Genomic DNA, 71,401 nt, shown 5'->3' with positions numbered 1-71,401 from the left:
GAGACTGACTCCCAGGCCTGGGGGTGACACACAGTCTTACTGACACAGCCTTGGGAGAAAGGGGAGCAGAGCCACTCGTACGGTGCCGTTCAATCGGGCGCAAGAACTGGCCCTTGCTTTGGGCCACCTGGGCTTTGAAAATTATCTGCGGCTGTGTAGAAGGAAAAAAAGAGCGGTGATTGTGCAGGCCCCTAATGCTCTCCCCTTTTCTCTCTCTCTGACGCTGGAACAAGTAATGAAGGAGGCGCTACAGGGAGCCCTGTGTTCATGCAGAGAGGTCTTTGGGGAGTGGGGCCTACAGGAGTTTCCCCTGCAGGAAACTCTCTGTGAGACAGCTGCTGGCCAGGTTTGGAGGAAGGGGGTGCATTCTTCTCAACTAGACTGTCAGCTCCCTTCCTAGGAGAAGGCAGTCCATCTTGCTGACATTTGTGTCCCCAAAACGCAGCACAGTAGCTGACACAGTACCCGATATTTAAAAAGGGCTCAGGACGTACAAGCTCAAAGAACTTATGTAATGATGTGTTGTTAGTAATAGCAATAACTAACATTTAGGACTCAACTTATTACACTTTGTACGCTGTGTTAAATTAAATGTTTTGTTTAACAGGTGGATTTTTGGTAGAGAACACGGACCCAGCAAAAGGAAGCATTCCTTGTAAAACCCCTCATTCAATAGGATAGTCTCTGAGTGGGAGCTCTGGAGCAGGGAGCTTAGAGAGAAGCATACTGCGGGGAGCTCCAGGATAAAGGGAAACAAGCACGGTTCCAAGGGGGTGGAAGTCAAGCAGTCTCAGTCACCATGAGCTTTAATGCCAGTCTTCCCTGTTCAAATTCCCCCTCAGAGGCCAGGAGCCTATAAAAATACATTTGAAGGTGGCCTAAGGCATTTGAGAGAGGCCTTATCGCACAGATTCTCAAAATCGACCTTTGCCCCCTCCCAGTATCATAAAGCAGGGCCAAGGATGTGGCTGCCTGTGCTAGACTGGCTCTTCAGAGAAGTCCCGTGAAAAAACGGAGCTCTTGCCCCATGCACTGTGTGACTCTCCAGTTCAGCTCAGTCATGTCCAATTCTTTGTGACACCATGGACTGCAGCACGCCAGGCTTCCCTCTCCTTCACCATCTCCCGGAGCTTGCTCAAACTCATGTCCATCAAGTCCGTGATGACATTCAACCATCTCATCCTCTACCATCCCCTTCTCCTCCTGCCTTCAATCTTTCCCAGCATCAGGGCCTTTTCCAATGAGTCAGTTCTTTACATCAGGGGCCAAAGTACTGGCACTTCAGCTTCAGCATCAGTCCTTCCAATGAATATTCAGGACTGATTCCCTTTAGGATTGACTAGTTTGATCTCCTTGCAGTCCAAGGGATTCTCAAGAATCTTCTCCAACACCACAGTTCAAAAGCATCAATCCTTCAGCACTCAGCTTTCCTTATGGTCCAACTCTCACATCCATAGTCTTTTGGGTTGGCATGGCCTCATGCCTGGAGGCTGTTTTCCTTTACTTTTACTTTCTAAATAAAACTGAGCTGTAACACGGACCTGTAACACTGGTCCATCTTATCACTTCAAATTTTTGTTGCGAGAGAGAACCAAGGAAATTACACATTCCCCCGAAACTGCTGCTGCTGCTGCTAAGTCACTTCAGTCGTGTCCGACTCTGTGCAACCCCATAGACGGCAGCCCACTGGGCTCCCCCATCCCTGGGATTCCCCAGGCAAGAACACTGGAGTGGGTTGCCATTTTCTTCTCCAATGCATGAAAGTGAAAAATCAAAGTGAAGTCGCTCAGTCCTGTCCGACTCTTAGCGACCCCATGGGCTACAGCCTACCAAGCTCCTCCGTCCATGGGACTTTCCAGGCAAGAGTACTGGAGTGGGGCACCATTGCCTTCTCCAACACTGTCTTGGAATTCTCCAGTGGTGTTTCAAATTCTCTTCTCCCACAGACGTCGCTTGAAATATTTGCTCCTTGCCTCAGAACTCTAATTTCAGAACACTTAGTCTTGGCTCAGGGAACTTCTCGACACAAAACCCTAAGCACCCCGGGATTAATCAACTCATTTCTTCCCAACGCTTTGTTTCCTTCCACAACGCCGTGCAAGAACCCTGGCTCGGAGGATGGCTTCACCAAGCTGCCATCCCATGCCTGGCTAATCTGAGTGGCCATCTGGCGCTCTTGGTCGTTGTTCTACGACCGCGAACAAGTCGGCGCTCGGACTCGGTCCAAACAGGAGTGACCCGAGCGCCCAGCGCTCGCCTAGACCCGCCGATCCCGAGGGGGCGGGTCGCATCGCCGAACTACGTTTCCCACAGTGCTCGGGGAAGCCGGGGCCGCCACGGCACGGGGCTAGGGCGCGCGCGGAGCCTCCTGGGAGTTGTAGTCCGGTCCGCTCGCGCCGGCGTTCCTAAGGGCTCGGTGCCGGCCTTTGTCTGTCTGCGGGCGCGCGCGGCTGCGGTGAGTGAGGCCGCTGGCTGGGTCAGTACACCCAGACGAGGCGGGGCCCCGCCTTCAGGCCGCCGCCTCCGACCCCCACCCCCTCGCGTCCTGAGCAGGCCTGACCAGCCTGGAGCCTCCCCGGCGAGGCCGGCTGCGAGGCGACCGGTCTGCGGCCCGCCAGGAAAGGTCTAGCTGGACCGGAGAGCGCGGCGCTGAGGTCCGGCGCGGGTCCGGGTGGGGACGTCGCCGAGGCAGGAATGGCAGAGAGTCTGTCGGGAGGAGCAGGGGCCCCTCTTCCGCAAGGCGGGGCGGGGAGTGCGGGAAGGCCCGGCACCTGGAGGCGCGGGAGGGACCACGGGCAGGTGTGCCTCTGGGCCCGCGGGGAGGGCGTCAGAAGATGGAGGCGGGAAATGCAGTCTCTCGGCTGCGTGAAAGAAAGGACCGATTCCTCTGAGTAGGGACATGGGAAAGGACACGGTGAATCCCGGTGTGCGGGGAAAACAAGCACCCCTCCCCAGAGTCTCCTCGTCCTGAAACTGTGCCCCGGATACAGCAGGGTTCCCCATGGCCTGGTCCTGCGCTGAGGGCTCTCAACTTCAGGCCTTAGGTCTGTTAGGTCGTGTCAGAGGCCCTTCACGTTTGACTCTCGGAGTCTCCCAGAAGCTACTTGATATTACAGCATTTATTAAGTAAGTGAATAGGTCTGGGCTGTTTGGTTACTTCCCCAGTGCCATTTAAGGGGAGACAGAGGGTAGGATTCGTCTCTCGTGGCCTCATTGTGAGCAGGATATAATGGCTTTCTTGATAGGAAAAAGCACTATTTTCTATTATAAAGTGTCTTTCCACAGAATCTTCAGGAATTTGATTCCGCACACCTGTGGAATCTATGGAGAAAAATATGGCAATTTCCCTTCGTTAATCATGAGGTTCCTGAAACACAGCTAAGCTGTGACTTGAGTATCTCACAGCGTGTGGAGAGGCACAGCTGAAAACTCTCCAAGGTGCTCTGAGCAGACTGTTTGCTGACTCACCAAGGACGAGGTCCAGCCTCAAGCAGCAGGAACCCATGTACTTTTCAGTGATTCTTGGTGGGTGTGTGGTTGATCAGTAACACCTAGGACTTCCAAGTGAATGGTACTGTGATGTCCTGACACCAATAGGGCACTGCTTTGTGGCTTGTAATGCAAACTGGAGCTGAGTCTTTCAAATAAGAGTTTTTAATGCCTCTACAGTCATCACAACATGTAACAGAAAGTGCAGCTATCAAGAAGACCAGATCCTTGGGTTAACAAAGAACTGTAGCATCACACTGCTAATTTCATTAAATCAGGAGGCCAGCACTTTCATGGGATATGTTAGAGGGAAACGAAGATTATACACACTGGACCACTGCATTAAGTGTGAGAATTCAGTAATTAGGGTCCTGAAATAAGAATATTCCCCCCAAAAGAGAAAATGATAATATAGAACAGGAGGATTCTTAGGATCTGGAAGAACAGTAAAGTCTGGTCAAGCTCTGTTCCATTCACTTTTTAGTAATGAGACAGTAAAAAATTGCCTAGACATAGGCTTTGGATCCAAGAAGTCTTGGATTTGAACCTTTGCCCCACCTTGCTTCCATACTGGCTCTGGGACTTGGGCAGGTTACTTGGATTTGGAATCTGAAGTACTTTTTTTTCCCAAGAATTGACAAGTAGTATGCTTCCTCAGAACTAGTATTCTCATATCTTAAAGAGCCTCCAAAGAAGTGCTAAAAGGAAATATGAAAGCTCTTGTTCTGTCCTAATAATCTAGAGGGGACTGGAGAGGACAGTCAGAGACATTCCCATCACAGAACCAATTATTAAGGCTGAAATGTTGTTTTTTATATTCTGAATTCCTCTGGACACTTGGAGGATAAAATAGCAGGCAGACAGGTGGGGGAAAGAAGTGGAAGATTCCAATCCCATGCGAAAGCTAAGGTACAAATAGTAAGGACCATTTTCTTGGCATTGGCAGGAAGAGAAACATGTTTGCTTTCTGTCTTCTCTGCTTTTGCACCTCTTGCTTCCTCCTGGACTCATTTATAAGTAGCTATGGTGCCTCTTGGCCCATTTTGCAGTTATGTTATAGATGACTGGTATTATATCAGGCAAACAAGGTTTCCTCCATTCACTCATACCCCAAACCAGAGCTCCTGTTGGCTGCTCTCACTTATCAGTTCTCTTACCCGTTCCTGTTTTTGTTGTTCCGTTTTTGTTTTTCCCTCCCTAGGTACTCAAGTACAGCCCATGGAAGAGTCATACGAAGAGGTGGTGATCAAGCTCATACAGCAGGAGGGGACATGTTTGGATTTCCAACAGCTACCCTGCTGGACTGTCATGGAAGATATGCCCAGAATGTAGCCTTTTTCAGTGAGTCTGTTGATTGCTGGGATGCCAAGTCACAATAATCAGTGTCCCTGTTCTCAGCACTGGACAACAGGCTGGGGATGCAGAGAAGATGTTCCTTTGGTGAAGCTCACTATTTTTAGGGGTTACAGGGAAAGCCTACAAGCTTGACTTAGAAACAGCAAGGGAACAGTCTTGGTATGGAGGTAGTATCTGAGAAAATGAATGAGCAGTTTTAAATCTCAGCACAGTCACTGAATGAGAAATGGTAAGACAGAGGAACAAGTTGAAATCTACCTAGGCCGACTCCAAGAAAACTATTATTAGTGATGAATGGACTCATATTTAAAGTGCAGTAGGAGGCTCATACACAGGGCAGTATTGGGAAGTACTGTCAATATCTGCATAGGAAGGGTTGAGAAAAACTTCCAAACCAAAACTGACTTCAGTTTCACCATAGCTTAGCAGATTGAAACAGCATGGGTTTTAAAGGGAAAAATTCCTTGGATCAAATTCTGATTGCCGTGACTGGATCTGTGGTATCAGACAAGTTATTTAACCTTCTTGAGCTCCAGGCTCTTCATCTGCAAAATGGGACAATAAGCTCTATCTTGCAGGTTTGCAGTGATTAAGATTAATAGATGTAAAGTACCTAGGATTCTGCTACATGTACCCTGGCAGCGTAGACTTAGGCTACTCCACTGTTAGGGGAGCAGACTAGGGCAGAGGTAGATTTCTCATGAAGCCTGCAAAACTTAAGCTTCAGGAGCTTTCCCTTACACTGGTCTCTTCAAGGTCCTATCCCTACTTTTATACTGCTTTTTAATGGAAATCTCTCCAAAATTTAAAACTTTAGGCCCCATACAACCTGGATCCACACCTGTCTTGGTGTCAGATAAAACTTCGGTATGGGACTAAATGCGATCTTATATAGTTTCATTTTTCTGGATTGTTCTCTTATCTGTGAAATGGCTATAATCATGTCTATCCACAAGACTGTTTGGGAAGCTAAATCAAGTTCAGAGGCAGCACACTGCCGCAGAGCATGCCTGTGTCTGAACCCTAACTCTGCGCTCACCTGGCCAGCTGATCTCTGACAACCTTGCTATACGTTCATTTCCTTAACTGTAACAGAAGATTGTTTTCAGGATTAAATTATCTATGCAAAGTTTATAGTATAATATTTGGCACATAATAGGCACTCAAAGCATTGTTTCTTTTTTCCCTGTTCTTCTCACTCAGCATATTGGTGCATCTTACATGACTTCCCTCTCATTTTACCAGATGTGATGACAGAAGCCCACCACAAATATGATCAGTCTGAGGCCACAGGATCCTCAAGCTGGGATTTCCAGAGTTCTTTCAGAAGAGAGAAGCTGGAACAAAAATCCCCAGATTCTAAGACACTACAGGAAGATTCACCTGGAGTGAGACAGAGGGTCTATGAGTGCCAGGAATGTGGAAAATCCTTCAGGCAGAAGGGTAGTCTAACATTACATGAGAGAATCCACACTGGTCAGAAGCCCTTTGAGTGTACCCATTGTGGAAAAAGCTTTAGGGCCAAAGGCAATCTTGTTACACACCAACGAATACACACAGGAGAGAAGCCCTATCAGTGCAAGGAATGTGGGAAAAGCTTTAGTCAACGCGGTAGTCTGGCCGTTCATGAAAGACTCCACACGGGACAGAAACCCTATGAGTGTGCTATTTGTCAGAGAAGCTTCAGGAATCAAAGTAACCTTGCTGTTCACAGAAGAGTTCATAGTGGTGAGAAGCCCTATAGATGTGATCAGTGTGGAAAAGCCTTCAGTCAGAAAGGAAGCCTAATTGTTCATATCAGAGTCCACACAGGCCTGAAGCCCTATGCCTGTGCACAGTGCAGGAAGAGTTTCCACACCAGGGGGAATTGTGTTCTGCATGGCAAAATCCACACAGGAGAGACACCCTATCTGTGTGGCCAATGTGGGAAAAGCTTCACTCAGAGAGGGAGTCTGGCTGTGCACCAGCGAAGCTGCTCACAAAGGCTCACCCTGTAACCGCTCTCTTCCGAGGAAGTTCTCTTTATGAATTAACAACATAAAATCACCTGAGATTAAACAGCCTATCCAGTTTTATGGAATGAATGGAGACTCCTTCAGAAAGACCATCACTGGGTAGAGCAAACTGAGTTTTCTTTTTTTCCCCCAAATGAGTATGAAAAATAAATGTCTTGTTTATTATCATTATCACGTATGGTTCATAATTTCTGTCCATTTATTTTGACTTGATTTCCTAAGGTGCCTCCATTAATTTTGTACACAATTGGAAATTTATGTAGCAGATACAGGTTTTATATTTGCAATTGACACCACTGGCCTATTCAAAAAATCCAGCCCCTTACCAATCCCAAGATTCTTTTCTTCTCTACATATTCAAATTAATTTTGTTTTACATTCAAGACCAGTGGGCAGAATTTATGAGGCAAATTTAATAATCCCTCATATTGAACACTGTATTATCTGGATGATAGCCTCAAGAGCATAGTCTAACAAATCACCCATGTTCATAGCAGAGGCTCTAACCTTTCCTTACAAAACAGGATCCTTTCCAAGTCTGCACTGTGGTTCACTTCAGTCTTCCACTCCTAACTAGGGTAGAGATTACTTGCCTATAGCCAAAGAGCAGAAAAGTACCTAAAGTTTGGGAAGAGATACGATGACTTTCACTCCCTTTTGGCAGCAGGAGCAATATCTCAGGATCACCCAGTAAGGGCATGTGTGTGTGCACTTAGTCACTCGGTTGTGTCCGACTCTGCGACCCCTGGGACTGTAGCCCGCCAGGCTCCTCTGTCCATGGAATTTCCCAAGCAAGAATACCATTGTCATTTCCTCTAGGGGATCTTCCTGATCCAGGGATCAAACCCACATCTGCCCTGGCAGGCAGATTCTTTACCACTGAATCACCAGGGACACCACTTGGGTTTCAACAGTAATACAATATTGCTCCTAAAGTACCCTGATAATATTTAAAGGTGCATATAAAAATGCTCATATCATCATTTATTTATAACTGAAAACAGCCCAAAGGACCAATAACAGGCAAGGTAATAAACTATGGTACAGTCATATAATAAAATACCACTCAGCAATTTTAAAACTGATAAATGCAATAACATAGAAAAAAATCTCAAAAATGTGTCTTGAGTGAAAGAACCCAAACATACACACAAAAATACATAATTCCATTTATATGATTTCATAGAACAGAAAAAAACTAATCTGTGTTAAAACACATCAAACAGTGGTTGCCTCTATGGACATGGAGGGAAGGGACTTACTTGAAAGAAGCACAAGGCAAGCTCACAAAGAAAAAATATTCTATCCTTCAGGTGATAGATGCATGGGTCTATACAGCTGTCAAAACTGATTGAACTTAACACTTAGAACCTATGGATGCATGTAGATATGTAAAGTACACTTTATATATAAAGTATAGTGTATGTAAAGTTTAACAGTGAAGTAATTTTAAAACACCGCCCAGAAGTTCTTCGATACCCATCTCATGTCCATATCATCTCCCCCTAAATCCAGGTAGGCCTGTGACAGCTTCAAACAATGAAACATGGTAGAAGTGATGCTACATGACTTCCCAGAACAGGTCTAAAAAGGTCTAAAAAGCCCTTTAAAAGTCTGAAAAGTTCTGCATGATTCTCAGGACACCTACGCTGGAGACAACCAGGTGCTCAGTGAAAAACTCCCCACTATCTCAAGGCCACTCTGCTGGACAAACAGTATGTACGTGCTCCAGTGGACAGGTTCACCGTTCTTCCCAACAGTCAGTGTCAACTCTCAGCCATGTGGGTGAGCCATAGCAGATGCCTGGCCCAGGAGAATCTACAGATGGACTGTCGCCCCAGATGACATCTCATGAAAACTAGATGAGAAACCTGCCAGTTAGAACTTTCCTGCCAACTTCCAAACACACAAAATCATGCAAAAAATTAATTATGTTTTACACCACTAAATTTTCAGGTTATTTGCTATACAGTAATATTAAGATATTTCTTAAGGATAAACTATTTTGAAAAAATGAAAAATCTGGGGAGCAACTTAATACTGATTAAATAAAAACAGGAAACTATGTTTTATGGTTCACAGGAAAGCTTAAGGTTTAAAAATAAACATTCCCTTTGACAAAACAGGAGGTAAGGTTTAGATCAGCTAACACATGCAATCCAAGTTACAAAATAATGAAGTTTTAAGTTGGCCAAAAAGTGTGTTTGGTTTTTCCCATAAGATGGATCTAGTAGTGCTTTAGTTGTAACTTTACTCAAAACAATTTTATTAGACTATATTGTGATAGCTGTCATAGCAGTATGCATCTTTAAAAAACTTGTCAACATCAGTGAATTTTTGTGTAGCCATTTTAATATTGAAGACAGAAGAAAAAAGGCAACATTTTTCAGCATCTTATGCTTTATTATTTCAAGAATGGTAAAAATGAAACTGAAATGCAAAAAAAAAAAAAGTACAGTGTATGGAGATGTTGCGACCAACTGCGTCAAGAGTGGTTTGTGGTTTCATGCTAGAGATTTCCTGCTTTGTACAACAAAAGTGATTCACTTATCATGTATATCTGTATATACGGTATTTTTGATTTGCATTTCTCTAATAAATGGCAATGCTGAGCATCTTTTCGTGCCTGTTAACCATCCAGATGTCTTCTCTGGAGAAAATATCTATTTAGGTTCCTGCCCATTTCTTTGATTGGGCTTTTACTTTTTCTTAAGCTGTATGAACTGTTCATATATTTTGGAAATTAAGCCCCTGCTGGTCATATCGTTTGCGAATATTTTCTCCCGGTCCATAGACTCTTTCGTCCTTTTGTTTAGTTTCCTTTACTGTGCAAAGTTTGATTAGATCCCATTTGCTTGTTTTCCCTTTTCTTTCTTTTTCCTTGGGAGACTGACCTAAGAAAATATTATTATGATTTATATCAGAGAATGTTTTGCCTATGTTCTTTTCTGGGATTTTTAAGATGTCATGTCTTACATCGAAGTCTCTAAGCCATTTTGAGTTTATACTGTGTACAGTATGAGGGAGTGCTCCAACTCCACTGACTTGCATGCGACTGCGCAGCTTGCTCAGCACCACTCGCTAAAGGGACTGTCTTTTCTGCACTGTACATTCTTGTCCCCTTTGTTAAAGGTTAATTGACAATAGTGGTGCTGGTCTTTTTCCAGGCTCGCTTGTCTGTTCCACTGATCCCTGTCTGGTTTCGTGCCAACACCGTTCTGTCCTGATTACTGTAGCTTTGTAGTACTGTACGAAGTCTGGGAGGGTTATGCCTCCAACTTTGTTCTTTTTCCTTAATATTGCTTTCACAATTCTGAGTCTATTGTGGTTGTATGTAAATTTTAGGATTACTTGTTCTAGTTCTGTGAAAAATGTCATGGGTAATTTGGTAGCTGCTGCTGCTGCTGCTGCGTCGCTTCAGTCCCGACTCTGTGCGACCCCATAGACGGCAGCCCACCAGGCTCCCCCGTCCCTGGGATTCTCAAGGCAAGAACACTGGAGTGGGTTGCCATTTCCTTCTCCACTGCATGAAAGTGAAAAGTCAAAGTGAAGTTGCTCAGTCCTGTCCAACTCTTAATGACCCAATGGACTGCAGCCTACCAGGCCCCTCTGTCCATGGGATTTTCCAGGCAAGAGTACTGGAGTGGGGTGCCATTGCCTTCTCCGTGCTACATAGCATTCTGTAGTAAATGTTTCCATATAGACATTTAGGTTCTTCAAATACTTCACTAGTATAAACCAGATAGTAGTATACACTACAATGAATATCATCACTAGTGAGACGTTTTCCAGGACAGAGTGTCACAGAATATATTTCTTAAGTATGGGATTTATTGAATGTCTCTTTTATGGTCAAAAAGGAATAAACTATCTCTGCATGATTTAGCAAACTACATTTGATGGCTCAAATTCTGAATTTTATTATGAATTTTCTTATATCACTTGAGGCCTGAATTCTGAGGGAAAGCCTTCCCACATTCATTACATTCATATGGTTTTTCTCCAGGATGGATTTTCAGGTATTCAACAAGGCCAGAGTTATGCCTGAAGGATTTCTTATATTTCTTACAGTGATAGGGTTTTTCTTCAGTATGAATTCTCCAATGTTCAATAACGGCTGAGCTCTTCATAAAGGCTTTCCCATGATCATTATGTTGATGGGATTTATTCCCACTATGAGTTTTCTGATGTCTAGCAAAGGATAAACTGTACCTCAAAGATTTTCCACATTTATTACAGTGATAGTTTCTCTCCTCTTTGCATTCTTTGATGATTAATAAGTCTCGGAATTTTCCTAAAGGATTTTCCATATTCATTACATGGATATGGTTTCTCACCAGTATGTGTTCTCTGATGTTCCAAGACAGCTGAGTTATCCCTGAAAGCTTTCACACATCCATTACATTTAAGCTTCTCTCCACCATGTATTTTCACATGACAAGCAAGGCCCTGAATTCTGAGCAAAGGCTTTCCCACAGTCTGTATTTGTAGAGTTTCTGACTAATGTAATAAAGTCTTTGCTAACTTAAAAGGACAGAATTATTTCTGAAAGCTATTCCACATTCATTGCATTTATGTGGTTTCTCTTTAGAATGAATTTTCTGATGATTAACAAATGTTGTGTGGTTCTTCAAATAATTTCACAATTTGTATGGAAATACAAAAAAAAACTCAAATAGCCAAAGCAATCTTGAGAAAGAAGAATGGAAATGGAGGAATCAACCTGCCTGACTTCAGGCTCTGCTACAAAGCCACAGTCATCAAGACAGTATGGTACTGGCACAAAGACAGAAATATAGACAAATGGAACAAAATAGAAAGCCCAGAGATAAATCTACACACATACGGACACCTTATCTTTGACAAAGGAGGCAAGAATATACAATGGAGTAAAGACAATCTCTTTAACAAGTGGTGCTGGGAAAACTGGTCAACCACTTGTAAAAGAATGAAACTAGAACACTTTCTAACACCATACACAAAAATTAACTCAAAATGGATTAAAGATCTAAACATAAGACCAGAAAAATAAAACTAGAGGAGAACATAGGCAAAACACTCTCCAACATAAATCACAGCAGGATCCTCTATGACTCACCTCCCAGAATATTGGAAATAAAAGCAAAAATAAACAAATGGGACCTAATTAAAATTAAAAGCTTCTGCACAACAAAGGAAACTATAGGCAAGGTGAAAAGACAGCCTTCAGAATGGGAGAAAATAATAGCAAATGAAGCAACTGACAAACAACTAATCTCAAAAATATACAAGCAACTCCTGCAGCTCAATTCCAGGAAAATAAACGACCCAATCAAAAAATGGGCCAAAGAACTAAATAGACATTTCTCCAAAGAAGACATACAGATGGCTAACAAACACATGAAAAGATGCTCAATATCACTCATTATCAGAGAAATGCAAATCAAAACCACAATGAGGTACCATTTCATGCCAGTAAGAATGGCTGCGATCCAAAAGTCTACAAGCATTAAATGCTGGAGAGGGTGTGGAGAAAAGGGAACCCTCTTACACTGTTGGTGGAAATGCAAACTAGTACAGCCACTATGGAGAACAGTGTGGAGATTCCTTAAAAAACTGGAATTAGAACTGCCTTATGACCCAGCAATCCCACTGCTGGACATACACACCGAGGAAACCAGAATTGAAAGAGACACGTGTACCCCAATGTTCATCGCAGCACTGTTTATAATAGCCAGGACATGGAAGCAACCTAGATGTCCATCAGCAGACGAATGGATAAGAAAGCTGGGGTACATATACACAATGGAGTATTACTCAGCCATTAAAAAGAATACATTTGAATCAGTTCTAATGAAGTGGATGAAACTGGAGCCGATTATACAGAGTGAGGTAAGCCAGAAAGAAAAACACCAATACAGTATGCTAACACATATATATGGAATTTAGAAAGATGGTAACGATAAGCCTGTATGCGAGACAGCAAAAGAGACACAGATGTATAGAACAGTGTTTTGGACTCTGTGGGAGAGGGAGAGGGTGGGATGATTTGGGAGAATGGCATTGAAACATGTATAATATCATACAAGAAACGAATCACCAGTCCAGGTTCGATGCATGATACTGGATGCTTGGAGCTGGTGCACTGGGATGACCCAGAGGGATGGTACGGGGACGGAGGAGGAAGGGGGGTTCAGGATGGGGAACACGTGTATACCTGTGGTGGATTCATGTTGATATATGGCAAAACCAATACAATATTAGAAAGTAATTAACCTCCAATTAAAATAAATTTATATTTTAAAAAATGTTGTATGATTCTTGAGGAACTGACCACAATTAACCCATCTGTAAGATTTCTTACCTATGAATTTTATTATTTAAAAGGGATGAGCTGCTCATAAAGGCTATCCCACATCCTTTACATTTACAAGGTTTCTCATCAGTGTGATTTCTCTGATGGATAATATTTGAAGTCTTTCTCAGTTTCCTCTCATTTATAGTGTGTCTTCTCTGCGCAGCTTCTGCCTTCCCAGTACGGGATGCTTACCATCATGACACTCTGTTTGTTCTCCCAAATCACATCTCTCAGTATTTTGCTTTAGGGCTGACATCTTTGCTTCAAATACACACTCCTGAACTGAAAAAAAAAATTTTTAATTTCAGTGTTATATTGAAATACTGAAAATGAGAGCTGCACACGGATAAGAACAGTGCTCTGGTCTATACGGCTAAAGGCCACGTAAAATTAATTCAGCCCGCTTAGGGTTCTTGCTTAGAAAAGATGGCAAGATTAAAGAGTGGAGAAGTAAGTAGGATCCAAGCAAATAGAAAGTGTTGCTCCACTGTGTCTGACGCTTTGCAATCCCATGGACTCTGGTCTGCCAGGCTCCTCCGTCCATAGAATTCTCCAGGCAAGAATACTGGAATGGGTTGCCATTCCCTTCTCCAGGGGATCTTCCTGACCCAGGGATGAAACCCAGGTGTCCTGCATTGCAGGCGGATTCTTTACCAGCTGAGCCCCAGGGAAGCCCAAGGAAACAGAAGGAAGTCATATCATAGATACTGCATTTAGGACTTCCCCGGTGGCCCAGTGATTACGAATCCGCATGCCGAAGCAGGGGACACAGGTTTGAGCCCTGGTCCGGGAAGATCCCGCGTGCTACGGGGTAACTAAGCCCACACGCCACAGCTACAGAAGCCAAAGGGCCCAGAGCACGTTCCGCAACAAGACACTGCATGAGAAGCCCAGCGCAGCAGCTAGACAGCAGCCTCTGCTCCCCGCAACTAGGGAAAGCCCTCGGGTAGCAATGAAGACCCAGCACAGCCGGAAATAACATTAATTAACTTTAAAAGCATATATTGTATTTAAAGACTGTAAGAGGATGACAGAGGATGAGATGGCTGGATGGCATCACTGACTTGAGTCTGAGTGAACTCCAGGAGTTGGTGATGGACAGGGAGGCCTGGCATGCTGCGATTCATGGGGTCGCAAAGAGCCAGACACGACTGAGCGACTGAACTGAACTGAAGGAGGATCTAAGAAGTTGGAAAGCTAGGAAGGCAACACAGGAAAACACCAAAACAGAGAAAGATTAAAATGTGAGGATACGGACTTCCCTGCCGGTCCAGGAATTCAGATTCTGCTCTTCCACTGCAGGGGGCACAGGTTTGATCCCTGGTCAGGGGACTAAGATTCCTGTAAACACGAACAAACATGAACCCTACCTCACAGCATGAAAATCAACTGTAAGAGGATGATAAATCTAAATGTAAAAGACAAGCAATAAAGCCTCTAAAAGTTAACACAGAAGAATACCTTCATGACTTGAGGAAAGACAAGATTTATCAAAACAGTACACAAGACACAACGACAAGAAAGGAAACAAGCTCATTAAAATTGAAAGCTTCTATTCATCAAAAGGCCACTATTAGTGAAAAGCAAGCCACAGGGAGAAGGGGAATACACATATATGATCGACAAAGTATTTTGAATAAATACTTCATAAAAGATAACGTATAATGGCCAAAAAACATTTGAAAAGTCCTCCACCTCATTAGATATCAGGGATATGAATATTAAGATACAATGAGATACACGATAGACCTTAAGAACAATGAACTTCAAAGGACTGACAATATTAAAAGTTGATGAGGATATGGAAAAATGAGTACGCTCACACACTGATGGTGAAAATGCAAATTGGTAAAAAACTTTGAAAAACTATCTGGCATTATATGCTAAAGTTGGATACATACATATCCTGTAAACTAGCAATCCCACTCTGAGATACAATCGTGCCCCAAAAATGTATCTACATACGAACCAAGCAATAATATATATGCCTGTTCACAGCATTAAAAACTAGAAACACCCTAAACATTGATCTAAATTATGAGATAATGAAATACGCTACTGCAGTATTTTACACGACTAGTCTCCAGATCAATGACATCACCATCACCTGAGAACCGGTAGACTTTTAGCCCACACTTCAGACCTAACGAATGAGATAGTCTGAGGGTAGGGCCCAGCAATCATGCTTAAACATGCACTGTCATGGTCCCCAACAAAGACAGTGCATGAATCTCAGAAAATGCGTGAAAAGCCACACCAAACATGTGTGTGTGTAGTTTCATTCACATAAAGTTAAAGAAACACGCCAAAATAAATTACAGTGTTAGTTCAAGGGGTGGAGGAGAATGCGGCTAATGACTGGAAGTGACCAAATATGATTTAGCACAGTACTGGCAGTGTTCTATTTCTTGACCTGAGTGCTGGTTACATGAATATTCATTTCAAAAATACCAATGGAGACCATATGTACATAAAATCAACTCTTCTATAAGACTTTTAAGAAAGAAAAAAGTTAGCTTATGACTTCCTGAATACTTGGATCAAAGAAATGCAAATTGAACAATATCTAAAAAATAATGATAATAAAAACTACAATACAATCAAAACACTACACAAACAAGAGTTGACAGCTTTCAGTTTATACTACATAAACAAGAAGGAAAATCAATGAATTGATTAAAGAAATAACTATAAAAGTTTAAAAAAAGGAAATAAACCTAAGGAAAAGAAAAAGCAATTAAAGATTTTTTAAAAAGGAAAACAGTAACACTAATAAATACATCTAAGTGTTCTTTAAAAAAATAAAACAGAGCTAACGAAGGAGGGGAAGTGGGAAAAAAAAACAAATATGCAAGAAATTATAGGTAACCATGAATACGGAAGATAAAAGTAACCATAACACAAAGGATAGAGGTAGAACCAAAAAGGACTACTAACTATGCAGACAAACTTGAGAACTTTAATTACTGGATATTTTTTAGGAAATTGGAAATTATCAAAACTGTTTCAAGAGAGAGCAAGAATTTCAGTTGGCCAAATCACTGTATAAGAGAGAATACTGTTAAGAACTATTCCCCAATTCCTCTGTCCTGCTCCCTATATCACACACAAAAAAAATTTTTTTAATTTTTTTAAACCCAAACCTTCAGGGAACCACCTACCACGGAAATTAAATTAAAACAAAAAATGATAATAGTCCAAAACTTTTACAAAAATTATTACAAAATTTAAACCAAAGGCAATGAAAATGGCTCAAAGTGGGGGTGGGGGGAATCGTCCAATCAATACTTAGAAAAACATGAACAAAGAGAATCATCTTACTGATGTTAAAATAGTATAACAGGCCATGACCAAGTGAGGCTCTACTAAGAATGCAAAGTCATTAAGAATAAAATGTATCATATTAACAGATCAAAAAGGAAAAGACAAATATCTCCATATATGTTGAAAAGGATTTGATAAAATTCAATCAGTTCAGTTCAGTCGCTCAGTCATGTCCGACTCTTTGCAACCCCATGAATTGCAGCACGCCAGGCCTCCCTGTCCATCATCAACTCCCAGAGTTCACACAAACTCATGCCCATCGAGTCAGCGATGCCATCCAGCCATGTCATCCTCTGTCTTTCCCTTCTCCTCCTGCCCCCAATCCCTCCCAGCATCAGGGTCTTTCCCAATGAGTCAGCTCTTCGCATGAGGTGGCCAAAGTATTGGAGTTTCAGCTTCAGTTCTTCCAATGAACACCCAGAACTGATCTCCTTTAGAATGGACTGGTTGGATATCCTTGCAGTCCAAGGGACTCTCAAGAGTCTTCTCCAACACCATCAATTCTTCAGCACTCAGCTTTCTTCACAGTCCAACTCTCATATCCATACATGACCACTGGAAAAACTATAGCCTTGACTAGACGGACCTTTGTTGGCAAATATGCTTTCGAATATGCTATCTAGGTTGGTCATAACTTTCCTTCCAAGGAGTAAGCGTCTTTTAATTTCACGGCTGCAATCACCATGTGCAGTGATTTTGGAGCCCCCAAAAAATAAAGTCTGACACTGTTTCCACTGTTTCTCCATCTATTTCCCATCAACTGATGGGACCAGATGCCATGATCTTAGTTTTCTGAATGTTGAGCTTTAAGCCAACTGTTTCACTCTCTTCTTTCACTTTCATCAAGAGGCTTTTGAGTTCCTCTTCACTTTCTGCCATAAGGGTGGTGTTATTGGCATATCTGAGGTTATTGATATTTCTCTTCCAGCCCAGCATTTCTCATGATGTACTCTGCATATAAGTTACATAAGCAGAGTGATAATATACAGCCTTGACGTACTCCTTTTCCTATTTGGAACCGGTCTGTTGTTCCATCTCCAGTTTGAACTGTTGCTTCCTGACCTGCATATAGGTTTCTCAAGAGGCAGGTCAGGTGGTCTGGTATTCCCATCTCTTTCAGAATTTTCCACAGTTGATTGTGATCCACACAGTCAAAGGCTTTGGCATAGTCAATAAAGCAGAAATAGATGTTTTTCTGGAACTCTCTTGCTTTTTCCATGATCCAGTGGATGTTGGCAATTTGATCTCTGGTTCCTCTGCCTTTTCGAAGACCAGCTTGAACATCTGGAAGTTCATGGTTCACGTATTGCTGAAGCCTGGCTTGGAGAATTTTGAGCATTACTTTACTAGCATGTGAGATGAGTGCAATTGTGCGGTAGTTTGAGCGTTCTTTGGCATTGCCTTTCTTTGGGATTGGAATGAAAACTGACCTTTTCCAGTCCTGTGGCCACTGCTGAATTTTCCAAATTCGCTGACATATTGAGTGCAGCACTTTCACAGCATCATCATTCAGGATATGAAAGAGCTCAACTGGAATTCCATCACCTCCACTAGCTTTGTAGTGATGCTTTCTAAGGCCCACTTGACCTCACATTCCAGGATGTCTGGCTCCACTTCAGTATTCTTGCCTTGAGAACCCCATGAACAGTATGAAAAGGCAAAATGATAGGATAATGAAAGAGGAACTCCCCAGGTCACTAAGTGCCCGATATGCTACTGGAGATCAGTGGAGAAATAACTCCAGAAAGAATGAAGGGATGGAGCCAAAGCAAAAACAATACCCAGCTGTGGATGTGACTGGTGACAGAAGCAAGGTCCGATGCTGTAAAGAGCAATACTGCATAGGAACCTGGAATGTCAGGTCCATGACTCATGGCAAATTGGAAGTGGTCAAACAGGAGATGGCAAGAGTGAACGTCGACATTTGGGGAATCAGCAAACTAAAATGGACTGAATGGGTGAATTTAACTCAGATGACCATTATATCTACTGTGGGCAGGAATCCCTCCGAAGAAATGGAGTAGCCATCATGGTCAACAAGAGTCGGAAATGCAGTACTTGGATGCAATCTCAAAAATGACAGAATGATCTCTGTTCATTTCCAAGGCAAACCATTCAATGTTACCGTAATCCAAGCCTATGCCCCAAAAAGTAACACTGAAGACGCTGGAGTTGAACGGTTCTATGAAGACCTACAAGACCTTTTAGAACTAACACCCAAAAAAGATGTCCTTTTCATTATAGGGGACTGGAATGCAAAAGTAGGAAGTCAAGAAACACCTGGAGTAACAAGCAAATTTGGCCTTGGAGTATGGAATGAAGCAGGGCAAAGGCTCATAGAGTTTTGCCAAGAGAATGCACTGGTCATAGCAAAATTCCATATCCATGCTTAATTTGAAAGAACAAAACTTTCTTAATAGAAAAACGTGATCAGGAAGAAGTTAGGAAACACTTGCCTGGAGTCACGCCTTGCAGCAAGCTCCAGGCCAAGCTCTGACTGTGAGTTACTCAGGCGCTTTCGCCAACAGGGTTGGAAAGTCTCTTCGGAGATTCAATCCCTGGGCCTCAGCGCGAGCTTTGAATCCTGCTGGGACACCACGGCCCCGGCGTTCCACCGCCATCACCCGCACCGCCCTACTACTGCCCGCCTCCCAGCTCGCTTTCCTCAACCTGCCCCTCGAGGAGAGGAGGCGCGCACGGGCCTGTGTCCCCCGGCAGCAGCCATTCTCGACCGAGCTGGGAGGGCGCTGCCGCAAAGCTCCGTACAGAACAGCCACAAGCACCCAAAGCTGCATTCACCGCCGAAACCCACAAGCAAGCGGAGGCCGCGCTCCGCTCAAACTGCGACTGACGAGGCCGGAAACGGCAGTGCGCTTTGAGGCTTCTGGGAAATGTAGTCTGGGATACAATCCCGTGGCTTAGGGTCTCCATTCCACGTGCAGGTTGGCATCACCTGGGGAGCCTGGGAAAGTAATTGTGCCTTGGTTCCAGCTCCACAGATTTTGCATTAATGCTCTGGGTGTGATCCCGGCATCGGGATTTTTTAAGTTCCTAAACGATTTTAATATTCAGCCAAGACTGCACCCACTGCCAGAAACCGCTTGGGACCTGCCGAGTATGTTCTAAGCTCCTCTGGGTGAGCTATTCATGGTTTGTTTCCAAACAATCCTGCTTTGCTTCCAAACAAAGAAAAGGCGTGAACACTAAAACTTATTTTCTCACTATTAACTGACAGAACATGGAACAAGTTTTAATCAGTTTAACAAATGTATTATTTTCCAGGGGGAAAAAAATCTACGTATAAAATTCAGCAATCTGACAGCTAGGAAGGAAAAATGCATCTCTTTCATTCAGCTAGGACTTTTTATTTCAAAGAAAATTTCTCAGAATGGGGCATGCAGTCACCAACCTACCAATGATTATAGTGTCCCACTATATGCCACTCACTGTTGTAGATGCTAAGGATGAAGCAGATGTCAATGCCTCCTTCCCCGACCAAACTTCAGTCAGGATCCTATGGATCCTCTTCTTCTCTAGATCTTGTCTTTGGCCTGCTGGGTCCAATTTCAGCAAAGAATCCTGCTAAGCCAGTTCATCCAAGAATCCCATCCAACCCCCCCCCCTCCCCAAATTGTCAACTACAAATTGGCAGTTACCCTGGGCACTGCCATCTACCTGTATAAGGATTAAGTCATATGCTGCTGCAGCCACTGACCTCCAACTTGCCCTGAAAGGAGAACAAGAGTCTTGAATACTGCCATCTACCTGTATAAGGATTAAGTCATATGCTGCTGCAGCCACTGACCTCCAACTCGCCCTGAAAGGAGAACAAGAGTCTTGAATATAGTCTTGAATATTTCAACAAATGTCAGAATAATCTCTCTTTAACATAGTGAACAAAATAAATAATGTTCCTCCCCTCAAAGATCCTACATTCAAATAGGGGTCAGGAAGAGAGAGATTAAACAAAAACAAAGGAAAAAGAGATGGGAGAAGGATTCCTCTTCAATATAGAGCTGTAAAAACTGCCCTCTTTGATAGGAGATCCTTTGAGCTGAGTCTGAAGGAAGTGAAGTAACGAGGAGCGTATCTGCGGGAAGTCTGTTCCAGGCAGAGGAAACAGCACGTCCAGAGGCACTGCAGAGAGCGTGCTTGGTTTACTTGAGAACAGTAAAGCTTCAATGAGGCTAGAATGCTAAAAACATAAGAAAAAGGCAGATGTCTGTATAGCTAATTTTACGTGTCACCATGATCGAGCTGAGTGATACCCAGATAGCTTGTAAATATTATTTCTGGGTCCATCTGTGAGGGTGTTTCCAGAGAGGTCAACATATGAATTGGTGAACTGTGTAAAGCAGATTGCTCTCCTCAGTGTGAGTGGGCAACATCCAACCTATTGAGGCCTAGATACAAGTTAAAAAGTGGAGAAAGGGAGAATTTGGTCTCTGCCCTTGAGCCAAGACATCCATCTCCTCCTGCCCTCAGGCCTCAGACCTTCTAGTTCTCAGACCTTCAGACTCAGGGACTTAAGCCAGCATAGCATTCCTGCCTCCTCAGGCCTTTGGCCTCCACTGGGAGTGACCTCATTGGCTCCCACAGTTTTAGGTCTTCAGATACAGACCAGATCACACCACTGGCTCTGCTAGTTCTCCAGCTTGACGGTGGCAGGTCACTGAACTTCTTAGTCTCCATGACACAGGAGCCAACTGATTAACTAACTACACACATTACTGCTTCTGTTTCTCTTGAGAACGCTGACTCCTCGCTTGTTAACAGGATACGAGTTTCTGTGTGGATGTGTGCTTTCAGTGCTCTGTGTTAGCTGTCTAGGAATGGAGTCAAGAGTGATATGGTAATTTTATATTTATCATTTTGAGGAACTGCCAGGATTTTGAGAATCCTATGGACAAAGGAGTCCATGGGGTCACAAAGAGTCGGACACAACTGAATGACTAACACACAGACACACACACAACAAAAAAGGATCCCACTTTCTCCACATTCTAATGGCTGCTTACTCAGTTGAAATAAAAGCCTGTGTCTTTATAGTGGACTAAAAGGACCAACCGTTCAGCTGAAGTTGAACGGTTCTATGAAGACCTACAAGACCTTTTAGAACTAACCTATAAAAGATGTGCTTTTCATTATAGGGGACTGGAATGCAAAAGTAGGAAGTCAAGAAACACCTGGAGTAACAGGCAAATTTGGCCTTGGAATGCGGAAAGAAGCAGGGCAAAGACTAATAGAGTTTTGCCAAGAAAATGCACTGCTCATAACAAACACCCTCTTCCAACAACACAAGAGAAGACTCTACACATGGACATCACCAGATGGTCAACACCGAAATCAGATTGATTATATTCTTTGCAGCCAAAGATGGAGAAGCTCTATACAGTCAACAAAAACAAGACCAGGAGCTGACTGTGGCTCAGATCATGAACTCCTTATTGCCAAATTCAGACTTAAATTGAAGAAACTAGGGAAAACTGCTAGACCGTTCAGGTATGACCTAAATCAAATCCCTTATGATTATACAGTAGAAGTGAGAAATAGATTTAAGGGCCTAGATCTGATAGATAGAGTGCCTGATGAACTATGGAATGAGGTTCATGACATTGCACAGGAGACGGGGATCAAGACCATCTCCATGGAAAAGAAATGCAAAAAAGCAAAATGGCTGTCTGGGGAGGGTTTATAAATAGCTGTGAAAAGAAGAGAAGTGAAAAGCCAAGGAGAAAAGGAAAGATATAAGCATCTGAATGCAGAGTTCCAAAGAATAGCAAGAAGAGATAAGAAAGCCTTCTTCAGCGATCAATGCAAAGAAATAGAGGAAAAGAACAGAATGGGAAAGACTAGAGATCTCTTCAAGAAAATTAGAGATACCAAGGGAACATTTCATGTAAAGATGGGCTCGATAAAGGACAGAAATGGTATGGACCTAACAGAAGCAGAAGATATTAAGAAGAGGTGGCAAGAATACACAGAAGAACTGTGCAAAAAAGATCTTCACGACCAAGATAATCACGATGGTGTGATCACTCACCTAGAGCCAGACATCCTGGAGTGTGAGGTCAAGTGGGCCTTAGAAAGCATCACTACGAACAGCGGTAGTGGAGGTGATAGAATTCCAGGTGAGCTATTTCAAATCCTGAAAGATGATGCTGTGAAAGTGTTGCACTCAATATGCCAGCAAATTTGGAAAACTCAGCAGTGGCCACAGGACTGGAAAAGGTCAGATTTCATTCCAATTCCAAAGAAAGGCAATGCAAAATAATGCTCAAACTACCGCACAATTGCACTCATCTCACATGCTAGTAAAGTAATGCTCAAAATTCTCCAAGCCAGGCTTCAGCAATATGTGAACCGTGAACTCCCTGATGTTCAAGCTGGTTTAGAAAAGGCAGAGGAACCAGAGATCAAATTGCCAACATCTGCTGGATCATGGAAAAAGCAAGAGAGGTCCAGAAAAACATCTATTTCTGCTTTATTGACTATGCCAAAGCCTTTGACTGTGTGGATCACAATCAACTGTGGACAATTCTGAAAGAGATGGGAGTACCAGACCACCTGACCTGCCTCTTGAGAAATTTGTATGCAGGTCAGGAAGCAACAGTTCAAACTGGACATGGAACAACAGACTGGTTCCAAATAGGAAAAGGAGTACGTCAAGGCTGTATATTATCACTCTGCTTATTTAACTTCTATGCAGAGTACATCATGAGAAGCGCTGGGCTGGAAGAAACACAAGCTGGAATCAAGATTGCCGGGAGAAATATCAATAACCTCAGATATGCAGATGACACCACCCTTATGGCAGAAAGTGAAGAGGAACTCAAAAGCCTCTTGATGAAAGTTAAAAAGGAGAGTGAAAATGTTGGCTTAGAGCTGAACATTCAGAAAACGAAGATCATGGCATCTGGTCCCATCACTTCATGGCAAATAGATGGGGAAACAGTGGAAACAGTGTCAGACTTTATTTTGGGGGGCTCCAAAATCACTGCAGATGGTGACTGCAGCCATGAAATTAAAAGATGCTTACTCCTTGGAAGAAAAGTTATGACCAACCTAGATAGCATATTCAAAAGCAGAAACATCACTTTGCCGACTAAGGTCCATCTAGTCAAGGCTATGGTTTTTCCAGTGGTCATGTATGGATGTGAGAGTTGGACTGTGAAGAAGGCTGAGCACCGAAGAATTGATGCTTTTGAGCTGTGGTGTTGGAGAAGACTCTTGAGAGTCCCTTGGACTGCAAGGAGATGCAACCAGCCCATTCTGAAGGAGATCAGCCCTGGGATTTCTTTGGAAGGAATGATGCTAAAGCTGAAGCTCCAGTACTTTGGCCACCTCATGCGAAGAGTTGACTTATTGGAAAAGTCCCTGCTGCTGGGAGGGATTGGGGGCAGGAGGAGAAGGGGACGACCAAGGATGAGATGGCTGAATGACATCACAGACTCGATGGATGTGAGTCTGAGTGAACTCTGGGAGTTGGTGCTGGACAGGGAGGCCTGGCATGCTGCGATTCATGGGGTCGCAACGAGTCAGACACGACTGAGCGACTGAACTGAACTGAAAAGGACCAACACTGTATCAGTCAGATTGACTTTGAAGCCCAAGAAAATAGAATCTGTCACCGCATGCACTTTTTCCTCTTCTATTTGCCGTGAAGTGATGGGACTGGATGCCATGATCTTAGTTTATTGAATGTGAGTTTCAAGCCAGCTTTTTCATTCTCCTCTTTCACCCTTATCAAGAGCCTCTTTATTTCCTCTTCACTTTCTGCCATTAGAATGAGAGTGGTATCATCTGCACATGTGAGGTTGTTGATATTTGTCATGGCAATCTTGATTTCAGCTTGTCATCCATCCAGCCTGGCACTTCACATGATGCGCGCAGCATAGAACTTAAATAAGCAAGGTGACAATATACAGCCTCAACATACTCCTTTCCCAATTTGGAACCAATCCGTTTTTCCATGTCCGGTTCTAACTGTTGCTTCTTGCCCTGCATACAGGTTTCTCATGAGACATGTAAGGTGGTCTGGTTCTCCCATCTCTTTAAGAATTTTCCACGCTTTGCTGTGATCCACACAGTCAAAGGCTCTAGCTAGTCTGAAGCAGAAGTACATGTTTTTCTGGAAATCCTTTGCTTTTCCCATGATTCAGTGAACGTTGGCAATTTGATCTCCGGGTTCCTCTGCCTGTTTGAAACCCTGGTTGTAACTCTGGAAGTTCTTGGTTCACTCATCGCTGAAGCCTAGCTTGAAGGATTTTGAGCATAACCTCACTAGCACGTGAAATGTGCGCAACTGTATAGTAATTTGGACATGCTGCTGCTGCTGCTGCTAAGTCGCTTCAGTCATGTCCGACTCTGTGCGACCCTATAGACGGCAGCCACATTCTAGAGAGGCTAAAAATGTAGCCTCAGTTCACTCATGTACAAAACAGCTAATAATCTCCGCTTGCCTATTTCCCAGGATTGTCAGGAGAACTAACTGAGGTAAGAGAAACGAGAAGTTAGAGATCCAAGGAGAGAGCCACCACGGAGAGCAAGCACAGCGGCAGACACACCTGGAGCCGGTGCGGACCGTCCAAGGGCATGTGCCTAGTGCCTGCTGCCACCTGGAGGCCAATAGCGAGAACAGCACAGCTAACTTTTCCCGTCAAGGTCGCCGATAAGCGGGATTCCCAGGTGGTGCTAATGGTAAAGAACCCGCCCGCCAATGCAGGAGACAAAAAAGACACAAGTTCAGTCCCTGGGTTGGGAAGATCCCTTGAGAAGGGCGTGACAATCCACTCCAGTATTCTTGCCTGGAGAATCCCCAGGGACAGAGGAGTCCAGAGTCGCAAAGAGTCGGACACGACTGAAGTGACTGAGCACGCATGTTGATAAGCACCTTACACGTTATTTTATGCAGCCCTCACCACAGCCCAAAAGGCGAGTATTGTGCGCCTCATTTTAAAGAGCAAGAAATAAGGGCTTTAGACTCTTCGCCACCCCATGGACTGCAGCCTACCAAGCTCCTCCGCCCATGGGATTTTCCAGGCAAGAGTACTGGAGTGGGGTGCCATTGCCTTCTCGGTTAGGTTGGCTTACAGGAAATCAATTACCTACTTAGTCTTTCCAGGAGTTCTGGGAAGCATACCACTCCTCTAGAGTTGCCAGATGAAATACAGGACACTCAGTAACATTTCAATTTCAAGAAAAAAAAAAAAAAAACCACTGCAGGGGACACATATTTTCCTAAAAATTGCTCATTGTTTACCTGAAATTCAAATTTACCTAGGCATACTGTATTTTTATTTGCTAAATCTGGCAACCCAACCCTATTCATTCCATATAGATCTTTTCTAAAAACATCTCTCTTATCCTAATACACTATCTAAAATGCCACAGTTTTTTGGTTTTAAGATATCTAGGTATTTTGGGATACCCTATGGTACATTTAACCTTGGATTGAGGGGGACACCCTTTAAGTTGTTACCTACTTATTAGTGGACTTAGTTGGCTGTGCCCAACATCTTTCAAAAAGTGGACAGCTGGAGTATGAATAAAGGTGAGAAACGAAGCAACAGCCCAGTCAGGGAGAAGAGGCTGCCGGGGAGGAGAGAGGATTCATGATGCTGAAAAGCACTGAAACTCCTCACTCCCACTGCTGCTGGAGCACTGTGGCGAGACAGCCTTTCACGTGACTGGACACACTGAATATGCTCGCTGAGTGCATTTGGGTGAGCAAGTGCAGGAATGATGCCGAGCTGCTTCTAGCAGCACGTACACTGTAACAGTGGGCTTCGACAGCCCTGAGGCCATCTTCCTGGGACTCCTCGCAGGGCAGCACCAAGAGCCCTCATTACTGGGCAAGACTAACGTCTCCTGCTGCCCCTGCTGCTTGCCTGGGCACCCTTGAACAAAACTCTTTTTCCTTTGGGCCTCAGTTTTCAGTCTGAAAACTGAAGATGACTGGATGAGACCCTCCTTATCACCCTCCCCATTTCCATGGCTCTTGAGGACATCCTGACAACAGTTTGGGTACTAGAGCTGGAGACATTCTTTGAACTTACAAAGATCTGGAAGGAGGGCGCTCTGTGTGCCCTTGCTCCGGCCAGGAGCCAGCCTGCCGGGGACAGGGCTCCCTTTCCAGCTCCAGCTGTGGTTTCCCCAGCTTTCCAGGCAGCCCGGCACGGCCAGACTTGCAGCCGCCGCTGCCCACCTCCGTCTGGTGCTTTTCTGTGCCGCAGTGATCGCCCCAGCAGGCTGGACTGGAGGCAGCGCCCAAGGGGTCCTAAACTCCTTCCTTCATGTCTCACCTGACCTGTTCCAATTGCGATGCCCTGAAAAGATGAGGCGACAGTCATGCTCTCGTGAAAGTGACCCCAGTTCAGCACTCAGTATGCTGAGTTTGGTCCCTGGCTTTGGCCATTTGCCAGAAGCAGAATCTTGGGCAAGTCACTGCCTCTCTTTCTCTAATCCTCTGTGACTTCATCTTAAGAGTGAGGAAGAACCCTTACTCCACAGTGCTGCTCATAGGCAAGGATGAACACTGGACTACAAGCCCAGAGTAGGTCACCCAGAAGGAAATGGATGTGTCTCCACCTTTTTTTCTGTGTGTCACCCAGGGGCTCCCCAGATAAGATCTAAAGCCTCAGGTGCTCCCTAACTAGTGCTTCTCCGGATCCCAAGACCTTAACATGCAGAAGACGTAGGCCACAAATGAAAACCTCCCCAATTTGTATAGAATGAAAACTGTTAATATAGATGAGAGGAGAATGCCTTCATGTGTAAGAAAAGGGATAAGATTCAGGGTACAAACAGAGGGTTTTCTTAAACAGAAATGGGGGCTGTTCATTCAGAATGGAAAGTAGAGGATACAGGCTCCAATGAAGAGATGTGGGTAAATGCACTTGTGTGAGGGTATAAAATTCTCTTTTCCCATAGAAAGCAAGTCATCAGCTGTGAGCGAGATGGAAGAAGCAGTTGTTGGAGGTATGAAGAAAGAGGAAAAACTGTGAGATAGTCGTTGAGGAGGATGGATGGGCTAAGAAGATGTAAGAGGGCAGTTTGACAGCATTAAGGGCCCACTTGACTCGTAAACTGAAAATCAGACCAATCATCAGAGCCTTGCATTTTTCTCAGGCCACATCTGCTACACAGGTACAAGTATGGAACAGGCAGGGAGCTGGATTCAACTAGATTTGGTGTTTTATCAGGAGAATGAAACCAGGTAAGATAGGGCAAACGAATGATCATAATGATGGGCCATTATCTTTAAGCTGGGTTAGGAGGGACGTGAGAACACGAAGGCCTGAGCATCAGGTCAGGAGTGATAGGATCAGTGAATCAGCAAGCAGTGAGTCCTGGGGAGACAGTTTGCGTTCCTCAGACGAAAGGTAGGAGAGTATCCCTGAGGAGGAGCCGCTCCAAATGTCATGGGCCTCCCAGAAGTGTCTCCATGTCCTAACCCCCCAAAGCTGTGATTGTTACCTTAGACAACAAAAGGAACTTTGCAAATGTGATTAACGGTTGTGAAGTGGAGAGATTTATCTTGAATTGACCAGGTGGGCCTAAAGTAAATCACATCAGTCTTCAAAAGAGAGACACAGGAGGAATTATCCGCAAAGGTGATGTGCTGACAGAAGCAGACTGGAGTCATGCGCTTTGAAGATGGAGGAAGAGGCCACAAGGCAAGGGATATAGGCCACAACACATCCTGAAAGAGGCAAGGAAACAGGCCCTCCCCTGCAGCCTCCAGGAGCCAACAGTGCCCACGCCTCGACTTCAGCTCAGTAAACTGATCTCAGACATCTGACCTCCAGAACTATAAGAGAGTGAACTTGTGTTTGTTGTATGTCACTAAATGTGTGGTAGCTTATTACACTAGTAATTGGAAGCTAATACACCAAGAAGGGGAAAGGCGTAGTGGAGAGGTCTAGGCAACAGCTCTTCCACCCCCAGGATAAATCTGAAGAGAAAGTATTCTGGAGAGACTGAGAGGCCCTGTGTCACTCAGTGAGGAGTGAAAATAATGGAGCTACCACTGGGGAGAATGATGGCGCCATTCCTTTGAAGGCATTAACAACTAAAGGCATCTCAGGCAGCAAGGTTTCCATGTAAATCAATGATACACAGTACTACCATACACAGACCCATTTTTGTTTAAAAAGTGTATCTGTACAAGCATGTCTGTGTACATTTAGGAAAGAGTTCGAACCCCTGAGTATTGCGTGACTGGCTGAGTCCCTCCTCCCCTCAGTCTTTGTTCCAGCACATCCCAATCCACACACCCTGAACACCGTCAATCCCCCGACTCAACTCCACCTTTTCCGTAACACATATAACTTTCATAACACACACTCATCTCACACACTAGTAAAGTAATGCTCAAAATTCTCCAAGCCAGGCTTCAGCAATACATGGACCATGGACTTCCAGGTGTTCAAGCTGGTCTAAGAAAAGGCAGAGGAACCAGAGATCAAATTGCCAACATCCGCTGGGTCATGGAAAAAGCAAGAGAGTTCCAGAAAAATATCTATTGACTGTGCCAAAGCCTTTGACTGTGTGGATCACAATCAACTGTGGAAAATTCTGAAAGAGATGGGAATACCAGACCACCTGACCTGCCTCTTGAGAAACCTATATGCAGGTCAGGAAGCAACAGTTCGAACTGAACATGGAACAACAGACTGGTTCCAAATAGGAAAAGGAGTACATCAAGGCTGTATATTGTCACCCTGCTTATTTAACATATGCAGAGTATATCATGAGAAATGCTGGACTGGAAGAAACACAAGCTGGAATCAAGATTGCCGGGAAAAATATCAATCACCTCAGATATGCAGATGATACCACCCTTATGGCAGAAAGTGAAGAGGAACTCAAAAGCCTCTTGATGAAAGTGAGAGAGGAGAGTGAAAAAGTTGGCTTAAAGCTCAACATTCAGAAAACAAAGATCATGGCATCTGGTCCCATCACTTCATGGGAAATAGATGGGGAAACAGTGGAAACAGTATCAGACTTTATTTTTTGGGGCTCCAAAATCACTGCAGATGGTGATTGCAGCCATGAAATTAAAAGACGCTTACTCCTTGGAAGAAAAGTTATGACCAACCTAGATAGCATATTCAAAAGCAGAGACGTTACTTTGCCAAAAAAGGTCCATCTGGTCAAGGCTATGGTTTTTCCAGTAGTCATGTATGGATTCAAGAGTTGGACTGTGAAGAAGGCTGAGCGCCGAAGAATTGATGCTTTTGAGCTGTGGTGTTGGAGAAGACTCTTGAGAGTCCCTTGGACTGCAAGGAGATCCAACCAGTCCATTCTGAAGGAGATCAGCCCTGGGCGTTCTTTGAAAGGAATGATGCTGAAGCTGAAACTCCAGTACTTTGGCCACCTCATGTGAAGAGTTGACTCATTGGAAAAGACTCTGATGCTGGGAAGGATTGGGGGCAGGAGGAGAAGGAGACGACAGAGGATGAGATGGCTTGATGGCATCACCGACTCGATGGTCATGAGTTTGGGTGAACTCCGGGAGTTGGTGATGGACAGGGATGCCTGGCGTGCTGCGATTCATAGGGTCGCATAGAGTTGGACACGACTGAACTGAACTGAACTGATACCTTTTATCAAAATCGTATACTGCTCTAGTGGGAGATCTCACTAGAATTTAACATCCACGGTGATTTTTTTTTTTTTGCGTAAGCGTCTTGGCCAGTTCCTGGAACAGAGCAGGACCTCAAATGTTTGCTAAATGAACGAACTTCAGAGGTGAGAAGGGGATACTCATTTCAGAATGTTATTAAAGAGAAAGTACGGGTGATATTTCCGTTCTTTTCACCCAGTAGCACTTCAACAAATTGAAAAGCATGTTAATGGGTATTCCTAAAATAAACACAAGAAAGAAATTTAAAAACAATGCCACATGTGAGGATAACCTGAAGGAACTAGCTGCGAATTTCGAAGACCACTTCGCGGGGAGCCGCACCGTACCCTCCGGCGCAGCTCCCGGCGGAGCCCCGCGACTGGCGCCGGAAGTGGGCGTGGCCTCCCGCGGCTCTCTGGGACTCGTAGTTCGCGGCCCTGGGCGCTGGCGCGGGGCCGTATCACGGGTCCTGCGCTTCCAGGTGTCGGATTCCACGTGAGCGGTGAGAAAGGCCTGGCGAGCAGCGCAGCCTGCGCAGCCGGCCGAGAGGCGTCTGGCGCCTGAGTTGTGGGAGTGTCTCCGGGGGAGGCGCCGGGCTGCGGGGGTGGCCGTGGGAGGGCGCGCGTCCTGGCGGAGGTGCGATCGAGGGCCGCACGTGTGTCCGCGCGCCGCCGCCGGCGCTGCGTTCCGCAGACCTCGCGGTGGTCAGCTGAGACCAGGCGACCCCAGCGCTGAGCCGGCAGTGGCTCCGAGGGGTCCTCCTCGCCACCGCCTGAGCTTCGGCCTGGGCCGGCCTGGGAGCTTCGCAGTTGACCACACCGGCCTTCTGCACGCCGATGACTGGCCTTATTCGAAGGAGGTTTTGGGGGGACGTTAGGGGACCGAGAGGGGCTCCTGTGAGGGACCAACCCTCCCGTCCCCACAGTCCTGTCCTCGCTGAAAAGAGATTGCGTCAGAGCCCCTGCATCCCCGACAGAGTCACCGTCAGGCGTCTCGGGCAGCCGAAATATCTCCGAGAGGCGACACGTTGATCCGGGGAGCTACCGCTCTAACTAGAACTTTAGGGCAAAGGCTGGGGAAATAGGCACATCTTAGAGCGGCTGGGGGCAGTGGGATTTTCCTGCTTTCATGGGTTTGCGAGGGAGGCTTGGCCTATGTGATCCAAAGCCCCTTGGAGAGGTGGGGGAGGCGCAGCGTGAAGAGACAGCAGAGGCACCCCAGGAGAGGACGTGCAAAGGTGGCGGACCTGAAGCATTTCCCCGGCAGCCTCGCTGGACTGGCTAGTCTGTGTCCCGCAAAGTGGACCTGGTTTTCACGGCTTTTTCGCTTCCCTTAACTCCACTTTTCCAGGAATCTGTCCTTCCTGAAAGGAGAAAGTTACCAAGCTCCAGGTGAGTTGGGCTTTCTCTTCTCTGAGGATGGAAATATCCTTTCTTTGGGGGGAAGGGCATCAGCATTAGCTGAGTGTGTATCTGGTGTCAGGTCCTGTCTTGGTTCTGTTTTTTTTTTTTTTTTCACTTTGTCAGACTTCAGCGTGAGACATATAGTGTTTATAAATGTGAGTATAGGAGCATTAAGATACTAAGAGCATATAGCTATCAAATGATGTCACCAGGGTCTGCACAATTTGCTGACTTCAAATTCTACCCCTGTTTTCACTGAACTACCCTGCCCCCTTGAGTTTGACTCACTCCCCAGGGGACTGGGCTGTGCTCTTTTATTGGAAGACTTCACACAGCATGTTTGGTCCAGTCTCTGGAAGCATGCCTTTTCCTGCCAGACATTTCACTCACAGTGAAAGTCATCCACAGCTATTACACGCTCAATCTACTGCTGAGTGGTCTGGGGAAAGCAAATAGAATTATAAACTGCGGTGCTTGTCTTCACGAGCATGTGCTGTGTGTGGGGAAAAGTGTGTGCATTAATAGTAATCGTTTATTAAACTTGAGTTGAAGACATGAGAAAACGTGTTACATAACAGCTCAGTAAGTACCATGTCACTGCCAGAAATCCTGGGTGTTCTTTAAGAGGTAAACGTTCCTAAGCAACATTCCCCTAGACCGCCTGAAAGGAGAATTTCACTCCTTTTTCATCTCTTTGGTCTTTGTACAACCCAAAGATCCATTGCATTTATTGTGAAGCGTTTCTCTGCATACTTGATGTGAGCGTCACTAAGGCAGACGGGATGGGCTGCTCGTCTTGTGTTCTGCTTGCTTTGCTCCCTTTATCGTCGTACCTGCGTTTTAATTGGTACAGTGAATTGTTGAATTACCATGTAGGCTTTTAAAAAAAGCTTGTCATTTGTCTGCACAAAACCCCTTCTAGAAAGCTACCTCAAGACTGACACTTAGTGTCATAGAAAGTTTGAAAAGGAAGGGGTTAGCCAGCCACCAGGGTAGCCCCTCTTAACTCTCTGCCTTGGTGCCATCATCTTACAGAGGAGAGCTCTAATTCTGAGGGAGCAGAAGGGAAGTACCATGTATTTTATTGCAGAGAACAGCAAAGTCAGAAGTCAACCCCATGTTTTCTAACTTCATGCTGTTTCTTCTCTGTAACTAAACAGGTCATCACACCAGGAGTTATTTGAATAAAATATCAGGCTGGTTTTTTTTTTTATTAGATGATTAAAAAAAAAAGTATAGTTGATTTACAGTGTTTCAGGCATACAGGCTGGATTTTAAGGGGGGAAAAAAAAAACGAACTAATTCTTAACAGCACCACCAGCAAGACCATCTTTTTGGTTGGCAAAAACCATCCTCACATCCACATCCATAGAAAGGTACCATGAGTTCTTATAAAAATCAGTTTGTTTAGAGGACAGTAAGCTGCCTCAAAGTATTGAAAGCATAATAGCTTTGTGCCTTGAATATAATTGAGAACTTCAGCAAAGATGAACGTAAGTAAGAACCTGTGCTCTTTTTTTTTCCTTCTGTCTCTTCCCTAATGATTATGCACTGTGATGAAGTTGGGGATTGCCAGAACAACGACATTTTGAGATCCTGGCATATGTTAATCATTTTTTGAATTTAAAGAAAGGACTTCATTCCATCAGTGCTTACTCTTTTCTGTATACCAGACATTGTCCTTGAGTCTGCTGAAAGGTAGGAGTCCCATTTAACCCTTCTCTTCCTCTGTGACTTTGAATGAGTCACTTTGCAGTTATGAACCTTAGTTTTCTCATCTGTAAATTGAGTGCCGAGTTGGATGATCTCGAGATTTCTCTTTTACTTGTATCATTTCATGATTTTAAATTGTGAATTTATAAATAAATATTTGTCGTTTAGATTTTGAGTCAGGTGTGCTGTTTGCTGAGGATTTAAAGATTAGTTGAGTGTGGTCACAGAAGCCAGGTGAAATGTAAGGGGGGAAGGATGCAGGCTGAGCTTGAAGAATTGACAGGACCCCAGGCTGTAAAGCCTTGCAGTCCAGAATGAAGAGTCTGGATTTTATTCCATGTGCGTGGAGAAGCCTTTGGAGAGTTTCATGCCTGGCGTGGTACGTGTTTTAAAAGATCACCTTCTCTGCTGTGTGGAAGATTCATCATGTGGGGGAAGACAGATTTAGGAGGTTGGTGTAGGTGGAAAGTTAATGACAGCTGGGACTTATAATGATAATAGTGCAAGCTGGAAAGAAGTGGGTGGCGTCAGAGATGTTTAAAGGCAGAGTTGAGATGACTTGGTGATGAATAAAATGTGAGGAAGTGAGAAGAAAATCAGAAGCACTTCTGGGATTGGGGCTCGAGCAGTTTAGTAGGTTGTGTGGCACTTGGGGGACAGCAACGGAAGAGCAGACCCTGATGGAGATTGTGGGAGCAAGAATTCTGTTGGGGTGACTTACCTGGTGGTCCAGTGGTTAAGACTCTGTCTGAACTGCCAAAGCAGGGGCATGGGTTTGGTCCCATGTCAGGGAACTAAGATCCCACATGATATGCGGCACAGCCAAAAGCTTAAAAGAAAAATTCTGTTGGGGCTTGATAGGTTTTAAGTGCCTTTTAGACATCCAAGTGTAGATGTAGGTGGGAAACTGGAGCCTGGAATTGAGAAGAAAGGTTAGGACTAGAGATAAATGTTCGGGAATACCTAAGGAGAGTGTTTTATGGTTGTCGGTAAATGTGCTATTTTATTTTTTCTAGGAATGTTCAACTACTTAGTTTAGAACAAGAAAGGGCATATGATTTAGAAGACTAGGGGAGAAATTGATATCAGAAGTACACTTTGGCTGAGAGGAAAAAGGAAGGATTAAAACACAAGCTGGACTCAAGATTGCCGGGAGAAATATCAATCACCTCAGATATGCAGATGACACCACCCTTATGGCAGAAAGTGAAGAGGAACTCAAAAGCCTCTTGATGAAAGTGAAAGAGGAGAGTGAAAAAGTTGGCTTCAAGCTCAACATTCAGGAAACGAAGATCATGGCATCCGGTCCCATCACTCCATAGGAAATAGATGGAGGAACAGTGGAAACAGTGTCAGACTTTATTTTTTTGGGCTCCAGAATCACTGCAGATGGTGACTGCAGCCATGAAATTAAAAGACGCTTACTCCTTGGAAGAAAAGTTATGACCAACCTAGATAGCATATTCAAAAGCAGAGACATTACTTTGCCGACAAAGGTCCGTCTAGTCAAGGCTATGGTTTTTCCTGTGGTCATGTATGGATGTGAGAGTTGGACTGTGAAGAAGGCTGAGTGCCAAAGAATTGATGCTTTTGAACTGTGGTGTTGGAGAAGACTCTTGAGAGTCCCTTGGACTGCAAGGAGATCCAACCAGTCCATTCTGAAGGAGATCAGCCCTGGGTGTTCTTTGGAAGGAATGATGCTAAAGCTGAAACTCCAGTACTTTGGCCACCTCATGCGAAGAGTTGACTCATTGGAAAAGACCCTGCTGCTGGGAGGGATTGGGGGCAGGAGGAGAAGGAGACGACAGAGGATGAGATGGCTGGATGGCATCACTGACTCGATGGACGCGGGTCTGAGTGAACTCCGGGAGTTGGTGCTGGCCAGGGAGGCCTGGCGTGCTGCGATTCATGGGGTCGCAAAGAGTCGGACACGACTGAGCGACTGAACTAAACTGAAAGGATGATGATCTTGGTAAAATAGATGTGAGGGAGGAAGAAGAGAAGAAAAATAGGAAGATGTGTTTAAGGTGTGAATTTTGAGATAATATTTCAAAAACAGAGTGATCCAAATAGTGAAATGGCCCTAATTGTGGTTCCTGAGTTTGAAATGAGGCAAAGATCATTGGCATTGAAGAGATTAAGAAATGTGGGGTTAGCGTGTTGGGTAAATCATTCTTCTGAGTGTTAAGGTTATCAGGATAATAGTAGGAATGGGGCAAAAGGACAGCTCAGCAAGGAAATGAGGAAGGAAAGGCTCCATCCAAATTAGACTGAGATCAGCCTGAACTGCACACCCCCCTGTGTCCTTCTCCCCTCTTGAGTGCTCCCAACCTCACCTTCCTTCCGGGGCATTTGTTCCGATGGTTGTCAGTTGAGGAGGAATGTGCTTACTGTTTTAGGAACCAGTAGCATTCAAGGATGCCTCTGTGGACTTCACCAGGAAAGAGTGGGGTTGCTGGACTCTGTTGAGAGGAAGCCGCGCAGAGCAGTGATGCTGGAGAACTACAGCCGCTTGGCCCCAGTGGGTAAGAACATGGACTTGAGCACCAGTGCTGGGAGCCCCAGGAGCTGTAGTTGAGGAACCACTTTCTTAATTCTTTTTTGGCAGAAAAGGATGTTTTTGATTATTCTAAGCAGCTAAAGAACTTTGTGTGTATATGCTCAGTCATTTCCAGCTTTGTGTGACCCCATGGACTGTAGCTCGCCAGGCTCCTCTGTCTGTGGAATTTTCCAGGCAAGAATACTGGAGTGGGTTGCCATTTCCTGCCCCAGGGAATCTTCCTGACCCAGGGGTCGAGCCCATGTCTCTGGCATCTCCTGCACTGGCAGGTGAGTTCTTCACCACTGCGCCACCTGGAAAGCCCTACAGAGCTTTACTTGCTGAGAACTGGAGAATGGTCGCCTTACTTGGAGAATTGTCCGAGAAACCGTACGTGGTCCGTCCTTTATGAGCCAGAGTTTGAGACTGCTTTTTTTTGTTTTCCCCCGCACAGTCACCCACACCTGTGTGTCTCGGATGTGTTCTCTCAGTTGGAGCAAGCTGAGGATTATAGTATAATGGAGAACTCTCCATGCCCGTTACCCTTAGTTGCTGGCCTAGAGCCTCTAAACGCCCCCCTCGCTTTCCGAGCCTTTCAAGCCCTACCTTTACCACAGAGCATTATTCGCTGCTGCCCCGCGGTCGCCCTCCTTTCCAGCTGAGCCTGTTTTCCTGAGGTCCTCCATGCTTCCTTGCTCTGGGGCCCTTGATTGCCATGCTCTGGTTTCTCGTGAATTCTGTCTGTTAAGATTTTATTTGAAGTAATTTACCTGTGGGAGATCTTTGACCACGCCCCCATTCAATCTCCTTCTCGTTTCCTTCTTCTTGTTTTTGTTAATTTTATCTATCTTTGGCTGTGCTGGGTCTTCATTGCTGTGTGTCAGCTTTTCTCTAGTTGCGGTCAGTAGGCTTCCCGTTGCCGTGGCATCTCTTGTTGTGGAGCACAGGCCCCAGAGCACGTGGCCGTCGGTAGTTGAGGCATGTGGGCTCATCAGTTGTGGTGCGTGGCTTAGTGGCTCCGTGGCATGTGGGATCTTCCTGGACCAGGGATCAAACCTGTATCACCTGCATTGGGAGGCAGATTCGTATCCACTGTACCAAACAGGGAAGTCCTCAACCTCCTTCTTTTCTCAGAACTTTCTTTTCTCGGAATTTATATCTCACAGGCTCATCAGTTCAATTCGGTTCAATCACTCAGTCGTGTCCGACTCTTTGCGACCCCATGAATCGTAGCACGCCAGGCTTCCCTGTTCATCACCAACTCCTGGAGTTCACTCAAACTCACGTCCACCGAGTCGGTGATGCCATCCAGCCATCTCATCCTCTGTTGTCCCCTCTCCTCCTGCCCCCAGTCCCTCCCAGCATCAGAGTCTTTTCCAATGAGTCAACTCTTCACACAGGCTCATACCTGATTACATATTTTTTTGCATACTTTTATTTTAACCATTAGATCTGCAAGTCTGATTTATTTTCTTTGGTTTCTGGAGGGAAAGCAATGTGTCTAATACCCCACTGCTTTATGTACACGTGTGTGTGTGTGAGTCAGCTGTGTCCGACTCTTTGAAACCCCATGCACTATAGCTCTCCAGGCGCCTCTGCCCATGGACTTCTCCAGGCAAGAATACTGGAGTGGGTTGCCATTCCCTTCTCCAGTGGATCTTCCCGACCCAGGGAAAGAACGCAGGTCTCCCACATCGCAGGCAGATTCTTTACAATTTGAGCCACCAGGGAATCAAGATTTAAAAACTGACTGCTGTGGAGTTTCAAAGAAATACGTCTTATAGTCTTGTAAAAGAGACATTATAGTAAACACAGTATGTTACTGTGAATTCATTAAGTCCTGTGACGGATGGAGAATTGTGTTCTGAGAGAATGAGGGCATGGGATGGGATGAGAGTGATGAATGTACTGTTGAGAGGTCCAAGGAAAGCCTCTGAAGTGATGTTTAAACTGAGACCTAAAGCATTAATGGGCATTAAACAGGTGACTGGGTAGGAGAAGAATATTCCAGGCAAGAGAAGAGTTCACGAGAAGACCCAGACACCTAAAAGAAGAGTGTGGCTAGAATACAGGAAGCATTTGGGAAGATTAGAGCAGGGGCGATTCACTCGTGGCATTGAAGGCATCGGTAAAAAAAACGTGACGTTGTGTTGCGTTCAGTGGGAAGCCGCTGGGACAGCAGAATGGCATGAACCGACTCGCCCGTATCACTGGGGCTGCTTGACAGAGACTGGTTTGCAGAGAGGCGAAAGTAAAGGCAGGCTCTGTGCTTAGAGTTCCGACCATTTGCTGTCACAGGCTGTCTGCAGGGAATAAATCTGTGCAAGTAGCGCTCACAACTGCACCAAGAAACCTGAAGGATAAAACCCCCGAGCTGGACTGCGGCGTGCATGTATTTGTGATTTTGAGACATAATTGTTAAAATGTCCGTCTTGAGGGGTGATACCAATTACATTCACAAGCAACATGTGTCAGCAGGCTTTGGGTTTTTAACCAGTGTTAACAGGTAGTTTTAATTTTAATTTATTATATTATGATATACTGCTATTTTTTCAGCTTATCAATATTTGATATTTTATTGACTTCATTATTTCCCCTAACATGCCATCATCCCGAGAGTTTATGTCAGAGTTACATCAGTGGTTAATACTTACATTGCTTTGATTTCATAACTCTTGTTCCTGCAGAGTCAAATAGTATACATAGATTACATTTCCTTTTTTTGTTTTATTCCCTTTCCTACAACTAATTTTTGCTTTTCAAAATATATTTAATTTGAGGTTTTTCCCTTTCCACTCTGTTTCTAGAGCATTTTGGTTGATTTGGTTAACTACTGTTTTCTGTTATATATCAACAGTTGATTCAGCTTGTCTATTTTATTGATTTCTTAATGCTCACTGCTATTTCTTATATGTCATCTTTTTCTTAATTTAAAAACTTTTACTATAGTACACTGCTGAATAATTGTTTCAGTAATTTTTTAAATCCTTTCTCACCTGAAAAAGTGTCTAGCCAGTCTACTGATTGACTTGGGTATGAGATAGAAGGCTAATTTTACAGTCAGTTTACTTCCTAAATTAGAAGAGATTGCTCATTTATCTTCAGGTATACAATACTGCTGTCCTGTAGTTCAATGTCAATATAATTCTCATTTGTATTTGCACATAACTTGGCTTTTCTGTCTAGATGCTTTTAGCATTTTCTGGGTTTTTATTTTTTTATTTTTTTGCGTTTTTTTTTTGTTTGTTTGTTTCGTTGAAGTCCTGAGGTTTCACAATTTTTAACATTTAGTGAGCCCTGACTCTTGAATTCTAAGAATTTTTTTTCCCCTGCTAATTCTTTGATCATTTCTTTCTCTGCATTCTACCTCCACGGTATTCATCGAACTCGCACAAGACAGGCTTTTATCATTCCATCTGTCTGCCTTTACTCTGCATTCCTTGAGTACCCCTTAGTCTTCATTGTAGGTGGATATTCATTTAGCTATTCAACCCATCTAGATTGCAGGCCTTAAAATCAGACTGCCTGACAGTAGCTATGACACAAATTACTTGATCATTTTAACCTTGGTTCTTCCAGTGTAGAATGAGTGTCCTAATAGTTTTTCTCACGTAGGATCATGCATCTGCTTTCTCAGTGCTCCAATTGAGGACAGTAAATGTAAAATGTTGGATGGCATCACCAACTCAATGGACATGAGTTTAAGCAAACTCTGGGAGATAGTGAAGGACAGGGAAGCCTGGCATGCTGCAGTCCTTGGGTTTTAAAGAGACAGACAGAACTCGGTGTCTGAATAAGTCTCAAATATTATGATTATCATTGTTTTCAATCTTTTTATTAACTTAGAAAAATTCTAATTATTCTTTATAGCAATGTGTTTATGTTTTATTACTAGATCGTAGTTTTTTTAGATGTGATATCCCCTCAGATTTCTCTGGGATTTTCATTTTGAACCTTGTAAATTCTGTTACCTCTGTTTACTGTTTCCTGAGTTTGTGCCTCTCTTTATTGACGTGAGTTTCTGTCTTTCTTGTTTGTTTCCTTATGTTTCTTGTCTCTTTTTTTCCAAAAGTCTTCTGTTCACAGCATGACACTGGAGTGCCCCGCCCTCAGCTGATGCTCAGCCCTTCCTTGGTGCGTGTATATTCAGCTTACAGGGGACACCTCTGCTGACTGGGCTTGCCATGAATCTAATAAGAATCCAGATGGTGAGTTACGATGTAGACCCTTTATTGAGGTCGCCTCTTAAGGCCAGGATGTTGTCTGGGACAGGCCCTGCTTCAGTTCCCAGCTCTGGGACGTCCTTCTTGCCAGAAATTCCACCTCGCAGATTAGCTTGCGGCTTTATCCTGGGCACATGCGGCGTTGGTTGCTTCTCTTTGTACTTCAGCCCTGTCATTGTGCAGGTTTGGCATTACCTCAACTGATGCTGCTGTCTCCAGCCCAAATCATACTATTAGGAGTTCTTCTTTGCGAACAGTTTGTTTTTGAAGCTTTATATGGGGCCACTCCCCTTAACCTCCTAGTTTTTCATTTTTTTGTGGGGAAGAGGGTAGTTGGGACAGTGGCTCTGCTAATGGCAACAGCTAGTCAAGACATTAGAAATGCCTGACGTGATAGAAAAAACCTATTTCTGGAGTAAACCTCTCTTAGTTCAGAATAGTTGATTCTGAGCTTGGAATTTAATTTCTCGGACTTCTTTGGACGTTCTCCTACTTCTTCAGGAGCCTTTTTCTGTACATAACTTGAGCTGTGCATTTGTTTTTTGTTTGTTTCCCCATCAGACCTCATCCATCTGCACTTTATCACAAGAAGTTCCCTAGCAATTTTATTCTAGTAATGGCAGTCTTTCTTTTTTTTCCAAGACCATTGTGGATTTTCTTATTTTGGTCATTTCAGTGTAATATAAGGATCTTTACCCTAATTGTTTTCACTAACATACATACTACAGATCTTCATTAACTTATAGTTGGGTTATATCCCCATAGACTCATTGTAAATTGAAAAATACTTTTAAGTCAAAAATGCCTTTAATACACCTGATCTACTGATCATCACAGCTTAGCCTAACTGCCTTAATTATGCTCAAAACATTTACACTGGCCTGCAGTTGGGCAAAATCATCTAACACAAAGCCTGTTTTATACTAGTGTTGAGTATCTCGGGCAGTTCGTTGCGCACTGTACTGAAAGGGGAAGACAAGGGTTGTAAGCACACTGTTGGAGCTGCAGCTGCTGCCATTGCCCAGCATCATGAGGGAGGTTTGTCCAGCATCTTGCTAGCCCAGGAAAAGACCAAAATTCAAAGGCATATCACTGTCACACCCCCATAAAGTCAAAAATTTGTAAGTGAAGCCATCGTAAGTCAGGGACCATCTATAGTAAGTCTAAAATCTATATTCCTAGCACAGTTCTCTCCCAGGAGCTCCAGACCCACATGTTTCACTTACTGAACAGAATATTCCACCAGCACCACAAATTTAAAGAGTCAGATTCCAAGTCTGTTTTCTGTCCCCTTCCCTACTCTAGCCTTGGAGATTAAGATCCCGTGTCTTATGATATAGTAACCCATACCTAGTCACTCATTCAAGGGACTTGAGTCATGCTTGGGGCCTTCTTTCCCTTTTGAGTTTAGTCAGTCATCATGTGATTCAGAACAAATCTCTCCCTTTCTGTCCATAACCATCCTCCTCATCAGTCTTCTGATTTGCTATAGCAGCTCTCTCTCTACCTTAAAGTCATGCTCATTTATGATGGTATCTATAATCAGAGTCCGTCATTTCACTCACAGCTGTAATCCTTAACAGCTTCACATCTCTGAGGGGATCTCTAACTACACGCCAAGCCCTTTGTTCTGGCTCTTGTCTTCCTCTCCAGGCATAGTCTTTACCACTGTTACCTGTTTTATTTCCTTCACAAGAAACTGCTTATCTTTTCCAGAACATGTCACATCCTCCCTCCACATTCCACTTTTTTTCCCTTACGTTTGCTCCCAGAAATCTCCCCCAAGGTCTGAGTCAGCTGCCCCCCGCGCCCCCATGACTAGCCGTGCATGTATCTGTATAGTAGCACTTACATGGCGGTGTTGTTGGCCTGTCTGTCTTTCTTCCCAGTAGATTCCAGTTTATCAAGCAAAAGGATCTGTATTTCCTTTTTGTATCCCAAGCACTTATTAAAGTCGAGTACTTCGTTTTATTTTAACTGACATTTAACTGGTGAAATGGAATGAAATGTTAATTGTGGGATGACAAGAATGTGGGATGACAAGCAATGTGCATGTGCTTTCATTGGCAGTACTTAAAAGCAGAGACAAGATTTCTGTCCTGCGTACCCAAGCCCTCTCCCTTCCTGACACTAACCCAAAGGACATGAGAATAAGGACAAGACTGAACTTTCTGCTAGTTACCTTAGGCAGCTCTGAAATCTTGAAATTTTGTTTGTTGTCACTGAATTCCCTTTGTTTCCTAGGAGACTTGAATGAAAATTTTGTGGAAAATGAAGATAAAGTCCTTACGTTATCTATTACCTCAAGAGCTTTCCTGCTGGCAAATTTTGGAAGAGGTGGCTTAGTACAGTAACGAGGAGTCAGAATTAAATTGTGAATATTCACAGGGAGGTGTTCCTGAACTGGATGTTTCTACTTGTCAGAAGTGGAGAAAAGTATCTTCTCATATTTCCAGGAACCACAAGCAGTGTGGTGACTCTTCAGAGGGATAATTTAAAAAAACATGGAGAGTGAAGAATATTCATCTTTGAAAGTCCCAATCCAGATGGCCACCCAGGACTCCTCATTCTGTAAGAATGAGCCCCAGGATCCTCAGGAAAGCAAAAGTCTAACTGAAGAAAGCACTGAGAGGAAACTGACAGGGGGAAGAAGTCCTCCCGTTGAGCATTGTTCAGAGAGCCTTCACGGTAGACTCGTGGCTGACGTAAAAGAGGTGGTCTCGCCACCGTTCAGAGCAGAGACAGTCTGGCATATTGGCCAGGGGGAAGAGTCCCTGGAGCCCTTTGGCTGTGACCACAAAGACGTTAGCGGTTGGAAATCCCGGGTGGCCAGTCATCGTCATCAGAGAGCTCATGCAGAGGAGAAGCCCTGTAGCCATCAAGACTGTGGGAAAACATGTGCCGCCAGCCCAGGTGGTCACCCTGGTGAGAAAATCCGCCCTTCAGAGAAAGTATACAGATGTAGTCAGTGTGGTAGGGACTTCAGTGAGCGCTCAGAGCTGGTCCTGCATCAGAGGGAGCACACTGAAGAAAAGCCCTACAGGTGTGATCAGTGCGGGAAGGGCTTCACGAGGAGCTCGAGTCTGCTCATCCACCGTGAAGTCCATGCCGATGAGAAGCCTTACAAGTGCGACAAGTGCGGGAAGGGCTTCACCAGGAGCTCGAGTCTGCTCATCCATCACTCAGTCCACACAGGGGAGAAGCCTCATAAATGCGACAAGTGCGGGAAGGGCTTTACTCAGAGCTCCAAGCTGCACATCCACCAGCGCGTGCACACTGGCGAGAAGCCCTACGAGTGTGGGGAGTGCGGGATGAGCTTCAGCCAGCGCTCCAACCTGCACATCCACCAGCGCATCCACACGGGGGAGAGGCCCTACAAGTGCGGGGAGTGCGGGAAGGGTTTCAGCCAGAGCTCCAACCTGCACATCCACCGCTGTTCACACACGGGGGAGAAGCCGTACCAGTGCTACGAGTGCGGGAAGGGCTTCAGCCAGAGCTCAGACCTCCGCATCCACCTGAGAGTCCACACTGGGGAGAAGCCCTATCACTGTGGCAAGTGCGGGAAGGGCTTCAGCCAGAGCTCCAAACTCCTCATCCACCAGAGAGTCCACACTGGGGAGAAGCCCTATGAGTGCAACAAATGTGGGAAGGGCTTCAGCCAGAGCTCCAACCTCCACATCCACCAGAGGGTCCACAGGAAAGACCCCCACTAAATGAGGTCTTCAATCACATGCTGTTACTCCAAAGACTTCAATATTTCTAACATTACTCTTACTTTCACATTCTCAGGATATAGTAAGAGTTATTCAGATATGTTGCCTCACTGAAAGTCATTCACTCAAGGGATTTAAGTACCAGGCACTTTGTTATGCTACACAGTGAATTGATTGTTGTTCTTGCTCAGTTGGGTAGAGTGAAAACGTCTGTGCTTTGCCATTCAGCCAGTGTTACTAGAGCCGCATATCCTACCCAGCATTTCTAAGTGCAAGAACCTTACATTTGTCTAAGCAGAACGCGTTTCCTTTGTTCACACTCTCTGAGAATCTGGGACTTTGGCTTTCTCTTCAAATCCTGTGCCTTGTGTTTTTCATATTTCCCTTCCTGCCCCGAGTAGCCCTCTTTAAATTATGATTGCACAATATGTTTTAACATTTGCTATAACCCCCAAAAGTCATTTGCTTTTGCAACACTGTTATTGAGCCACACTTGGGCCTTCTGGGCCGAGCAGAGTAAAGCCAATCCTCTGACACCGGGCTGTAAAGGAAGTGCACCATTTATTGCAGGGCACCAAAGGAGCCCAAGCGGCTGGTGCTCATCAGACCCAAACTGATGGCTTTCAGAGAAACATAAGGTGAGGAACAGGGGACTGTGGGGTGCATGATCAGCTCACGGACATTCTTCTCATTGGTTGATGGTGAGGCAATTAGGAGTCAATATCATCAACCTTCAGTTTCTAAGCCATCTGGGGTCTGCCTGCTTATGGGCAGCAAACGATTAACTTCTTGCATCTGGTGGCAGTTTCAGTATCTGCAAAACAGCTCAAAGGACATGGCTCAGAATATTATCTGTATTCTAGAGGAATTACCAGGTCCTTGCTTCACTTAATGGCTAAACTATTATTGTTTTGCTTGGCTTTTTTCCTTTCTTTCTGCATTTGCTCTCTTCTCTGATTAAATTTACACTCTGGAACTTGAGGAAGGCTTGGAGAGTATGTTTTGAAATGACAAGGCTTAAAATATGCACTCTATCTCACATAATTCAATTGGGGTGTGGTGCTAGGACACCTCAGAGGGTTAAGGATCATCTCCTAGAAGTTAAAACAAGAAGCTTGTAAAATAGTTGAGAGAAAATTGTTTTTTAGTGAATATATAAGTAAAGCAGAATAAACTAATTGCAACCCTGATTTTCTAAACAATGACTGATTCCCCAGCTGGTGCTTAAGAGGCTCCCTAGTCATCTATAGTTATTCACCAGTGACTGGTATCCTTACATGAAACAATGGTGGGGGAAATAGAGATGCAATATTTATTACCTTGAGGAGGTGGGGTTATAACTGGTACCTCCTGATCAAAGGTAACCTGAAGCAGTTAACTGGACATGGATAACAGGAAAGTGACATGTTAAATTTAGAGGAAATGTAGCTAATGTCCAATAAGAAATGGAGGAAGGTGACAGATTGATACTTACTTCAAGAGGCAGTCCCAGAATATTTGACTCCAACTCAGAGGTGCCCACATGGAATGATTAGGGTAGTGACTGAGCATTTGCACTTTGGCATTGCATAAAACCCTCACTAGTCTGGGTACCATAAGATGGCATCACAACTGATGTGATTCTGCTTTGGTGAGCGCTAGAATTATGAATCCCTCCCAGTTTCTCCTGGCCTCATAAGATTATATGTGAACATCTCTTCTGGACTTGACTCTTGTTTCTCACATATGTCTTCCAGTTGGCTGATATATGTAATCTGTTTGGGACTTAGAGCCAAGCATGATCATGAGAATCCATGTGCCGTGAGTCCAGAGAGCAGATCTAAAGTCCAAGTCTCAGATGTTTATAAACTAGCCTGTTTTCCAAGTCTCCTTTTATACATACCTTAATTTAGCAATGTCTTTAACTCTGTTTAGCTTTTATTGTTCTCTTTTAAGCATTAGTTTTCTTAATACAATTGAAATGTGGTCAGAGTCCATGGGAAGCATTTTGCTGATTGTGGTAAGGAAGTTTGGAGAGAAAGTCAGAAAAAGGAACTTGTGCATGAAAATGCAGGAAAGGGAGCCTTCCTGATGCTCAGTGATAGAGAATCCACCTGCCAATGCAGGAGACATAAATTCAATCCCTGATCTGAAAACATCCCACATGGCTTGAAGCAACTGAGCCTGTGCTCTATAGAGCCCAGGAGCCCCAGCTACTGAGCCCCAGCTACTGAGCCCCAGCTGCTGAAGCCCCAGCTACTGAAGCCCCAGCTACTGAGTCCCAGCTACTGAAGCCCCAGCTACTGAGTCCCAGCTGCTGAAGCCCCAGCTACTGAGTCCCAGCTGCTGAAGCCCCAGCTACTGAGTCCCAGCTGCTGAAGCCCCAGCTACTGAGTGCCAGCTGCTGAGCCCAAGCTACTGAGCCCCAGCTGCTGAAGCCCCAGCTACTGAGTCCCAGCTGCTGAGCCCCAGCTGCTGAGCCCAAGCTACTGAGCCCCAGCTGCTGAAGCCCCAGCTATTGAGCCCCAGCTGCTGAAGCCCCAGCTACTGAGCCCCAGCTGCTGTGCCCCAGCTGCTGAAGCCCCAGTTGCTGAAGCCCCAGCTACTGAGCCCCAGCTACTGAAGCCCCAGCTACTGAGCCCGCAGGCACTATTGCCTGTGTTCTGCAACAAGAGAAGCCACAGCAAATGAGGACCCTTCGAACTACAACTAAAGAGTGGCCTCTACTCACTGCAACTAGAGGAAAGCCCACACAGCAACAAAGACCCAGCACAGCCGAAATAAACACAGTTATTTAAAAAGAAAATGCAGGAAGAACAGGGCATGTCTCACATTCATGAAGTCCCAAAGATGCCATAGATTGACAGAGAGAAAGCGCTTTGCTAATTTTTAAGATATCCCAACTTCAGACATGTGAAAATGAAAAAAAACAAAAACCAAAAAAAGATGTGTTGCAAAATGGTTCTTTTTCAGAATTCAAGGGTCGTCCTAAGATTGATCCTTTACTGGTACCTGAACAAAGACCTTTGGAAAATCTCAATAATTGTATTCAATTGATAATTCCATCACAAATTTGGCAAGGAATCTAGGTTACAGATTTAAATTCTTAAAATTCTTACCTACTCAGTAGGTGCTGTTTACTTTCTATATGGATTAAGATGTTAAGGTCAAAATACTGGTGAATATATGATCACTACTTGCAGTTACACTTCTAAATTATAATCTTTTAAGCCACTGACAGCCAAAGTTAGGGGATAAAAAGAAATGTACTTCCCTGGTGATCCAGTGGTTAAGAATCTGCCCACCAATGCAGGGGACAGGGTTTGATCCCTGGTCTGGGAAGACTCCACATGCTGAGGGGCAGTTAAGCACGTATACCGCAACTACTGAAGTCCATTCTCTCTCAAGCCTATGCCCTGCAGCAAGAAAAGCCACCACGATGAGAAGCCCGTGTGCCGCAGCTAGAGAAAGACTGCAGCAACAGAGACCAAGCACAGCCAGGGAGAAGCACGTCCTCCTCCCCTAACCCATGTGCACTGTCAACCAGGGACCTACCCTCCAGCAAAAGATGAGAAATTTCTCCTCTGTAGAAATCAAATGGCCCTTAGGGACAGACCTGCATTCTACTTTTGTGAGTCCAACAGAAAAACAGTTGTCTTCTAGCTCCAATACATTATAACAGAGCTTCAAAATGCATGAAATAAAAACGAAATAGCTGTAGGCAAATTACCAGTCTCAACACCTGGGTAATTGATAGCACAAATGGACAGAAAATCAGTTAGGATATATAAGATTATCAGCGAAGTTGACTAACATTTATAGAATACTCCAACAGCAGCGTAATATACATTCTTCCCAAGTGCACATGTTATGGGCAAAAAAAAGCTGCAAACAATTTAAAAGAATGGAAATCGTACACGATACACTCTGACCAGAATAGAACTTAATGAGAAATTGTAACAGAAAGATATAGAGTCACCAAACATTTAAGTTAATGACTCCTAAATAAGCCATGGGATAAAGAGAAAATAACAATGAAAATCTGAAAATATTTTGAATCACAACAATGTGTGGGGTGTGGCTAAAGTAGCATAAAATTTTATTAATTATGCCAATAAATCCAACAACTTAGTTGAAATAGAAAAAGTTGTTGAAAGGTACAAACTACCAAAACTCACTCAAGAAGAAAGAGAAAACTGAATAGCCCTATTAAACCAACAACCTTCCACAGGCCAGATGGTACAAGTGAATTCTACCAAACATTTATGGAAGACATAGTAACAATTCTATATGAACTCTTCTAGGAATAAACCCATTCCAACTTATTTTAGGAGCCAACATTGCCTACATACCAAAGCCAAAGAGGTCTGCAAGGCCACAGTCTTGCATCCCCTAGAAACCTGAACTAACTGAATCCTCCTTCAGCACAAAGTGCTGCTTCCCTGAGGAGCAATTGCAGGCAGCTGGTTGCACCCATTTCCCATAGTCACTGGAAGGTTAGTTACTGTAACACCTACAGGAAGATTAGGAAAGAAACTTGTTTTTTAGGATTCTTACTGTCTCATGAGGAATTAGCATGATGATTTCTTTAAGGGCCAACACAAATCATGTAGCAACATTTGCATTTTTGCTATGACTATGAGAAAATGCAGACAAACTGGGTCAACAATAGCACAGAATAGTAACAGCATAGAACCTGCATGTCTCTTCATATTACTTCATCCTGGTACTGATGTGTTCCTGATTACTGATAATATGATGTATATTATCCTTGAAGTTGGTGTTCATCTATTTCTGTATTTCCGTTCTAACTTACTAATGCTAAAAATTCTCATATAAGACACTAAGCGAAGGAGGGAAAGAATAACTCACTATTTTCTGTAGGATCAAGGACACTACATGCAGAGAGCAAGAGTGGGGCTGGAGGAGGCAGAACAGACCACAAGAGGTCTGATCCGCCCTGCGTGTCCTGGCTCTCTTACCTATGCGCTCCATACACCAGCTAGGTGGAATGTCCTGCAGCACATCTTTTGGTCCTTAACTACCTTGGCAGTAGTTTCTCAGTCTTCTGATAGAAGCTAAGTTTGACTTAACTGTGTCTGAAAATCTGACTACTGGCTAGGCTGCTAAGAATAGGATGACCCGGACATTCGTCCTCTGGGGCTGACTTTCCTTCATCTTTCGAGCTAGGCAGAAACAAGTAATCGGGGAGGCTCTCTCCTTCACTCGTTTCCTGTGTCTGCGAAGTGAGGATGAAGGAGGCACACACAGGTCTCAATGCCCCATGTGATAAGGGGCATGTTGTGGGGCCTCCTCAGGAGCTGGGAAGAGTGGAGGCTCAGAATCAAAGGCTTTTAACAGTGCCTGAGAGAGCATTTTCTTAGTGGGAGGTGGTATATCTTTCCCCCATACTATGCTCTCTTACACCCTCAAAAGTGTAATGTCCTGGGCAAATTTGCCCCTTGCCTTAGCCCAGCTCGTCTCTCCTCTCCAGTTCAAACAAGTTGGCACAGTCTGAAGGGAGGCTTGCAGAACACAAGGGTTACTTTGTGCTATCAGTTGTGCTAATCTAGGATCTGCTCTTTCTTGGCTTTTCTCCTCATGGGATCTGCGGTCCTGGTGGGAGGTCTCCACTCAGATGAGCCACTTTGCAGGTGAGATTCCTCTTAACCTTACAAAATCGGCTTTGTTCCTGGGAACCAGGAGCTGAACCTAAGGGACAAAATCATTTCAGTTGGAACCTACTTGAGTATTCCAACTTCCAGAGCCCCAAGATCTCAAGTAGGTCTTTCAATAAATTCAAATCAGGACTTCTGAAAACACACAGGCTGGACACATCAGGCCAGGCCCATAACTCATTATGAAGTGTGATCCCAGAGCCCTTAAGGAACACCCAGAAACCCAGCAATGCAAGTGTCCCGTGGTGAGAGTCCACGTTATACTGCCAGCGATGTCCTCTGGCTCCGTGCAGGGACAGACGCAACGCCAGACTAGGCAGATGGTTTTGTGGGGAGGAAACTGCCGCAGATGCGCATCCTAGCGCCGTCTCCCGCTGCCGGGGCGGTTCTGAGGCACTAGCTGGCCTCTCTGAATCTCTCCTGACCTTATTAGAGTGGAAGCACGAGGACTCCCTGCAGCCCTCACGGACTGCACTGGCCTCAGAGCAGTGGCCGCCAGCAAGACAGCGGCTTTCCCTGGGACTCGAAGCCGCCGGTAAGACCTCAAGGCCGGGACCGGGCCTTTCACGCTCCCAGGGCTTCCGCCGGCAGTAAGGCAAGGCCCAGGCAGGCCCTCGCGCAGGCTCCACCTGCCCTTCGCACCGGCCGCGCCCCAACAGCGCGTCAGTCCCGCCGCGCCGACTGAGGCTGCGCGCCACGTGGCGCGTGCGCCAGAGCGCCTGTCCCACTTGGAGGGCCCCTCCACGTCTGGCCTACAGGCGGCTTCCTGACCGCAAGCTGGCAGTGAGACCTAAACCGTCGGTCAGAGTAGGGAAGGGGATGTGAGGTGGCTGTTCCACTAGCTGAGATCCTGACGCAGGTGGAAGAAATGATGGGAGAAGAGACCTAGAATGCAGTTTGAAAGCCTGTTGACAGTAGGGCTTCTCCCAGGAGGCACAGCAGTTCAGTGTGGCGGTGTTCGCAGCTGTAGTAATCATGATAAAATATGATGCCAGCTTCTCAGAATCACTTGTGAGAAATGGATTACCTGCCATGTCAGTAAAGAAAGGACGTCATAGCCATCAGTGGTTGTGGCCACCTTTGAGCATTAATTGGTGAGCCTAAGGGAACTCAGGAACTTAAGAAGATATTAAGAAGAGGTGGCAAGAATATACAGAACTGTACAAAAAAGATCTTCACAACCAAGATAATCACGATGGTGTGATCACTCACCTAGAGCCAGACATCCTGGAATGTGAAATCAAGTGGGCCTTAGAAAGCATCACTATGAACAAAGCTAGTGGAGGTGATGGAATTCCAGTTGAGCTGTTTCAAATCCTGAAAGATGATGCTGTGAAAGTGCTGCACTCAATATGCCAACAAATTTGGAAAACTCAGCAGTGGCCACAGGACTGGAAAAGGTCAGTTTTCATTCCAATCCCAAAGAAAGGCAATGCAAAAGAATGCTCAAACTACCACACAATTACCCTCATCTTACATGCTAGTAAAGTAATGCTCAAAATTCTCCAAGCCAGACTTCAGCAATACGTGAACCATGAACTTCGAGACGTGCAAGCTGGTTTTAGAAAGGGCAGAGGAACCAGAGATCAAATTGCCAACATCCGCTGGATCATGGGAAAAGCAAGAGTTTCAGAAAAACATCTATTTCTGCTTTATTGACTATGCCAAAGCCTTTGACTGTGTGGATCACAGTAAACTGTGGAAAATTCTGAAAGAGATGGGAATACCAGACCACCTGACCTGCCTCTTCAGAAATCTGTATGCAGGTCAGGAAGCAACAGAACTGGACATGGAACAACAGACTGGTTCCAAATAGGAAAAGTATCTCAAGATTGTATATTGCCACTCTGCTTATTTAACTTATATGCAGAGTACATCATGAGAAATGCTGGACTGGAGGAAGCACAAGCTGGAATCAAGATTGCCAGGAGAAATATCAATAACCTCAGATATGCAGATGACACCACCCTTATGGCTGAAAGTGAAGAGGAACTAAAGAGCCTCTTGATGAAAGTGAAAAAGGAGAGTGAAAAAGTTGGCTTAAAGCTCAACGTTCAGAAAACAAAGATCATGGCATCTGGTCCCATCATTTCACGGCAGATAGATGGGGAAACAGTGGAAACAGTGACAGACTTTATTTTGGGGGGCTCCAAAATCACTGCAGATTGTGATTGCAGCCATGAAATTAAAAGATGCTTACTCCTTGGAAGGAAAGTTGTGACCAACCTAGACAGCATATTCAAAAGCAGACATTACTTTGCCAACAAAGGTCCATCTAGTCAAGGCTATGGTTTTTCCAGTAGTCATGTATGGATGTGAGAGTTGGACTGTGAAGAAAGCTGAGTGCTGAAGAATTGACGCTTTTGAACTGTGGTGTTGGAGAAGACTCTTGAGAGTCCCTTGGACTGCAAGGAGATCCAACCAGTCCATTCTGAAGATCAGTCCTGGGTGTTTACTTTGGCCACCTCATGCAAAGAGCTGACTCATTGGAAAAGACTCTGATGCTGGGAGGGATTGAGGGCAGGAGGAGAAGGGGACGACAGAGGATGAGATGGCTGGATGGCATCACCGACTCGATGGACATGAGTCTGAGTGAACTCCAGGAGTTGGTGATGGACAGGGAGGCCTGGCGTGCTGCGATTCACGGGGTCGCAAAGAATCGGGCACGACTGAGCGACTGGACGGAACTGAACTGAAGGGAACTCAGAAAGGAAGCAAGGAGCACCTGCCCTCTGGCAGCCTTCAGACACCCTGTGGTGCTCCCCGAGGAAGCTCAGGATACTGGCCAATAGCGGAGGTGCGAATTGAAGGATTGGTTCGAGCCCAGACTCTTCTATCTTCCCATGCGTAGAAAAGCGCTAAATTCCTTGCGATGTTTGGTTTTCCTTTAATTTCCAATAATTTTGTGTCATTCAGACTATCTACCCTTTGTTGCAAAACCCCTGTATATCCTAGCTAACCCCCTCGCCTCCTTGGAGCAATCTTCCCAAGGTTACTTGAGAGGCCGCCTCCCAGGCCTGAAGTCCTAAGAATGTCTGTTGTGTAAAACAACTCTCAGCATTTAGGTTGTGCATTCTTTTTCGGTTGACACTGGCAATACACAAAATTGTTTGATGAGTGAAAACGCACAACTGAAAAAAAGTATCATATCTCTTAGATAGCATGCACAACCATTTGATGCTTTACTCAAATGGGGTTTCCAAGCCGTAAGAATTTCAGTAAGCAATATAAGCATTTTCTTGATCAATATATTTCCCAATATATTTAAAACTGTACAAATATTTCAACAATTTCAAACAGAAAATTTAGAGGATTCAGTGAGCTGGCATACTCCATCTGGAATCAACAGATGTTAGTGTCTTTCTAAGGCTTCTAGATGTGTCTTTACTTGTGATGAAACTTGAGCCCTAAATGTGTCATCCTGTGCCTTCTAAGGACATACTTTTACACAAGCACAATACCATCATCCCACCTATAAAATTTAACCATAAAAAGCATCTAATACGAAATCCATAATCCAAGTGCCTCATCCTAAGAGTGTCTTACAGAGGTTGTGTCAGGTTTTTGAAGCTGTCTTTTTTAAACCAAGATTCAACAAACCCATGTATTACATAATACACAGTAGTGGAGTGGACAAGATTCACTCATCAAGTCCTAATTTTCCCATTGGAAGAAAGTGCAAAGCAAGTAGTCCTCTGTTGTCTGTTTTTGGCTGTGGCAGGCAGAACGCAGGAGCCTAGTTCAGGTCAAGATCAAACCCACGTCCTGTGCAGTGGGACTGTAGAGTCCTAACCACTGGGCTGCCAGGAGGGTTCGAGAGAGAGAATTCTTAAAAATCATAGATCTACCCGCGCCCTCTCCCACAGAGTCCATCACTGAAACATGTACAATATCGTATGTGAAATGAATCGCCAGTCCAGGTTCGATGCATGATACATACAGGATGCTTGGGGCTGGTGCACTGGGATGACCCAGAGGGATGGTACAGGGAGGGAGGTGGGAGGGGGGTTCAGGATGGGGAACACGTGTACACCGATGGCGGATTCATGTTGATGTATGGCAAAAACCATATTACTTTATTACAATTACTATATTATAAAGTATTAGCCTCCAATTAAAATAAATTTATATTAAAAAATCTTAGATCTACAAATAGGATAGAGAAATTTTGCTTAAATTTGCTCTATAGGTTCTAAGTATCCCAAGCTATTATCTATCAATCCAACTAAACAGTGCATCAGAATTAAATTTTATTACAAACATGATTCTGTTTCAGAGTTACCAGTTTTTAGAAATTTTTTACAGCACAAGCATTAACACCACCTCCTAAATGAATATTTGGGTTAGTGGATTGTTTTAAAAAGTTTTTTTGAATTATAACAACACTGAATATTAAAATAGCAGTACATGTCAGCAGATTAGTTACAAAACTTTCAAAGCACATACACAACATATATAGGAAACTGACACATTATAAAGTTAAATTTTGTGTTAAAGGTGACTGCATATAGTAATATCAAACACTGCCCTCACTTTGCTGTCCAAGAGTGTTTTGAAATTCTATGACTCCCAGCCATTTAAAAAAATTTTAATATTGCACTATTTCAAACATCGTGCATCATATACAACTTTCAAATATCTATTCATATTATTTTAAATTTGCATAATTTATATTCCCATAAAATGCGTCAGCACTGTACTCAACAGGCAACCCTTTGCAGGGCTCAGAGGTGGATGAATTTCATCTGACACAGTTTGGTTTCTATTTCATCCTCTACCACCCCTTCTCCTTTTGCTTTTAATTTTTTCCAGCATCATGGTCTTTTCCCATGAGTCAGGTCTTCACATCAGGTGGCCAAAGTATTGGAGCTTCGGCTTCAGCATGAGTCCTTCCAATGAATATTCAGGGTTGATTTCCTTTAGGATTGACTGATTTGATCTCCTTGCAGTCCAAGGGACTCTCTTCTCCAGGACCACAGTTTGAAAGCACCAACTCTTCAGTGCTCAGCCTCCTTTGTGGTCCAGCTCTCACTTCTGTACCTGACTACTGGAAAAACACCCTTGACTATTACAGACTTTTGTCAGCAAAGCAATGTCTCTGCTTTTTAGTACACTGTCTGGGTCTGTCATAGCTTCCTTCCAAGGAGTAAGTGTCTTTTAATTTCATGGCTGCAGTCACCGTCTGCAGTGATTTTGGAGCCCAGGAAAATGACATGTCACTGCTTCCAATTCCCCCTTCTATTTGCCATGAAGTGATGGGAGCAGATGCAATTACCTTAGTTTTTTAAATGCTGAGTTTCAAGCCAGCTTTTTCACTCTCCTCTTTCACATTCAAGAGGCTCTTTAGTTCTTTTTTACTTTCTGCCATCAGGGTAATTTTTAAATGTTTAGCCTATTTAAAATTTTTGTTTACAGTCAATTTTAAGTATGTAGTTTCTTAGCCAGTAAAAACTTTTAAAGGTATTTTTAATGTGCTAGAGATGGTTTCATGTTTTATGTATTTCCCATCAAATATAATCGATTTAATTACCAAAAATACTTTATTTGTAAACAATGTGATAGAATGATGATACTAACTTTGTACAGTTTTACTATTTGGAAAATTCTACAAATTGAAAATAATATGTTCATTTCTTATTCTTCCCAAAAGTTCAACTTAAGAGTAATACTGCTTTAAAATTTCAAAACATATTATCTGCACTTGTAACGTTTTCAAATTTGTCTGTAAGAGCTTGGTGCTTTGAAAAGGAAGAGGACTAGTGGCTGTGAGGAGAGAAAAGGAAGGAAGAGAGTATTCTTTTGTTGTTGGAGTAAAAAGATTGGTAAAATTAAGAGAAATAATGGAAATTAATTACTTACCTATATAAGAAGTTCCTGCTGCTTTAGCACAATCTGGTGGTGATTAATTTTAGGTACAGTAATTGTCAGAAATAACAATAAAATTAGCTACTTTAACTCCCATTTTAATTCAGAAATGTAAATAAACACATTCATGGCCAACTATTTAAAAAAGGATATACCTTATTAAAAAAAAAAAAGGCATTTCTAAAAAAGGAGTTACCCAAAAGCAACAGCAAATTTACATTATTACAGTAGGCTGAATCTGCACATATACCTTAAACATCAGAAAATAATTACACACACACCCTTGTCAAATTGTTTTATAAAATCTAATATTGGTACTCTAGTGAATATAAGCATCTCTGTGACTGACTGCTCAGACAGCATAAGCACTGTTTTCACTTAAGCATCTCTTCCCTGGTCAGAATTCTTCAGCTTTTAGAATTTCTTGTTCAGTCAATTTAAGAATGGCGACCGGTTACACACCTAGCCACTGGTTGTTGATATAAGCTCTCACTCTCCATAACAGAGTATTTGTATACGCTGTTAAACTGGATGGCATTTAATACACGGTATGCCATGAACTGAAGTTTATTAAGAGAGGTGTGAAATTAGATTATCCTAATATTTAAAGCATCAACAATTTTGCTATAGCTCCTTTCAGTTTCATACCTTTCCTCCTATATTAAGAAGCATATGCATGAGAGCTTAGCCGACACTGAACTTCCCAGTATATTCAGGAAGATACCTGAATGTGTTCGGTGTGAGTACAGGGAGCTGAATGCCTAGCGCCCAGAAGGCAGGCATGAGTATGTGTTTTATGCATCTGTGCTACAGGAGTTTGTAATTCACTCCTCTGCCTCACCCATTCTATAATACTGATTACCAACACTGACTCCCATGTGCTCCCTGGGCTCATCTGAAGCACAGAACACAGTAAATTATTTGAGTGATTATTTTCTCCATTCTTCTAAAGATGGTACAAAATCGGCACCGTTCTACATGCCATAGGGAATTAGGGCTTAATTCTCTCCTGGAAACCTAATTGAGAAAGCTTGCAACAGACACTAGCAAATGTCCTTTTCTTTCCTATCTCTTCCTCCCCAGAATACTCCAACCTCAGACCAAGGGTCATTTTCATAATGGCAGACTTTGTCCTGCATTATCATTCACAGAGGAAAGTTGTTTGAAAACTTCAAACAACTTCATATATTTAAATCTTAGGCTAGTCCTCTTAAAGTTGTAATTTTCTCTACAGTCCCGACCTTTGCCAAGTTCAGTATGTAACAAGTCATTTTTTAGTGATTCTTTCACTTATTTTCTATTCACAAACTACAAAAATCTTCTTTCCGGAGATCTAGAATACACTTTTTTTTTTTTGCATATTTTGCAAAAGTATACAAAAAAATACAAAGTAAACACATAAATGTGAGTTATAAATTCATGGGAACTGACGATGACAGCTGAATATTTTGCTCAAAAAGGTGGGGTGGACTTTGAAAACCTTTGACTCGTGTTAAGAAGATAATCAAATGCTAGAAGATGGTAAGGTTTAAATGCTAACTGGAAAACTGTCAAGATGTATTTTACTGAGCCACAGCAAGTAAGTTAAAGAGCATCTCATTCCACACTACACAGGTCAGTCTTTGCAGGCTGCATCTGTCTGTAGCAACTAAGTCAACGGCACTGTTGTACAAAAACAGCCATAAACAGTCAGTGTGGCTGTGTTCCAATAAAATATTTTTTTATGGATACTGAATTTCATATTAATTTTCATGTGTCTTGAAGTATGCTTTTTTTTTTCTAACTATTTAAAACTGTGAACAATTCTTAGTTGACAAGGCCATGCATGAAAAGCAGGCAGTGGGCTGGATGTGGGCATCAGGCTAGGCTATTAATTATTATACAGGCTTTTATATGTTATGCAAATGTTTAAAAATTATGGGTTCCAACTTGAGAGACTTTGGAGACATATGATTTTTTTGGCTCTCTCATTTTAAAACTTACACCAAACAAGTTCTCTTACTTTCTGGATAAATATATTTACATAAGAGAAAAAATAATTCAGTATACAAACTCCTACTTTGTTTAAAAAAAACAAACGAAAATCCCAGAAAGCTATAAAATGAATGTTTCACCTTAAAACATAATTAGGAAACACATAATTTTTATTCTATGCAATATAAAATAATATGCATAGATTTGGTACATAATTTTTTAGTTTTTAATTTAGGAAAAAGATAATGAGGAAAAGGTTTATAAATCTATCCCTTTTATAAAAGCTGCAACTGACACCAGAAATTCCTCACTTGTACAACCATCAGCTCTGACTACAATATGAATTATACCCAGGATTTGGAATTTACCAGCATGAGTTCTGGATGCTCTTTTAAAAATGCAGTTATATCATAGAACGCTATGGCTTCTACAAACTTTGAGATACTTATGAATAGGAAACTCCTGTTTCCATAATATAAGGAAACAAGAATATTTTTTCCATAGTCATCATGTATAAAAAAACTTCACAGTCTGATTTACCTTTATCAAAGGTAAAGTGATTCACTGCTACATTTCATGTATTATTTTGATGCTCAGTAGTTCCTAAACACAAAATAAATTCCACATGAACTCTTATCTGTTTGGGTTTTCAAAAGCAAGACACCAATACAAATGTATTGAATTGGCTGGCAGAAGTCCGTGGGCTACAGAAAAGGAATTAAATATAAATGTTCACCAACTTTATCCATTCTAATTTTACAACAGCTTCGGGTACTGGGACCTAGTTGGTTTCTTATGTCTATCCGTTATGAACATAACTCAATCTTCTATTTCAAAGCTTCTCAGGCTCACTTTTTGCTGGGTATTTAACTGAGCGACGTATAAGGTCTTCTCGTCCAACTTCCATCATCTGTTCCTCCCAGGATTTCATTTCGTTATAATAACGAATTTTATCGTCTTTAGCAAGCTGAATATATACCTGAGAAAGAGTACAACTGTTAAAATGATTTCTTTAGAGGAATCTTTGCAGTTAATTTCCGGGATGCGCTCCAAAAATATTCTAGAAATTATCTTACTATTCTATATGTTAAAGGGGGGTTGGAAAGAAATATTCTTGTGAAATAAAAATTAGATGAGAAACAGATAAGAGATAAAGATTTTTAAGTATTAATGAAGTTGCTGCAATTTCAGGGTTTGGAGTGTGGAAAAGCAACAGGGGCAGGGTGTGATCATCACTGGATATGATGACATTAAGTTACAAGGGACACTGTTTTAAATACCAGTTTGATATGGAATCAAAAACTACCAAAAGAAAAAAGCCAACCTGGTTCCAAGAATATGACAATACTTTAAAACCACTGTGTAATATAAAGTTGTTTTCACATGAATCAAGCCTTGCCCTAATATATTCTCACAGATATTCTAACTAGGCACTTGGGACTAAAACCATACAACTTACTTGCTTTTGAGAATTAGAGAGATTTTTCCAGTTTTCATTTATAGCTTTCAGCTTTACCTGTAAAACAATATACATTTAAGTACCAGATATAGGGACTTCAGTGATTAAACAAAGATGCCGTTTTCTTATGCACTTCAAAAACAAACACTCAGATATCAAGAATCACAGGCAAAGACTCCTCAAAAATCCGAGATGTAACTGACATATAACAATACTTTCAGGTGTACAGAGCAATGCTTACTGAAGTCTGTGCCTTTTGAGCACCTTTACCCAATTCACGCTCCTACCCACCCCCAGCAGCCTGCCTAATTATCAGCGTGCCGTCTGTGTCCACGTGCTCCTTCTGTTACTGTTTTAGCACAGGGGTTCCCCTTCTACTGCGTCTTCAGTAATACCTGTTTTTTCTAACAGCCGTTCTAACAAATATGAGGTAGTACTTCAGTGTAGTTTTGATTTGCATTTCCCTGATAATGACGTTGAGCACCTTTTCATACACTTATTAGCCATCTCTACGTCTTCTTTGGGCAAATATCTATTCGGATCCTCTGCCCATTTTTTAATCAGATTTTTTTCCTCTGGGGTGAGGGAATGAGTCATATGAGTTCTCTAAATTATTTGCAAATTATTTTCTCCCATTTGGCAGGATTACTTTTCATTTTGTTGGTGGTTCCTTTGTTGGTCCGGATATTTATCTTTTTGAATTCAAAGACATTAATATTCAAATATAAGCTACTGTCACAGTCTAGCTTCAAATACTGTTCTGTCTCCTCTGTGGCTTAAATGCTCACTTAACTCCAATGTCTGTGCACTGTGATTTAGTTGTCCTCACAGGAGCAACGCAGCACCGACTCTTCTTCCACACAGCTGAGCTTAACCATGTGACCTGGGAAAAGTTCTATGACCTCCCTGAGGTTTGGGAGCTTTATCTATAAAATTAAAGGGATGCAGGAATCCCACAGCTGGAGGAGAGGCAGAGAGACAGTGAGTACGCCTCACACAGCCCGTGGTGTTGCTGCCAGAGCACAAAGGCTGAGGAGGAAAGCGGGCGGGTGGAGAATAAGGAGCAGAGAAGAGAGACAGAGGTGAGGAACGTGAGGGAGAGGGGCATGAGAAGCGTCTATTAAAGGCAGGAGGGTATCATCAGTGATTTTAAGGAGTAGAGTTAAAACTATTAACTTCACTACCCTGACCAGAACTTTCAGCGAATTTTGTTTTCCTATCAACAAAAAGTGAGGTACCCAGATAGTACCTGAGCCTGTTTTGAATATTTGAAGCTTACCTTTATAAATACATTTAGTATATTCAGGGATAGTTGCTCACTAAATACCTGCTCTCTGAGCTTCACAAAGAATTGCTTTCATGCTTTTAGTTCTTCCATAACGTACCTTCTTGCTTATATTTAATCCATAAGTTTCACATTCAGTGTGTTAAACAATAATTTATGAAGCTGCATGCATAAATAATCTTTCACCTAAAAAACTAATTCATGGAAAAAAAATCAAAGGGATGGAAAGGTATTTACTTCTGGTGCCATCTAACATCACACTGAATGACTAAATCAGTCACACCACGTGAAGACACAGTGAGAGGAGGTGCTAGCTACGAACCAGAAGAGGGCCCTCACCATGGTGTGGCCTTGATCCTGGACTTTCAACCTTCAGAACTGTAAGCAATTCATGTCTGTGATTTATTTTTTTAAATTAAACAACTAAAATTTCTTAAGGCATAAAAACCACAGCGACAAAAACAATAGGAAAGAACACTACCAGCCCAGCACTTGGGGAGCAGAAAAGCAGAGCTAATCCCAAGCTCTAAGTGCGGAGTGCTAGAACCTCAGTTGTGTCCAACTCTGCAACCCTATGGACCACAGCCTGCCAGGCTCCTCTGTCCACGGAATTCTCCAGGCAAGAATACTGGGGTAGGCAGCCATTCCTTTCCCCAGGGGAGTCTTCCTGACCCAGGGATCAAACCCGGCTCTCCTCTCCAGGCAGATTCTTTACTGCTGAGCCACCAAGCTTCCCACATGGCGCTAGTGGTAAAGAATCCACCTGCCAATGCAGGAAATTTAAGAGACACTGGTTTGATCCCTGGGTCAGGAAGATCCCCTGGAGGAGGGCATGGCAACCCACTACAGTATTCTTCCAGAGGAGCCTGGAAGGCTACAGTCCATAGGGTCACAAAGAATCGGATATGACCGAAGCAAATTAGCATGCACACATAATAGTAGTAAGCACTCAACACTGATCTAACCAAAATTATGGTAACTATATTGGGAGGTAGGTTGATAGAAAAGTGAACAGTGGAATGAGACAGAGTTAAATGTTCATCTCACACAGTGAGAGATAATGCCTAAAGCATAGGCAATGCTTAGAATTTTAGAAAAATCAGGAAGTAACAGTGTAAGAACACTATTTAGCGATATGGAAGTAAATGCCACAAGGACCAACTAGAATAGAATGCATGTGCTCCTGGAGTAGGGGATATGGCAGCACAGTTAAGACCTGTATCTTCCATAACAAGCCTTATTTTGATTCTTTAAAACTGTGCGTATGTACTTTTTTACATGAATAAAAATTATATAATTAAATTAATTTTAATTTTCAGAGATAAAGGCCAGCCATGAAGCTTCTGAGGTGATTCCAAGATGCAGTCAGAGTTGAGACCTACTGATTCAGAAGGATTCTCTAACACAAAACCTTCTTATACTAATAAAACTGAATCCATGCTAAGTTAGTGACAGGCTTGCTGCTGTAATAATGTAGGGCCATGGAAACTAAATTTAAACTCCAGGGCTTCCCTGGAGGCTCAGGGAACCCACCTGCCGATGCAGAAGACATGGGTTCAATCCCTCACACGAGAAGATCCCCTTGTTTTCCAGAAGTAACCTACTATATATTCAACACTAAATAAAATGGTAAAGAAAAATAAAATCCCAAGGGAAGTAATCAGTGAAATCATATATAGCCAGAAAAAATACATTACATACACAAATAATCTAATCATATGTCCAACAGGATCTGTGAAATGAGCTACAGATCTAAATAACCCCAAGAGTCAGCCTGGAAAAAGCCTTCATCTCACACTGACGAGAATTAGGAGTCTGAGCACACAGCTTTTCTTACCGCGGCATATAAGAGGAATAATACAACTGACAATTTGGAGCCTCTAAAAAGGAAATAAAGGGAAGACTGAGCCACAGCAAGGAGGACAAGCTGTTTCTTCTTTCTGCAGTCACAGATGCCACTCATGTGTGTAATCAATACATTCCCATGGGTAGGACCAAAAGCTTTCAAAGGACGTCACATGAAGCCACAGGTTACACTCAAACCCCAGTATGAAGCATTATACCTCTAACTCTCATTCTTTCCCAGTGATTGTAAAACCATTCAGAAGTGCTGGATAAGGAAAGTCTCCAGAACTTGAACACTCCTATAAAGGTGAAAATTTTGTTTTTTTAATTAAAAAGTTGACTATGTATATACATGGCTGAATATGTATATATACACATTCAAATTTTAAACATTTTATGTGGTAAGAAAAAGGATTTTTAGGACTTATTTATATATACTATTTTTTACAGTAATTTACCACTTTTTTTCACCACTTGACAGGTTGCACCCCTAAAGTTTCCTGTCTATATTATTTTAAAAATTAGAATAAACATTTTTAAAACATACAGAGTTCTGTTTTACCTGTGATGTGCCATCCCTAGTTTCCTGAAAACGTTCAGCTATAAAAATGTTATAAGCTGACCGAGGTCTTTTTGGTTTTCCAAGCATTGTTAACTCCTGAGTGAAAAAAAAAGATGAGATAAAGTTTAAACTCTGTGATACTTAACTTTACCTAGAGAAACTTCATTCACTACCATGAATTACAGAATATTCTTTAAAATGAATGTTATGAGTATGCAACTGTTCCCTCTTGGGATCAGAATTTTTGATAGTACTATTTTGAAAATTCTAGTAGATTTTTTGAGTTACTTTTCATACGGAAACATTTCCTTTACATATTACTTTTATGGTCTCCACCAACCTAGATAGCATATTCAAAAGCAGAGACGCTACTTTGCCGACTAAGGTTCGTCTAGTCAAGGCTATGGTTTTTCCTGTGGTCGTGTATGGATGTGAGAGTTGTACTGTGAAGAAGGCTGAGCACCGAAGAATTGATGCGTTTGAGCTGTGGTGTTGGAGAAGACTCTTGAGAGTCCCTTGGACTGCAAGGAGATCCAACCAGTCCATTCTGAAGGAGATCAACCCTGGGATTTCTTTGGAAGGAATGATGCTGAAGCTGAAGCTCCAGTACTTTGGCCACCTCATGCGAAGAGTTGACTCATTGGAAAAGACTCTGATGCTGGAAGGGATTGGGGACAGGAGGAGAAGGGGACGACAGAGGATGAGACGGCTGGATGGCATCACTGACTTGATGGTCGTGAGTCTGAGTGAACTCCGGGAGATGGTGATGAACAGGGAGGCCTGGCGTGCTGCAATTCATGGGGTCGCAAAGAGTCGGACACGACTGAGCGACTGAACTGAACTGAACTGATGAACTGAATAAATGAGCAGTATGTACAAAATCTTTTTAAACATTAAAAAAAAAGGTTTTACCCTTGTAAGGTACCACTTCTCCTTGGACAAAGCCCTACGTACCTCCACCTGACAACTCAAGGACACTGGAGTATTTGCCGCATTATCTAATGAAGGACGCTGCATCGTCCTAACCTACCGAGTTTCTGAACTTAGACAGAAATTTATAAAATGGTGGGGATTTTAATGGCAATTTGGTTTACAGTCAATAACAAACCCAACTTCCATTCATAAGTAGGGCCCCTGTGATTCACATACAGAGACCGCTTTCTCGGCCCTGCGCCTCTCAGGAGAGGAAGCGGTTTGCACTTTGCCTCTGCATGGCCCCTTTTGTTTCTAGAGCTGCCACTAGGGATTTCTTCTAGGTGCTTCACCTGCAACTTCCTGGCCCCACACCTCTCACCGAAACTGCAAGTAGCTGGAACTGGGGATCTAATGGGGAAAAAATTCCAACAGGGAGAGCAAATGGAAGTCTTAGGGAAAAATCACTCAGACTTTCAAGTTCCTGGTTCTACATGCAAGGAGTTTGGAAGTCACCACCCCATCCAATAAGTATAAAGCTGATCAGACTGCAAAATCAACAACTCTCTTGGATCCACTTCAGAGGGGACACAGGGCAAATTGCTGCTCCCAAGACTGGAGAGACAGACACAGACAGGTGAACACAGGGAGTCGAGCCTTACTGGAACAGATAGAGGAATGGAAACCAGTGGTGTGGAAGAAACTGAACCACAGTTGACTTAACTGCTGGAAGCTCCATGTGGACAACTCTGAGAGTTACCACCACTCACAGGAAAGCCTCATAATATTGTGAGGTTTTTCTCCAGGAACTTGACCAGATTCCCACAGTAAATCAAGGAAAAAAACCCCTCTTACTTTCAGCAGGAAGTAAAGGAATCATTTCAAAATGCCAGAGTACTTTATCATTCTTAACAAGGCCTGCCCTCAAGGGACACGAGCTCATGAGAGCCTCATCTGCGGGACTTCGCTGCTGGTGTGCCGGTTAAGACTGCGCTCCCCGTGCAGGGCTTGGGGTTCAATCTATGGTTGGGCACTAGATCCCGCGCTGCAACTGATGATCCGGTGCAGTCAAATAAAGAATAAACACACAAACATTAAGAACCGAACCTGCTGTTATACTATCAGAGCCTAAAAGACTTCAACGAAAGGAAACACTAGACCACAGCTTACTTTAGCCATCCTGTACCACCTAAGCGCCAAGCCATAGGCTCATTAAAGGTTTTTTTGGGTTTTAACTGCTAACTCATATCTGACTCTTTTGCAACCCCATGGACTGCAGCCCACCAGGCTCCTCTGTCTATGGGATTGCCCAGGCAAGTACACTAGAGTGGGTGGCCGCTTTCTTCTCCAGGGGATCTTCCCGACTGATCTGCTTTGGCAGGTGGATTCTTTACCACCGACTCACCAAGGAAGCCCTTATTAAAGGACCAAGAGCAATCGTAAGGCTGTAGAATGCTTCCCCTGCCCCATGCCTTACCACGTTACAAAGGCCCATACACAGCAGTTCCTTTTACCCAGCACATCATATGTCTAACTATCAAGAAAAAATCCCAAAGCGTACTGAAAGACAAAAAAGCCTAACATAAAGAAACAGAACAAGCATCAGAACTGGCAGGGATACAAAATTATCAGACCAGCATTTTAAAACAACCGTGATTAATATGGTACGGATTCTGGACAGCCTGCATGAACAGGCATTGTAAGCAGAGAGGGAAATCATAAGAAAGAACCCAAAAGAACCGCTAGAGATAAAGGGAATTCCCTGGCAGTCCAGTGGTCAGGACTCCAAGCTTCCACTGCAGGGGGCACACAATCAATCCCTGGTCAAGGGACTAAGATCCCAAAAGCCACACAGCATGGCTAAAAAAAAAAAAAAGAGAAATCCCTGAAAACCCGAAAGTAAAGAGAACAAAGACTGAAGAGGAAAAAGAAAAGAATATCCGACCGCTCCTGTGTCACCATAGGGCACAATACGCACAGCACACGCGCAAGAGAAACGCTGGGCCGGATGCAGCACGAGCTGGAGCCAAGACTGCCGGGAGAAAGATCGGTAACCTCAGATATGCCAGCGAGACCACCCTTACGGCAGAAAGTAAGGAACTAAAGAGCCTCTTGATGAAAGTCAAAGAGGAGAGTGAAAAAGGTGGCTTAAAGCTCAACATTCAGAAAACTAAGATCATGGTATATGGTCCCATCACTTCATGGCAAATAGATGGGGAAACAGTGTCAGACTTTATTTTTGGGGGCTCCAAAATCACTGCAGATGGTGACTGTAGCCATGACATTAAAAGATGCTTGCTCCTTGGAAGGAAAGTTATGACCAACCTAGACAGCATATTAAAAAGCAGAGATATTCCTTTGCCAACAAAGGTCCGTCTAGTCAAGGCTATGGTTTTTCCAGTAGTCACGTATGGATGTGAATTGGACTATAAAGAAAGCTGAGTGCTGAAGAATTGATGTCTTGAACTGTGGTGTTGGAGAGGACTCTTGAGAGTCCCTTGGACTGCAAGGAGATCCAACCAGTCCATCCTAAAGGAAATCAGTCCTGAATATTCACTGGAAGAACTGATGCTGAAGCTGAAACTAATACTTTGGCCATCTGATACGAAGAACTGACTCTTTGGAAAAGACCCTGATTGAAGGTAGGAGGAGAAGGGGATGACAGAGGATGAGATGGTTGGATGGCATCACCAACTCAATGGACATGAGTCTGAGTAACCTCCGGGAGTTGGTAATGGACAGGGAAGCCTGGAGTGCTGCAGTCCATGGCGTCCCAAAGAGGCGGACACGACTGAGCAACTGAACTGAACTGGAACAGAAGAGAACAGAGAAAGGAACAGAAATACCTGAATAAGAAACTCCTTATATCTGCTCAATCCTCATTTCTGGTCCTCCACACTCAAAGTACCAGTTGGGTGCATTCAAGAGCAAGGGAGAGCGCAAGAGAGAATAAACCCTAGTTTTCCACCCTCCAAATACCATCCCTATCTTTTCTGGCTTCCTTTTACTAACTGGATTAGCAGTCTCAGATTACTATCATTGACTTGAAATTGGGTAAGTCCTCAACCCAAGAGCTAGGAGGGCTTAAGACACAGGCATCAGGAAGAGAGATCCCATCACTTCACATTAAAGGCTGGAATCTACTTTTTCAGAGAAGTAAGTTTTTGTTCTGATGACCATTTTCTATGGTATATATACTGGATCAGCAAGTTCACCACCTCACACCTAATAGTATGGAAAGATGTAGTCTGACAAATAACAGAATTTACATGGACTGATACCTTCCAATAGAGGCCACTAATTTTGAACCATGTGGGATTTTTAATGAGGAAAAATCGAATTTCATCCTAAAGGCACTTTAACTTTATTAGCTACAATAGGTACTTTTAAAACATTGAGAAGTTAATGAATTCAATCTATTCAGCAATATTCAGAATCAAATTCAGCATCACCTATAGAACAATTCAAATCAGGAAGTTACTCTGAAAAAGACCCAGATGCAAGACTTCTGCTATTCCTGATTTTCCTGTTTCCTAACTCTGTTCCTACAGCTTTTACACCAGTCCTAATTATGTATCTCGAACTCAGATACATCCAAGAGGAGGAAAAATGGTTTACAGTGTACTAAAAGGCATGTGGTCCTGGCGGCAGAAGGAAACTATCCTATTTTTTCCTAACTAAAGTACATTCTCTACCATATCATCAAAATAAGGGGAAAAAAACAAACCTGTATTTATAGATATATAAATTTCATTTTTTTGCCAAAGGAAAAGACTATTTCAACCATACTCACTCTCTTTTTTATTAACGCTTTCTTCTTTAAACGCTTCTGCATGATTTCTTTTTCCAAAGATACTATTTGGCTTGGAGTCAGCTGCTCCTGGACTCTGCTCATTTCTTCCTTGTATGCCTGCCAGTCTGCCCTGTAGGCGTCTTCGTATATCTGCGGATATGAAGGCCAAGCCGGTTAATGGACTGTCGCTGGCTAATCACACAGCACACCCGACAGGGGGACAGCTGCCTGGCTTCAGGACGCTGACTGAGCCACCAGTGGGAAACGCACTCTGAAATCCCACTTACAAGTCACGTGTTCTTCAAACATGTTATCCAAGGCGAAGGTCTAGCAACTGGCCTCCAACTTCAAATTGCTTCAAAAAACCAGCCCTTCATCACCACTACCATTTATCCATATTCTCATCATTTATGTGGATGAGAAAGTATGACATTCCTTTGAGATAACAAACGTTAAAAAAAAAAACAAAAACAACTCTGGGTCATCTGGTTCCTTAAAGGACATGACAGTTGTCCTTACCTGCAAAATAACTGGTCAGCAATGTTGAAAATTTATATGCTTACCTTTTTCTCTGAATCAGGAAGTTCCCTCCACAGCTTGGCAATTTTTTTAATCAGTTCTGAATTTTTTGCATCTATGAAATGAAATAAAAATTGATGTCACCATTTTACATCTCAGGATCAATTTCTAAAGACTTTCAGGAAAGCATAATCCATTAGCTCTAAAATTAAGTATTTTTAGAGACATTTTACCACAAACAACTTAAAATGGTTTAGTTTTTCTTTAACCAACTAATTTAAGTACAATAAATAATTTAATATTTTATCTAACATTGTTAGTCTATTATCTAATAATTAAGGAATAGTATCATTTACCACCAAAATGGTCCTCAGGAATTGATTACTAAGTTAAAGCAACTGGGGAATCAGTGTTTACAATTTTCTACTTCATATTTCAATCAAAAACATTTTTTCAAGTCTTTCAGGAATGACCAAGTTCACAAAACCTGACTAAACAACAAAATATAGTCTTGATTCATATACCACCACCCTGTATTTCAATTACAGAAATACTGTTTGCAAACAAGCTAAATTATTCTAAAACTAAATCATTTTTCTCCATTTCCTTCCCATCTTAACTGGAATGACAAGGTATAAATTATTTAACAAACCACTTGTTAATTTCAACTCCTACATTTCAAAAGATTTGAGTACTGAAGCATGTCTCTTAAACCAGTTCTTTATGTGACTATTACAGCTCATATGATTTTCGTAAGTGCCCTGTGATGTAATGCATATGAAAAAGCTTTAGAAATTATAAGAAAAGCTCAGCAATTACTAATTTGGTCACTATCTTTACACTATAGCCCCAATAAGGAACCAGTCTTTCTAGGGAGTCAACAAACCTAACTGGAAATCTTTCAGAAATTCAAGAACTGGCTTTCAGTCAAAAAGCTCTTAAAATTAGTAATAACCTGTATTCAGCTTTAAAATTTATGCAACACATCCACATAAATTACTTCACTGCACCTTTATGAATAATTCGCAGAGGCAGAAGCAGGAGCTAAGCAAGAGGGTAAATGATTCGTCAATGGTCCTCTAGGCCAATGGCCACAAGGCCCCAAATTCAGCTTCTTCATCCTCTTTCCTGAATACTTTCCATCCTACATACTATTTTTAAAATACCTTTCACCAGTTCTCAACTTCATTTAAAGCATTTTTATTTGGTAAAATTACCTTACTGCTGTGCTTACACTGATTTCTTATGCATGCCTGCTAGGTCGCTTCAGTCATGTCTGACTCTGCAAATCCATGGACTGTGGCCTGCCAGGATCCTCTGTCCATAGTTTTCCAGGCCAGAATAAAGGAGCAGGTCACCATTCCCTTTTCCAGGGGCTCTTCCCCACCCAGGGATTGAACCGGCGACTCCTATGTCTCCTGCATTGGCAGGTGGCTTTCATACAAGCCCATGTTAAATCTATTTTACAGGTCATCAAACAGAATGGTTATGTTTCTGCATTCAACAGATGCCTTGATACTGAAAATCAAGTCTGCAATTTAACTGCTTAGTGGCATCTTTACTACATCAGAGAAGAGTATATAACGCAAACTCCTTACCTGGGTTTTGAGCTTTAAATATGGGCAGCTGTTCTTTAGAAAATCGAACGTATGAAGTCATAGGCTTCTTTGGATAACCAGTCAAGCTGGATGAAAACCATTTTGGAACATACGCAAAACTACATATAAACAAAACGAAAATAACCAGTGTTAAACATTTAAGTACCCATATTCATAATTATGTGAACACAGATGCCAAGCAAGATATCAAGATGCTACATATCTGACACCTAACACCTTCGGCAAGAACAGTAATATTTAAAATCCTGTCCTCTCCAGGCTAAAGAGCGTGCAAAACTGAAGTCTCCTAGCAAGGGCAGAGAGTGAAGGGAAACATGTATCTCCAGCTCCTGGGCCTTGCCTCAATGGCTAGATGCAGGCAGGACTCTCGGGGCGACTTCGCAGGGGACGCCGAACCCGGTGCTCCAAGGTAGGAAAGTGAGGAGGGACGGGAGGAAGGGAAAAGTGGCCGGAAGGAAGGCAAGGGGTACTGATGCCGTAAGGCCTGGTCTCAAAGCTATCACCCCCTTGGCAAGGTCGAGGTCGGAATCACAGGGCCAAGTCAGTCCTGACCATTTTAGGGGGGACAGAAAGCGGAGAACAGCGTTTACATTCTAACCCCAAAGCGTCCTGCACCCTTCCGCCTCCGAAGGTGCAGGCAAGCAGGCTTACCTAAAGGGGGAGCGCAGTCGACTGCCACAGCCGGCGCAGAGATCCGCTCCTGACTTTCCCAGTGCATTCAGCACGCCCCAAACGCCCCGGAGAAGCGCCATCGCATCCGCAGACAAAGCACTGCCCAGGCCCCACTTCCCTGCAGCGCCCTGGCACGAGAGAAACCGCAACAAAGCCGCCCGAAAGCCGCGAGAGAGCCTGCCCAACCTACTACCATGCCCGCCCTCGCGCGGCACTGTGGGAAATCGGCTCGCTTCCGATTGAGCTAGGAGGCGGGGCAAGGCAGAAGGCGCAGGCGCCGTGGCGGCCTCCCGGGGGGCGGGGCTACGGAGAACGAGGAGCCCGGAGGCGGAGCGGGGAAACGGCGAGCCGGCCAGCCTGCGGAGGGACCTGGCCTCCGGGGGCGAAGCTGAGCCGCCCGTGTCCCAACCCCACCCCCCGACCCCCCGCAGCCTGCTCCGCAGCCGGCCGGGAGGCTGCTGGACGCGCGCCGGGGCCCCGCCGCGGCCAGGGCGCTGGCTGGTCTGTGACGGCGGGAAGGGCCAGGACGTAACAGACGGCCGGCCGCCGGGACGCGGGAAGCCGGGCCGCCCGCGCTGCTCCGCGGGCAGGCGGCGCGCGCCCCGCAGAGCCCCTCGCTGCGAGCGGGAGCGCAGAGGCAGGAGTCACCGCAGGGGAGGCGGGCTGGCCCGCGGTCTCTGACCTCCGAGTGCCGATTCCCGGGCCTTGCCGCAGGGCCGGACGCAGCGCTGGTGCGGGTCCCGTGTCTCAGCTTTTCTGACAAGTTCCTCAGGGGCCAGCAAGCTCTGATGCCAGTGGTTATGGGGCCACGTTTAAACTACACCGATCCACGGCCCCATCCCCTGAGACTCTCGCTGACCTGATCTTCAAGCTTGACCGCCACCCCTGCTTGCTTTGTGGGGAGGAGACTGACTGGTTACCTGTCCGGAGGTTAGAGTCCTAGCCCCGTCGTTTTCATTAACGTCTTGATCTGGGAATGTCACTTCCCCGCTGTAAGATTTAATTTCCCCCACTGCAGACGAGGATGTTGGGCCAGCTCAGTCTTCCCAACCAGAGCTCCGAGGACGTGTGACAATTATGCCTTGAGATACTGATGGATGTGCGGTACCGCCATTTTCCATGTGAACAATGGCGTGAAAAAAGATGGGGAAACCTAATCTAAAGCCCTCTAAGGACGCTTCTAGCTGTCAGGTTCCATTTATTTCAAAGAGCCACTTCCTGAAACAGCTTTTTCTCTGTCGGATAGTTTTGTAAGAAAATTCTTACTAGTGTCATATTGAGCTGAGAGGCTTTCACTGACCCCTCGGTGCTACCACCAAGCCCACTTTTAAGTGGTAAGCAACTACCACCGCTTCCTTTTCAAAAATTCTCAGGATTGAAAGGGACCTTTTAGGTCATCTGTTCAAATCTCTTACTCTGTCATGGAAGAAACAGGGTTGGATTTTGTTTGTTTGCTTATTTCCTGAGTACGCATTATGTACAAGGCCACAAACTTAG

General features: G+C 43.7%; 4 protein-coding genes across 10 annotated transcripts; 2 read left to right on the top strand and 2 right to left on the bottom strand.

Annotated features, from left to right (window-relative positions):
- On the top strand, nucleotides 2,368-7,035 carry ZNF32 (zinc finger protein 32). Of its 7 annotated transcripts, none has more exons than XM_018042591.1 (3): nucleotides 2,368-2,455; nucleotides 4,691-4,830; nucleotides 6,091-7,035. In XM_018042591.1, the coding sequence occupies exons 2-3, from the start codon at nucleotides 4,761-4,763 to the stop codon at nucleotides 6,840-6,842; spliced, it is 822 nt and encodes a 273-aa protein (XP_017898080.1). In that variant the 5' UTR covers nucleotides 2,368-2,455; nucleotides 4,691-4,760; the 3' UTR covers nucleotides 6,843-7,035. The 7 variants fall into 7 exon arrangements, with proteins under 7 accessions (XP_017898080.1, XP_017898077.1, XP_017898078.1 ...); XM_018042588.1 differs by having other exon boundaries at nucleotides 6,049-7,035; XM_018042589.1 differs by having other exon boundaries at nucleotides 2,392-2,476; nucleotides 6,049-7,035.
- Nucleotides 10,513-13,747, bottom strand: ZNF485 (zinc finger protein 485). Its single transcript, XM_018042165.1, is given in 8 exon segments — nucleotides 10,513-11,105; nucleotides 11,107-11,309; nucleotides 11,311-11,344; nucleotides 11,346-11,477; nucleotides 13,149-13,205; nucleotides 13,207-13,305; nucleotides 13,307-13,402; nucleotides 13,404-13,747. Coding segments are annotated over 8 exon segments (1,026 nt in total). The 5' UTR covers nucleotides 13,454-13,747; the 3' UTR covers nucleotides 10,513-10,750.
- ZNF239 (zinc finger protein 239) lies at nucleotides 31,555-45,451 on the top strand. Its single transcript, XM_018042532.1, is given in 4 exon segments — nucleotides 31,555-33,252; nucleotides 35,667-35,792; nucleotides 39,879-40,014; nucleotides 42,274-45,451. A coding segment is annotated over 1 exon segment (1,323 nt). The 5' UTR covers nucleotides 31,555-33,252; nucleotides 35,667-35,792; nucleotides 39,879-40,014; nucleotides 42,274-42,533; the 3' UTR covers nucleotides 43,857-45,451.
- Nucleotides 54,921-70,127, bottom strand: TFAM (transcription factor A, mitochondrial). Its single transcript, XM_005699371.3, has 7 exons — nucleotides 69,884-70,127; nucleotides 69,212-69,330; nucleotides 67,658-67,728; nucleotides 67,095-67,244; nucleotides 62,390-62,485; nucleotides 58,698-58,754; nucleotides 54,921-58,217 (listed from the first exon to the last, which is right to left on the bottom strand). Exons 1-7 carry the CDS (start codon nucleotides 69,982-69,984, stop codon nucleotides 58,071-58,073), a joined length of 741 nt encoding a protein of 246 aa, XP_005699428.1. The 5' UTR covers nucleotides 69,985-70,127; the 3' UTR covers nucleotides 54,921-58,070.

Source organism: Capra hircus, chromosome 28 (genome assembly GCF_001704415.2).
Source record: "Capra hircus breed San Clemente chromosome 28, ASM170441v1, whole genome shotgun sequence".
NCBI classification, from domain to species: Eukaryota; Metazoa; Chordata; class Mammalia; order Artiodactyla; family Bovidae; genus Capra; species Capra hircus.
Note: the sequence above shows the minus strand (reverse complement) of the source record. Positions and strands in the feature narration are given on the sequence as shown.

Bases quoted from the DNA above. Each gene is read 5' to 3' on its own strand.
- TFAM (XM_005699371.3), bottom strand. From the start codon at position 69,984: ATGGCGCTTCTCCGGGGCGTTTGGGGCGTGCTGAATGCACTGGGAAAG. The intron at 67,729-69,211 runs GTAAGGAGTTTG...TTCATTTCATAG, and splicing joins ATTTAAAGCTCAAAACCCAG to ATGCAAAAAATTCAGAACTG. The intron at 58,755-62,389 runs GTAAAACAGAAC...ATTGTTTTACAG, and splicing joins CTAGGGATGGCACATCACAG to GTAAAGCTGAAAGCTATAAA.
- ZNF32 (XM_005699369.3), top strand. From the start codon at position 3,002: ATGGCCTGGTCCTGCGCTGAGGGCTCTCAACTTCAGGCCTTAGGTCTG. The intron at 3,127-4,690 runs GTAAGTGAATAG...TTCCCTCCCTAG, and splicing joins GATATTACAGCATTTATTAA to GTACTCAAGTACAGCCCATG. The intron at 4,831-6,048 runs GTGAGTCTGTTG...CTTCTCACTCAG, and splicing joins CCAGAATGTAGCCTTTTTCA to CATATTGGTGCATCTTACAT.